The sequence below is a fragment of the Rhagoletis zephyria genome, unplaced genomic scaffold, assembly GCF_001687245.7.
Source record: "Rhagoletis zephyria isolate East Lansing unplaced genomic scaffold, Rhagoletis_zephyria_1.1 Rzeph_scaffold_02722, whole genome shotgun sequence".
In the NCBI taxonomy this organism is placed as follows: Eukaryota; Metazoa; Arthropoda; class Insecta; order Diptera; family Tephritidae; genus Rhagoletis; species Rhagoletis zephyria.
In genome coordinates this window covers 1-56,907 of record NW_016159806.1, presented here as the reverse complement: position 1 = coordinate 56,907, position 56,907 = coordinate 1, and the positions used below count along the sequence as shown (strand labels likewise).

The window sequence follows — 56,907 nt, the reverse complement described above, 5'->3', positions numbered from 1 at the left end:
CAAAAATCAATGCGATTTTTTAGCACCTTCAAGCTTGCACTTTGTTATACTAAAATTAGTTGAGCTATAAAACTGCATACTTAGAATTTTTCTAAAAAATCTGAATAGAAAGTTGCAAATAAGTATGCAAATTTATTGAATTTTCCTGAGTTTTGCACAAAATTTAGAGATTTAGTTTTTATGTTTTTTGGTGTAGGACGAACTATATATTTATAAAAAATTATCGAAAATAAATTAGAATAAAAAACTTTTCAGATATTGCGAAATATTCTCTGTGCCAATACTTTTGTCCGGCACTGTATGTACGTTTTCATTAAAAAATAAAAAAAGCTGGAATGATAAATTAATTTGTCAGAAACTATACGCTCTATCGGAAAGTGATGTATATACGATTTATGGAGAATTTCATTGGATTTCATTTTCCGCATTTTATATTAAGGTTTTTAAATTGGTTCGTAAGATATACGTGATTAAAAGGAACCAATTTTTGCTTTAAGCTGAATAACGGTTAATTGCAAATATGTATTTCGGATACGAAACAAAAACCAAATTGAAATTTGTGATCCAGTGTAATTATCCAGCAAATGAGTCTTATCACTCAGGAGAATTCTTCGAACCTTTTTCCTGTTCCAATTCATTCCCATCGCCATGGTTTAATATGAACTAAAAAATTTCTCTCGCTTTACCTTTATTTTGGCTTACAGAATTTACAGAATCTTTTACAGTTATGGCTATGAATTTTGGCAATCAGTTGCTCATCGTTGACAAATCGAAAGCAACAAAAAACTTTTTTACTGCGCAAATTCTGCAGCATTTCAGTTGAGCATCAGCAACATATTCTGGTCTATCGCTGAATCCATCGTATTCCGATTTTCGTGAACGTATGCATTCAAGGTATATGCTACGTTTGTAGCTATTCGGATTCAGTGATAGCACTTGCATATATTTCACGAAAATCGGACTACGATGGCTTCAGTGATAGCCCGGATTATCAAAAAGGCAACAAGGTCTCAATATTGCGGTAATTATTACGTAGCTTGAATACACCCAACATCTACATATAGTCGTTTAAAGTACAAAACCGAATTGAACACACTAACATTATTGAATGAATTTTCAGGAAAAACTTGCAATGCAATTCGTAATTTTTTGATATTAAATGGACCTATTATCTAGGTACGCGATTTTGCATTTTGCTGATACGCGGTTTTTGTACTTAAAACGACGATATGTATGTATATACGTACATATGTTATTGGGGCCTTTTGCATTGTGACGTTCTGTGCATTCTGCAAAGCATTAATTCTTGATTAACATATCTTTATTTATGATAATGCAAAGCGGCTTACAAGTATTTTTGACGAATAATTTCAAGCAAATTTTTGTTATGGTATATTTAACCTTCTGAGAACTCCCTTGTTTTGCAATATCGTACTACATACATATATATTTTTCTACCTCCACTGTTTTATTGTAGTTTTTTTTTTTTTGAATTAACGCTTAGCAAGCTTTAATGCAAAATATACACCCATTACAAACACCAATACAATGGCCAATTTTCTAAGATTTGCCCGATTAACGCCCTTTATAGAGCGGACAACATCACCGTTGTAAATAAAAACGTTACGGCTTTCTTCAATGAATTCCGCGCGAAGTCGATCATCAAAAGCTCCATAATTATCGTTGAGCACTTGGCGTAATTTATTCTTCAATACAGAAATTTTTTCCGGAAAAAATGTTGCAGCACATCCTACTGGACAAATCGTAACTTGCCTTGGCATTGGACGATGCTCCAAGTCATCATCTATTGCATTCGAATTTGCTGGTTTCGGCTCCTCGTCTTCCTCATCCTGCCTACCAATCCATAGTTTCCTCTTAATCATTCTCTTCTTTTGCAGCAACTGACCCCCTGACATTAAGGCCATATACATTTGGTAAGCATAGGCAAATAACAGCAGCTTATTTTTTGAATTCACTTCCTGCAAATGACCGAGGTACTTCTTAACACTTTCACGCGGTTCATATGAATCCTTCCAATTTTCTCCAAGGAAATATGACAAATCCTGCTCAAATGCGTCTTTACGGTGAAGCTCTTTTGGAAGCAAATTTTCAGGTAGATTTTCTTCAAGAAATTTGTATATTTCGAAAAATGCTAACAAGCCGTCATACCAAACCGCATCATCAGATAATGCTGAAACAAAGTAAATAAATAAAAGTTGTTACATTGGGCCTCATGCATAAAAGGCGAGTTTGAGCTCAAACCTCAATTATTGCACCGATGAAGTGAGCTCACACTCAAGAATTTGTAATGAAAATCTATTTGGGAGCTTAAGCTCACTTTTTATGCATGATTCCGATTATTTGTGCCCTTTGTTACTTACCCAATGCAAATTTAGCATTCACTAGAACATCACTAAGCTTGTGTACATCTTTTGTGGCTTGGCGTAATTCTCTTGTAAAGGTCATATCCACAACGGGTTCATTCGCATCTTTAGGATTTGCTTGTCCTGGTGATATTTTTTCTTCCGCCGAATTTGATTGCGACGCAGTTTCCATTTAGACTTCTTTGTTCTTTATGTGCGTACGATATTTTTACTATATGCTCTATGGCAAAACCAATTTCACATCCGCGGTTGACCTCTGATGTTTGTTTTGGTTTTTTTGGGAGATTGTAAATTGACAGATGAAAAGATTTGAGAAACGAGCAGTGTTGCCATGTTGCTTGACAGTTCAAACTTTGGGCTCTGTCACACGGTCAGTAATTATCCGATATTTGGATCGCGATCCATATTGATGGATTGATGGATCGCGCACGAATGCTACATGTTCAATATTTATCGCGTCAGTATTTGCATAATTTATTTATTTATTTATTTATTTATTACAGTCATTTGACCTATATACATTCACGTATATACATTTGAATTATGTATTGCAATATATAATAAAGGTAAAGTTAAAATTAATGCTTAAAATAAGTTAACCTGTTACACTTTTCCTTCTTATGTATATTTAACTAAGATAGCATATTCTCGATGTTGTTGGAATGGACATGATTCCAAGCAGTACCGTAAATATATTACGTACGATATGCGGTCTAAGTGTGTAATTTCCAGAGCCGCCACAACTGCGGGGTAGGAAAGGACTAGTTTCCAAGCCGCCTCTTATAAACTTCTCTACCGGCAGGCGATCTGAATGGACGAAATCCAGAGTCGCGCTATTTGATCGGACGGAAAGGACTAGTTTCCATGCCGATCTTTTTATTTCATACATTATGGGTGATCTGAATGGACTAGATCCAGAGTCATCCAGCTAGTACGGATGGAAAGGACTAGTTTCCATGCCGGACCTTTCTATCTGATAGCCCATGATTCAATAATACAAGGTTCGATAAACTGACAGTTGTCTCTCTCGCACCGCTCCCTTGGCAGCGGCACGGTGTTGCTTCTTTGCAAATTTGCTTGGAAAAAGTGTAGCTTTGGTGTGAAATAGAATTATAAGCTTTTGTGAAATATGCTTATTTGTATATGCATATGAAGCATACTTAACTGATAAAAACATAAATTGTATTTAAATTGAAGGTACCAACGTTTTCACAATTTTTTATTTGAGCTGGAAGTTCATTGTAACATTTTAATCCCTTATGAAAGATGTTCTTCTTATCTATTTCCGTTTTATACAACGGAAGCCTGAAGCTATTATTCCCTCTGAGTAAATACGAATGGGTTTCACCATTATATCGTAGGATATCACTCAGATAATCTGGAAGTCTACCTTGTTTTATGTTAAACACGAATTTCATAGCGTGATAGAAAATTTGCTGTTTCACGCTCAGCCAGTTTAATTCTGCGATCATTTCCTGTAAGGGTGTGTCGTACCGCTTGTTCAAGATAAATCGCATAGCCTTATCTATTTGTGTGTCGCTTGCTATAAAAAAGATTGTTGGACAGTATATGAAATGTGGTTCAGCTATAGATCTGTAGACCAGAGTCTTATACCTCCTTCCTAAGTACTTACATGATCTTTTCATGAGACCAATTTTTTTACCAATTTTTTCTACTGTGTAGTCAATATGTTCCTCAAATTTTAACTTATCATCGATATAAAATATATACCTAGATATTTGATGATTCTCACTTTCTCAATTACTTCATTTTTAATTTTTAAATTGTAATTATCGGAGCCAAAGTTAGCTGCTCTAGATATGACCATAAACTTTGTTTTGTTCACATTTACTTGCAGTCTGTTTTTACTCACAACCATTTATACAAACAATGAAGGTCTTCTTGCATTTTAGGGCCGGTTGTTCAATGTCTGATTAGCACAAATCGGAGGAAGAAGCTCCGGTTAAGCACAACTACTGCTTTACCGATCACATGTTACATGCATGATGTCGAAATCGTCGATAGTGTAGTGGTAGTGATAACCAGACATTGAACAACCGGCCCTTAATCATTGCATTGGGTGATTACAGTCACTGAGGGTTAAGAGGGTATCGTCGGCGAACAATTTTACCTTACAATACTTCAATACCGAGTTTATGTCGTTGATATAAATATTAAAGAGATTTGGAGCTAACACCGACCCTTGTGGTAGACCAATATCTACTGCTACCTTTGCGCCAAATCAAAGCTGTGGAGTTTATCGTGGTTGGCTACCATGAACGAATGACACAAGATCACGTAAGAACAAGAGAGTGAAAAAAGTCGATTTTTTTAGCGGGTTCTACGCCATCTTGTTTCACTGGAAAACGAGCGAAAAGTAAACAAAGCAAAGAAAACAACGAAAACCAAAATTAGCCAAAATTATTGTCAGCCACTTTAAACACACAATTTAGGTAAAATGATGCAACAAAATGCTTTAAAATGTGTTGTCATGTTGAATTAACTCTTCTTTACTTGAATAAAAGTGTAAAATAGTGGTGCTTGTGATGTAAACAAACGCTCAGCTGGCGAACCCGCTTTCGCAAACTTTTTTCTCAAAACCAGTTACAAATACAACGTCGCGTTCTTACGTGATCTTGTATTTTTGGTTCATGGTTGGCTACCGTCCACAAATATAAATATGCACTCTGCATGGTTTTTACAATATATGCTTTAGGTCGAGTCCAAAAACTCACTTTACTGCACACCTTCCTTTTGGTCTACATGAAATTGCAAATACTGTTAGTACATCCATTTTTTCATGTACTAAAAATCGTACTTACCTTAAGGGCTACATGTCCAAAATTATTGCTACGTGTTCCTAATTAATCAATCTTTGTATATTTACTGATTGTTTACATATTTTTATATGCGTTTTGGCATTTTTCTCTCGTAATTGCACCAAGATGACGTCACGCAAAAATGACGCTCAAAAATCCTCTCTCATTCTCAAGTTCGGGTAAAATCAAGGCGAATTTATGCAAGGTGGTGTTGATGGCGAATTTAGATTTTCGCCGCGGTACTTCCTAATGTCAAAATGATGTGTTTGTTGTAAACAAGGCGAATTCATATTACAACAAACACATCATTTTGACATAAAGAAGTACCGCGGCGAAAATCTAAATTCGCCATCAACACCATCTTGTATAAATTCTCCCTGGATAAAATCTATCCAATATTTATGCGAAAATTATGTACAAAAACCTGGCGTCGCACTTATTTTGCAAGTTGCAGGTAGGTGTAATAAAAACATGGAGGTGCTTGGTGTTGCCAATATATAATTTTTAGAGAAGAAGCCTTATCATGAGTTTCATTTTCCCCGAACCGGTTCACTTTTCACGATTATGTGCAGAATACAAATTTTCGGGTAAAATTTTTTCGGGCGAAACTCAGAATAAGGCAGAAGGTTTTAGTTAATGATGCCAATAACAATAAATGTGAAATTCTAAGTTTTTTACAATTAAAGAACTAACAGCACTTTTTTTCTTTTTTTTTCGGTTAAAAAAATCAGTTTCCGCCTCCGGAATCTTAACGCCGGCGGTAATACGCGTCGTTTGGTACCCCTTTCGGTTATTTTGCACTATTTTTCGGTGGGGACCATGAACTGCACCATGACCTTTATAAAACCTGCAATAATATCTTCCTGACTATTTTTAACTAAATTTTGGAGTACTAGAAAAGACTGACCGTGATCAGCTGTGGGACATAACTTTCAAGTTGCCTCACGATTTGAAAAGAAAAATTGATATCAAGTCGACGTTGAAGTTGTAAAAGGGCGTTAGTAAAATATGTTGATATATTGCAACTTGCTTTTTTAGTTCTTGATACGTGTAACCTCCAAGTTATAAAATTATAAATATCGATGGCCAACATCGAATTTGGACCGGTATCGATGTTTCAAAAACATCGATGCATCGTTTGCATCTCTAAATATTATAAGAAGTTTATACATTGTGTTTACAGAACGCACTTTGTCACAGCTATATTTCGAATTTCGGGTAAAACCAAAATATTAGAATTTAACGAAACTATATACATATTTAGAAAGACATGAACACGTGCAAACGAGAAAAGCCTAAATGCCGTACATGTTTAGATACAACTGATAAGAAGTTCCACTCATTGAATGCAAAACTGATAAAGGGCGAACAGCGAACAAGCCTGGCTGAATTTTTATGGGAAATATCAAAAATGGATGTAAGTAGTATAAATTGCTTAGTCTATGCAGAACTAATATATTCAACGCCCCACAGAATTTTTCGGAAACTGCCAAAAGATTACCGCAACAGATATGTGACAGTTGTTTGCGTAAATTAAAAATTGCATTTTCATTTGTGATGCAAGTGCAGAAGGTTAATGGGAGCATGATAGTTGCCTTGCAAAGGGAAATGCCTATTAATTTTTGTCAAACTGCGGATGAAGCTCGAGAATGTTTTGTAGATTGTAATTCCTCATTAGCTCTCGATTCGCAAGGTAGGTCAATTTGAAGAAGGATTTGCATTTGGAAGTCTAGGATTTGCAGGTTTTGCGGAATTTAGAGAATTTATAGCGGCAGGTGATATAAAAGAAAAAGAAATACTGGACGTGGTCCGCCTCTTTCCACTGATTTCAATGATGATTTTTTTTGGTGCAAATTTATTGGGAGGTGAATAAAAGTGGAATTTTCAATATTTTTAAAAAGGGGTAGGGTAATTGAAAGACCTTTTATTTGATAAGCATATCTATGTATATACATATATGTATAATTAAAAAACGGAATAATGAAAATTTTTTAATAAAAACCTTTTTTTTTAATACATATCAAGAGATATGTTTAAAAGAGCATGAAGATACCTTTAAATTGATAAATAATTTTATATTGCTTAGTGTAAGTACACCTGTGAAGAGTTAAATTAAACAACTGTATAAATTTCTACGTAGTAAGGGCCGGACGTCGCCAACGCAAAATAATTGTTTGCAAAAAATCATACATCAAATTAAAGGTATTTTTACATCCCTTTTATTAGCTCGGGATGTAACTTTGTAATATTCATTCGCCTAAAAGATGCAGCGATTTCTATTCCCAAGTTACATACCTGATGAAAGTACGAATGGAAATTATAATAGCGAGGTTTTAGTTTTTTAAACTATATTTTTTATGCTCTTTTTAATAATCGTATTTTGGCATATATAGTTTAATATAGTTTAGTGTAAGTACAAATGTCAACAGTTAAATAAAATAACTATATATTTCTATGTAGTATTAGTGCAAGTACAACTGTCAACAGTTAAATAAAACAATTAAATAAATTTCTGTGTAGCAAGGGCTATAAACCCCAAGCGCGGCCGAAGGCCGCCTATGCAAAATAATTGTTTGCAAGAAAACATATATCAAATTAAAGCTACATTTATGCTCTTTTTAATAATCATATTTTTACATATTTAGCTAATTACGTATTTTTTTCAAAAAAACATTTTTTTAAAAAATTGTCATAATTTCTTTTTTTTAGTTTTTCTCAAAATATGTAAATAAAATATATATACATATGTAGATATGTGTATCAAGGTCTTTCAAATACCTATCCAATCATATCCCCATTTTGAAAATCGGTTCATTAGCATATGAGGTTTTGAAAATATTGAGAATTCCACCCTCCCACGAGCACCCCGCTATTAATTTCCACAAAAAAAAATACACCATTAAAATCAGTAAAAGGGGGCGGACCACGCCCACTTTTTTTTCTCACCTGCCGCTATACTGCACTTGGTCCGGAATTAGTCCGAAGTCGTTCCCGTACGCCACGTTCACCTGCAAATCCTTGAGAACCGGAACAGGCTATATGATAAATTATTAAATAATGTATTTAAAGATCCTATTGGAATAGCCCGGGCAAAAAAACGGAAATTGTCATTCGAATTTATTAAAAGGTAAATAATCTACTTTATTCTCTAACTAAGCTTTATAAGTGTAAATACATATGAATGTAAACTTATTCAAAATCTCAATTTGATTTGATTGAAGGCAATACATAAATGAAGACTCCGCGGATTCGATTACAACTATATTTGAAGGTAATATACTATTTGTATCAACAAACACTGTACATAGCTGAAACTTATTTTTATATCAACAGGTGGTGAAGAAAATGCAGACTCTAACTCGTGTAAAAATGGATGTCACAAAGGTAAACAGCATATCATTATCATCATCATCAATGCAAAAGACACTTTCTGTACTTTTTCAAAGGGTGTTTCTTAATATTTTTATACCCGAGCGCACTTGTGCACAAGGGTATTACAACTTTGTTCATATAACGGTTGTTTTTAACAGCCTGAATGAATCTAGGTAGATATAGAAAAAATGTACATATAAATACTCAGAATGAATAGTGAAGTCGATTAAGCAGACGTGTGTCTGCCCGTCCGTCCGTCCGTGTACACGATAACTCGAGGAAAAATTGAGATATCTCGACGAAATTTGGTATGTAAGTTGCCCTTTATCCAAGAACCACGCCCACTTGCCATATAACGGTATTTTCGAAAAATGCAAAATACGATATTTCTGTAAATATTGGATCCAAATTGTTGAAAATTAGTATATGGGTAATTCCCAAACCTGTACACTTGGTTATAGCTATATATTTTTTAACATTTATAAATTTATACTCTGAAATCGTTTACTGACGTGAAAAATCTGTACAGAATACGAAACTGCTTTCGGCTCTTCAAAAATTAATTCCTTTTTGTTGAATTTTTGTAAAATATTTTCCAGAATATCACTTTTTAAAAAGTAAGCTAAAGGAATAAATTAGTTCAGAAACTGTTAAAAAAAAGTATACTAACCGATAAGAATTGTACTGATTGTTAATATTAAATTCATGCTTTTTGTTTAATCTTTCTTCGTCATCAATTTCCCATATATGCCTTTTGAACACTCGCGCAGAAATAGGCTAGTTATATATAAAATCCTTTTTCACCTAAGAGTGACATTCTGGAAATATTTCACTTTTTTTGTTTTGTTTTCTTCTAAGAGTTACTTCACCAAAATATAAAAAAAAAAAACAAGGAAATCATTGAAACTCATGAAGTAATAAACAAAGTACTTCTTTTTCTCAACTAAAATTTTCTAATTTCTATAGTGTGTACAACTGTTTTTTACTTTAGCATTTCTAATTTTTACGCTAAATGGGATGAATTAAAAACAATTACACCTTTTTTGGCACTTCGTAGCTAAGTATAGTTGGCAGCCCTGGCTGCCATCCGAATCGTATTTTCGAACTTTCGAAATTGAAAGTTTTTTGGGTAATTTTGTATGAAAATAATCCTGTGTCGGAAGCGAGATAAAATAGGTTTGGACACAACAACCGAAAATCATTGTACAAATAACTAACAAACATTTTATTTTTGTTCGTTCATATAAAGCCGTGGATAAAAATATACGTATATACGAAAGGCAAATTTGTCTTTTCAAAAGAACACCACTAATATTTCCTGCAAACACAGCCCAGAAGTCATTCCCGTACTCAACAAAATGGCTAATAGAGAGCGAAAGTTGGAATGTATTGGATCTTAGGTGTCTTCTTCTTCCTGCCCGAAAATGCTCGGACTTTTTCTCCGGGTCATGATGAAATAAATATATTTCATTATTATTTCACCATGCTCCGGGTAAAAATAGGTCCATTCAATAACTTTTCCAGAAAGTACTTGCAGCGAGAGCGTAAAAGAAAAATAGAGAGTAAATTTGAGAACAAGAGAAAATTTTCAGAAAAAGTTATTAAACGCAAAACTAGTAAAAACTTGCAACTTAAGCCATTTTGACACTTTCTGACGGTTAAGTTTTGGCGGGCAATTTTCTTTTTAATTGGGAATAGCTCCCATCGTCATAAAAAAAATATATATAATAGATTAAATTTTTCATCCATATTTTCATTTCAATAATTATAGGAGTGTTCGCTATGCAGCTGCCAGTAAGAATTAGCCAGTAACAAAATTCAGAGAATAAGGTACCTTACTCTCCCAAAGAGAGAAACTTACTAAGTTTTGCGCGAACAGGAATTAGCAAACATTTGCAAGCTTCCCTGCCAGCTGGCTTCCACGGTTGCATTTCGAGCATAATAAATTTTTTAAATTATTCCAGGTAGAAACCAAAACAGGACCTATACGTATATTTCTTCTTATTCTGACTTTCTTCAACATACGCTTCAATTTCTTTGTGGAAGTCACTGTCGGATTTCCTATATCGACAGTGGTGTCGAGTGTGTTCCGATTACGAATACAGATTTTTCAGCCGAGTACCTTCCAAATGTTTGGAATTAATTAAATTAATTGAATAAACGAATATTTACCTACTTCTTTCATTAGTAAATCGCAACAAGATTGTTCATTTTTAAATTTAACGAATTCGGTGATTCAAATTAATGTTGACAAAAATGCAACCGTGTGCCACAATCCTGCTTGCAAATTCGTGCTGGGAAAATTTTTGCCTTCCCCTCCAAATGAAATGTCAAAATTGTGATCTCTCCTTGCAAGTTTTACTGGGTTTTTGGCTAAACGAATACGATTTGGTAACAATTGGTACCAACTTGTACAAATTTTTTGCATAGCGAACACTCCTTATGTTTCATCAAATCATCCTCTTAACCAGTTTGTTTACACTTGAATTTGAAACATAACCTTACTTTTGGCTCCTGCAAATTCTTGCTAGTAAAATTTTTACTAATACCTAATATGTAAATCGATAGGTTCTTTCCCTAACAATCCGCACCGGATCCGGTAATTAGAAAGCGAAAAGTTTGCTCTCAAAAATGGAACGTAGTCCAGAAGTACGGGAACGCAAAAAACCACATTGAGTGCCCAGAATTTGAGAAACAGTTGATTCACGTTGTTTTTGTTCTTGCTACTTAAATGCAAACACTTGGAAATTGAATTTCGGTTTCGCAAATTTGATTTTAAGTATATAAGTATTGAAAATACATCAACAGGCCATTCACTATTCCTTAAAAGCCCTAAGTAAATGCAGACGACATGTAAACACAAAATAGCTGATATGGCACTTAGACAGGTTATCCATTTTTACCCGGAGAAAAAGTCCGGGCTGTTTCGGGCAGGAAGAAGACACTTACGATCCAATACGTCCAATTTTCGCTCTCTATTACCCATTTTGTTGAGTACGGGAATGATTTCTGGGCTGTTTTGGACACCCGCGGGATCCCGCGTTGCGTACGGGAAAGAACCTGATGTGTGTTAGCAGGAAATATTAGTGGCGTTCTTTTGAAAAGACAAATTTGCCTTTCGTATATACGTATATTTTTATCCACGGCTTTATATGAACGAACAAAAAAGAATGTTTATTAGTTATTTGTACAATGATTTTCGGTTGTTGTGTCCAAACGCATAACCCGAATCTAAAAACTTTAACATCAAATGAAAGGATTTAATTTAACATAAATGTTTCAAATCCCCGAGCAATAGTTTATTAATAAATTCGGTTTGCACTATGCACTTTTTTGTAAATTTCGATGTGGGTTCTGCGCAAAAATACTGTGGATGGCGTAGCCGGAGTTATATGCACAAGAAATGTGGTACGCCTTTGACATGCGGAAGCCCCTCTTCTCCGGCAACAAAGAAAGAAGAATTGTACGCAACAAGTGGTAGACCCAACAAAGTGCATGTTATGCCCGACTTATACTTCTTTACTTGTTGTTAGTAGAGTTGGGTTGAGTGGGCATGTAAAGGGTTGGTTGGTGTCATGAGGGGATTTACATATATTTGGCCCAGGGCTGTCTGTCACATTCCCAAAAACTGCTGTTTACAACAATAACATGGGCACTCTTCTTGTGGTTACCTAATATTTCATTAGCTTGCTTTCTTATGCCCCCTTTACAAAATTTCAAAACCAAGTCTTTTAAAGAACATTATTCATTTGCACCATTTGAACATCCATGTAAGCATTTCATGAGTTAGTTAAAAAAGTGGTTTGATTCTGTCAAACTTCAAAGAGTCAAATGCGGCCTTTTGCATTGCTGATGTCGATATGTACAAGAAGTTAACTGATCGAAAACTTCTGTAATTCTTGCAATAGAAATTCTACATACCCTGAAAAGTATTACAGATCGCTTGGATACCGTTGAAGGAAACGTAAGTATTTAACAAAGAAAAGAAAGTGTTTCTTATGTCATAGGTACTCAAATTAGAACTTGAATATTTGTTGATCAAAAAGAAACCTTTTGTGAATATGTATTTAATAACAAACTTGTACTATACATATGTACATAAAATTTGATAACAAAATATTTTTTATAGCAAAAGATCATTACCACAAACCAGGGCATATTGTTCAAACAAGTTAAAAAAGATGAAACGAATGTAAGTTGTAATGTTACGAACTTAACTTTTTATGATTTTTATTAGGGATGTGCGATTAATCAATTACGGACGAGCTGATTTATTCATATGCATGTATACGTATATGTACACTTGTGGACAGCTGATTAAGTCAAGTGTTATTATAACTAGTTTTGGCTGTTTTTCTTGTGTTCATTTCATGTTTATATTATTTTATAAAATTTTAGCACTTTACCTAACCAGCGCCACAAATCCACATTTAAAACTTTGTACAAAAATATGAAAATTCAACAAACTTTAGCATTTGCACCCAAAAATTTTAAACTTTTCATTCAAAATTTCTAGAAAAAAAAGTGCAAATTTCAAGACGCTAGAAAATCGCGTTGACTTTTAACAGTGGTTTTTTGCTGATGGTGCTAGGCATTTTCTCCCATGCAAACGAACTTGTCGAGCATACTTTATACGGAAGAAAATTCGGACACCGTCAGCCAAAAAAATTACTTAAAATCATACCCAAAATTTCTCTAAAAATTCTGAATAAAAATTTTCAAAATTTCCGGTGCAAATGTTAAAATTTGTTGAATTTTCATAATTTTTGTACGAAATTTGAAATGTGGATGTGGAAGATCTTGACTTTTATAAAAAAAAAAAATATAAACAAAAATTCATAATCCTGATTAATCAAAATAATCGCACTCCCTAATTTTTATTAAACTATCCTATATACATATGTATGTATGTACATACATTTCTAATAAACTATATTTTAAGGTGATTGAGAAGGAAGAAAGCCACTTGGTAAAAAAAAACATCAGGCGACAGGTGTTTGTGCAGAAAGTTAAACCATTAGTCCAGTCGCCGTTGGTTACGAGACAATGCAAAGTTTTCATAAAAAAGATGAAACAGCCGCTATGCATCAAGGAAGAAAAAGGAAATGTTTATGGCAATAATGAATTATCCATACGTTTACCATTCGATTCGCATGCTTCTATTTCGCGTATGGAAGAACAAATAGAGAAATACCCAGAGTACGCCAAAGCATTGGTAATTAAATTGTGTGCATTTGTGCTTTAAATTTTATAAAGTTAATGTAAAACTTTTCTAAAGACGGCAACCTTCGAAAAATTGAGGGGCTTTTCCGAAGACGTTTTCACGGTAATGAGGAAGATTTTCAGTGATGATGTTTTATGGGATTATAACTGGAATGGTAGCTGGCGAAAAAAGGCCTTCCGCAAATTGAAAGTTCTCAACATTCTAAGAGGTTTATACTTATAGCTCATTTACTGCAATAGTGTCATAACTCAAAAAAAAAGGCAAAACTTGAGAAAACGGCTTTAATGTTTTGAATTTACATATACTTCCATAGTAAAAATGAATACATGTTTTGTTCTAATGAGATACTGGCAATCGATACGGCTATGAAATTTTTACACAACAAGAAGAGGTAGCGCTAAATTCTACATAGTCAACTCGAAATTTGTATTTTTTGAATTATGGCGCTATTGAAGTAAATGAGCATTATGTTACATGATAGGTCAAAACTGTATATTGGTTCCTTTTTTCCTTAGATGTCTTTAAAATGCAGCCATATCACAGCTTTGAACTAAGCCTCAAGAGGAGCTTTAATGCCAGTCGCAAAAGTACCTTAAGTAAAAACAAGAATGTACATATATATTAAATTTCAACCAAAAATCATGCTGAAAGAGATATGCATGCATAAAAAGTAAACAATATATTTTTACCTTAATTTAGAAAGGTCCTGTCCTACTTTTTTGTTTCGTACTTAACAAATTTTATAAAAACCAAAGTTTTTCAGTGTCGAATTTTTTCAAATCACTGGTTTTTAATAAACACTGAAACTAATTTAATGATGTAGTAAGTGTTTTTTAATTCTTTTTGTTTCTGGGTGAGTACTCTTCCGACTCTTGTATAATCGAAATTTCGAAAGAAAATGGGTTAGGGGTCTAATAATTTTTATGGAGGTTTATTTATTGCTTGAAAAATAAACGCTGTTTTTGAGTTTTATTAAGTTTTATCTTGCTCAAAAAATAAAACAATTTTGGGAGTTTTTTTTTGTAACTATGTTGATTTATAACGTTCGAATCGTTCATATTTCGCTTATGATTTCTATCTATTCATCCTTTTTTAGTACCTTGAAAAAATAAAAATAAAATAAAGAGGGACGGTAATCATTATGAGTAAAATAATTTAAATCAGCATTTAATCATTATTTTATGAGTTTTATTTTTTCGCAATAAAATAATAATTATTATTGATTTTTATTTTTTTGCTCAGCGGAAAGAATTAGTATTTGATTTTTATTTTTTCGATCACAAATAATGATTATTTTATGATTTTTATTTTTTCGCTCAGAGATAATAATTATTATAGAGTTTTACTTTTCCACTTCAAAATAATGATTATTCATAAAATTGAAAAGGCTATACAGACCCAACTTACGGAAACTTTGACCTGAAAACTTTGAGGCTTATTCCTTTATTAGGATGTCGCTCCCTCTGAAAAGGATACGGCGGAAATCGCTTTGGTATAGCTTTTGATTTTTGTGAATGATCATTATTCTTAAGTGAAAAAAAAATAAAACTCAATAATAATTATTATCTTTGAGCGAAATAATAAAAATCTTAAAATAATCATTATTTTCGATCGAAAAAATAAAAATCAAGTAATAATAATTACTTTTGAGCGAAAAATTAAAACTCGCATATTAATTATTATTTTTATTCTTTATTGGTTAAACTCGAAAAATAAAAATCATTGTAAATTACAGTGGGACGTATGAAAACAAATACGTGGGTATAAATAAAATTGTTTTACGACGATTACAACTTATTGATTTTTTTGGTTAAAATTTAAAAAATAATGATTATTTTCCATCCCTGAAAATAAATGAATTTTATAGAAATTTTCGAACTTTCCAGCTATTCTTATCGCTTTTTTCTACCCGGAAATGTTTAACTAATGAAAACAATCTTTGGAAATTTAAGCAGACAAGGTGAAAGATTGAATTGCAATTGTAAATAAATTCTTACTACAAAACGTATGCGATTATGAAGGCCTATCGCTTTAAAAGATCAGAAAAGAAAGACTTCGAAACTTTGAGCGGAAAAATTTAAAAATTATTTTGAAGAGTACCGTTCACTTTTTAGAGGTGCTTTTAATTTTGTCGGTATAAAAGTGCTGCTTTTTTTAGATTTTTCTTTGCAATTAGCTTAGTTTTTCGTGGCCATCTGGGCACACTTAGGGTCAAATTCACAGTGCGTGGTTAACTCAGAAACGGCAGTTAACTACAGATTTTTGTAGTTCGCGAATGAAGTTTGGAATGCAATTTCTCAAAAACGCGAAGATAGGTTTTCTCCAAAGTCTCTGAAAATGTTACTAGCCATTTTTAAGATTTGATTAGTTTAATATGATTGCATCACTAACTAAATTTTTACTTTTTCCTGCAACCCTGCGTGAGTTGAGTGCAAAAGTTGCCTGAAATATCGCCGCGTGTGAAAGCCCCATAAAAGTGATGTGTTTCGGAGTCGCTTGGAGGAAATGGAAGTGGTTATCGAAGTGATGACTTTCAAGCACAATTAAAGCGCAGTTAGTCAACGCCGTAGCGTAGACGTAGGTTGACGTACGTAGCAGCATATCAAATATACTGTTGATAGAGAGAGAGAGAAGCAACGGCAACGTAACGTTGGTGAGTTTTCGTTAAAGTGTGTTTGCATTGTTCAACATTTGCGTTCAACTCAGCGCAGGGTTGCACGAAAAAAGTTGAATGGCTAAAAATATCAAAATATGAAAAAACATCAAAATATTCGCCATAAAAAGGTGTTTTCATTGAAGTAATATATTTCAAAGAAATTTTTATTTATTTTGGAGATAAATCTAATTTGTGGAAAGTGAAGTAAAATGAAGGGATGAAGTGAAGGCTTCCAAAGTGATGTGAAAAACTTCAATTGAAGTGACAGCGGCAGCACTGAATGGGGTAATTCGCGATCGTAATTGGGGGAGCGAACAAGGTAATTCAGTGTGATGTGAAAAAATGGTATAAAACTCTTTGAAGTGCTATCGATTACATCAAAGTTACAGTTCTAAAAGCATCGATTGATATCGGGCAATTAACGAAAACTATTGTGAGATACTCGTATTGTAAAAGAAGAAGAGTGTTTGCAATAAATTTCAGTTTCCAATACATCCCGCAATTTAACTAAAATATACGGGTAATAAATACTTCATGCCTTAGGAAGCAAGCGTATAATCTACGAAATGATNAATATATCCCGCAAATGAACTAAAATATACGGATAATAAATACTTCATGCCTTAGGAAGCAAGCGTATAATCTACGAAATGATGCACATTTCCAAGACAGTGCAGCTGAAATGCCGTACTTGTTTAGATGCCACAGAAAAGAAGTTCCACTCTTTGAATGGCCAACTTGTGAAGGACGACCAACGAAAGTCTCTGGCCGAATTTCTGTGGGACATATCGAAAATGGATGTAAGCAATATTCCCATATGAATACTATATATGTTGCCATTTAATAAATATACGAATCCTACACTGAACAGAATGCTTCGGATAGTGCCAAAATGTTACCACAACAGATATGCGATAGTTGTTTGCGAAAATTAAAAATTGCATTTTCATTTGTGATGCAAGTTCAGAAGCTGAATGGGTGCATATTATCCAAGAATGATGAAAGTGCCACTGCGGATAAAAAAGAACATGCCCGCATGGACTACCATGATGAAGCTCCAGAATGTTTCGTCGACTGCAATACATCATTTTCGCAATGCCTGGAAGGTGGGTCGAAAGGGGTACGGTTCGATTATTTGTACAATAATTTTGGGTTATTGCGTCCAAACGGGTGACGCGAATCAAAAACGTACCCGTATGGTTAAAGAACTAAATTTAAATTCAAAACAAAATTTCAAATTTCCGAGCACTAATTTGTTAATAAATTCGGTTAGAAATATGCACGTTTTTGTAAATTTCGGCACAAAAACACTGTGGTAGGTGTAGACGGAGTTAAACTTATGAGGGTTATGTTCTTGTGCGCGGCCGAGGACGCAAAAATACTGTGGTCAATGCTGCGGGAGTCCATGGCCATCAAAGCGAAAAGGTGTTCTGCGCCAAAATACTTTGGTCAGCGTAGCCGGAGTTGGGGTTACTATTTTCAAGGCAGCCGAAAGTCATCCCATGGTAAATCAAAGAGCGGTGACTTCTAACAGTATTGACAGTGCTCTTTTCTCCGCCCTCCGCCCTCCGCCCTCACACCAAAACTATTGTACAAATAACCGAACACTATAATAAGCTTGTTTCCAGAACTCCAGAATTTGCATATTATCAGGATTTAGAGGAAAACTTGTTTCCACCATTAATAAACCTTGTGAAAGGTGGTGTGCTAGATCAGCATTCCTGTAAAACCTGCAAATCCTGGAGTACCGGGAATTGAATACTGCAGCCGGATTCCAACATTTGCTATCGCTAATTCTGATCCCTAAAAATCTCCAAAAGAATAGCAGACGCCCTTAACAACACGCGACATCTTGTTGCATGCCCGCAAGGTGCCAGATTTGGCCGATTACGCATCGCTTGTGTTGCTCTTTCATGTAGTATACTTTTAGGCCCTACTGCTTTTCAGTTAAAGAGTTTTAGCGAGGAAAATTTAGCGTAGCGATTGTCAGAATTCCACTGCTCCTCAACTAAGTTTACCAGAAGTAAATGCTTACTTTTATATATATTTTAAGATCCCATAGCCATTTCACAGCCACGAAAAAGGAAGTTTTCTTCGGAATATAGTAATGACTGGGAAGAAGACCACCAGGAAAGGTAAATATATATTAATATGTATATGTGTGCGCTTACGCTCATCGGGATACACAATTTGAACATTTAAGGCGTCAATATTTCAGTGAAGATTCTGCAGCTTCGAGCGCATCAGGATTAGAAGGTGTCTGCATACGTAGTTGCTTTATAAATAAATAATAACTGAAATTTAATATCTCTCAACAGACAATGTAAGGGATAGAAGAAACCCAAAATATTGTAAAAATGAATGCCACAAAGGTAACCAAATATGTATGTGCACTAATGTATATATACCGATTCATACGTATTATATTATTATTATAGAAATGAAATCCATGCTTCATGATTTGATGAACATACAGAAACAGATTAACACCAGAGTTAAAGGTGTTGTACTATATACCGACATTAATGTAAGTTTTAAATTAAAAAGTATGTACATATCTATCTATAATATGAAATATAATACATAAATGTAACAACAATTATTTTACAGTTGCCTGACGAGGGGGAAAATACTAGCCAGAATAAAAACGTAGCGGGGAAAGACAAAAAAAGATTTCTATCAGGCAACCATAAGTCTGACCAAGGTGACCGTAGGGAATCGGTACGGAGTTGGTTCCCAATATCTTCCATCGAGGAGGCACTAAGAGTTGAGAGAAAATTACGAAGCCATGATTATGCACAAGATGTTGTAAGCAATTAATTATTTATTTTATAAAATTTTGCATTTATTCATATGGGAAGCAGATTGCTTATTTAAAGGGCATGAAAGGATATGGAGTTGGCGACGTTTTACGCTTTATTTTTAAAGATGATCTGGTAGAGCAATATAATCTCGACGGAAGACATGGGAAGTTGTCACTTAATAAATTTGATTCAATTTTAAAATGCGTTCAAAGTAAGAAGTTTTTCCAGCCATTCCATAAAAAGAAATATAAATTCAAATATATTTTTTGTTATTTCGCAGCCATATTTTCCAATCTACCTTCCAATGAATTTTTAAGAATGGTTCGTAAATATGTAGAAATGTGTCATAATCGAAATAAGCAGAAGAGACGTAAATTGAGGAGAACACAAGATTTCACCGGCGAGGCAAAACAGATAGAATTTCGTGATGAAATAACGGTACGCATAACTTTATTAGGTACTGAAGTGGGGCTTAAAAGTAATCAACTATGTAAAAAGACGGCTGGTAGAGAAAGTTAATTAACATAATTAACTATGATTACAATAATAAGGCGATTTATTTCATTTGGTTGTTGTAACAGCATAACAATTCCCCAAAGAGTTTTTGGGGCACAATGCTGGAGTGACAGTCCTTGGCCAGATATGAATCTAGGTCGATCTGGTGTGATACTTCTGGGCTACCCACTATATTCAAAAGTAGTTAAATTATTAAATACCACTTTAACGCACAGGTACACGACGAAAGTGCGAAGATAGCTCATACAGTTGCGGCTGAAATCAATAATGAAAGGTAATTATTCTGTACAAAAATATTTATATATGGTTGTATTACGTACATTTGTGACAGGGAAAGTTGAAAAGAACATATCGTGTAGAGTCCGACCGATTCCCAATTTTTGGCCCATGCCGATGCCGATTAATCGGCCGTAGGGCAAAGAATCGGCCGAGGCCGGTTCCTTAAAAAAAAATACCTGAATATAAATTCATTCAATGTTTTTAATAAACTTTTATAATAACATAAAAGACATAAAAAATAACATTATAAAACAAATAATCACTCAAGAATCTATTTACTTATTTATGTACATAACTTCGCCTGGGTAAAAGCCTGTCGTACGTTACGCACGTACGTATGACGCTTACGACAATCTTTTATCCAGGCGAGAATATCTACATAAATATTTATTAAAAGTAGTATATCGCCTATGCATACTTATCATTGCAACACTTTGTTTCATAGTCTTTTTCTTATTTATTCTTATTTAAAAATAGTTCATTCGAAATCACATTTCTTAGTTGTACTCATAGTAGTAAAAATATGGAGCTTCTGGTGACTATAAAGGTGTTGTATTGAATACAATTTGTTAATAAACAGTAACCGTAGATTTTTAATGATAAAAGTATTTTTGTAACGTAAACAATGTAACAATCCAGTGAAAAGAATCCGAAGGATTTAGGAATTCAGCAATTAATTCAAGGATAATCGTAAGAATACTTACAGTAACGATATTTTAGCATTCTTTGGCTATTTCCCTTTCGTTTATTTAATGTTTCTTATTTTTTTATGAAAGTGTAGCTCGTTATCCAACAAAAACCATGTTATTAAAAATTTCAAACTTTTTCTTAAAACATTCTGAGTATGCAGTTTTGTAGCCCATTCAATTATATTTTATTAAAGTGCAAAATTTAAGTAACTAGGACTTACTATTGATTTTTGTAAATTTTTTTTGTGGAAGGTGTTGCGAATTTTCTCCATATAAACAAATTTTCGAACATACTTTGTTTGGAAGAAGATGCGTGAACAAAAAATTGTAAAAAATCAACAGTTACAGGCTAGCCTAATATTCGCGGCTTACGTTTGGGTACGCATATCGTCGAATTTTTTATTTTTTTTTTGCCTCACCCGAAATTGGCTTGCGTGCGTTTGCTTTTGATTTCATTGAGCGAAACGTCAAATCATAATGTCACGCAGAACAAAAATTGGAAATTGAATTAGCTTTATACTCACGCCGCTCAGTGTGGCAAAAAAGGTTGCTGTGGACAAATCAATTTTGAGAGCCCAAATATGAACCGATTTTAAGATTCTTTTTTTAAATAAAAGATAATTAAATTTTGCGTCTATCTATCCGTGGCGATTTTTTAAAAAAGCTCTGGTTTTTTTTATTTATTTATGTTGAAAAATTAAAGAAAAATCCTTTCACATTTGAATGCTTCCACTTTTTTGGAAAATACTTCAAATCAATTTCAAATGCCTGCAATTACTTAAAAAACTATTCATAAACATTTTGTCCACAGCAACATTTTTTGACCCACTGTGCGCCGTTCAATTTTGGTTGGTCCCATACAAGTTGCATGTGCATGAAAAATTTTTGACAATAAATTGGCGGCGTGCGTGAATATTAGGTTAGCCTGTTGCTTAGCTACTTCATTATAATAAAATGTAAAAAACTGCGTACTAAAAAAAATTTAAAAAATTTCAAACATCGTACAGTTTCATAAGTAAAAACAGTATCAGCCAAAAAAATGCCTACAGCTGAGATCACCTGTTTTTTGGCATGTGCTCTTATCTTTTACATTTTCCTTCATTTCTATTACAATTTCTTTTATTTCTATTACAATTTATTCAAAATACACTAACACACTGAACCAAAAACACCTACCAAAAACAAACCTACAGCCTTTCAGAAAAAACGGTAAGAAGAAAAGTTACTTTACTTATCTAACTGTACGATGGTTTCAAATTTTGATGAACATTTGTTAAAATTGCGTTTTTCATTAAAAACGGCCCCAAGCTCAATAAAAATTTGGTAAAAAGAATCGGCTAAAAACGGCCGATACTAGCCGATGCCGATTAATCGGTCGGACTCCAACATCGAGGGCTTATATTCAATACCCTCTATCTGCACTTTTCACAAAAATTTGATTCTGATATAAAAATTATACCTAAGACTTAACTGTCATCGGTGATGTTAATGTTGACCTTGTATAACGCTTGACAGAAGAATTTACTATTAAATTGCAGAGTCAGAATTAGCACCAGTGATGACAGGTAATTCACAGATGTGTTCTAATATTACAAAGCAGTTTTTGTGAAGATTTCAGGTAGCGAGTTAGTCAAAATAATAGGGTCAATAAAACAAACTGATATCATTGTTTGTAACTTATATTTATTTATTTATTTTTAATAATTTGCATTTAAAAATGATATTTTACATAATACAAAAATATTAAGTTAGTTTCACTCATACTTTTCGTCAGCCATATTAGGGCGCTGTTACGCAGACGATCATATGAACTCTGGTCACCAGTTGTTGCTTTCTCTAGCGAGTTTTTATAAAAATCTGGACTTTTCTTCTCGAAAATAGTTGGCAGCACAGCTGGTCATGCAGTTCAGTTCCCTCTCAAATTTTTCATTGTGCAGTGAAAGCAACAACAATTGATGTCATATCATAAGACCTCTGGTCACGGTGGAGAAAATACAGAAGGTGGCGCCGATGGCAACACCGCTAATCGGCTCTCAGTGAATTTTACAGAATCAGCTGTTTTGCTGACGTCACAGTCGAGATGACAGCAGTAGTGATTTGCTGAGTCAAAAATTTTTGATTATTAATCGATATTCGGTACCGATTTAAAAAGTATCCAATGCTCCCGATACTCGGTACCGAAACATTTAGGTCTCGAATAAAAGCCCACATAGGCAAAAATATGGAAAAAACGGTTCAGGAGAGACTCGCGAATCAAAACCCGAACGTAGGAGCCAATAGAGCTTTTAATACTGATTCCATTGAAAGATGTATATATGTCGGTTCGAGGCCATAATACAGAGAAGCTCTTACTTGTTTGAAGCATTTTGGTTCCAGCTGAATCAGACGATATCATTTTTGTAGGACTGGGGGCAGATTCTGTAACCAGTTAGCGACAATTTTCGAATCGGTATCGGTTTTGTTGAAGTATGATATGAAATCCTCTCGCTTACTATTTACAGAATCTCACTTGAAAGGCTTCTTCATCCGTCAAAGCATTTTATTTGACGCTCTCAGTTGTTAACTCTGCGATGACATCACGCCAAAATTACTCTCACAAATTTTGCTGCAATCGGCGCCATCTTGTATTCTATCATTTCTGGCATAACAGTATGTTGGTCAAAGAGAGTATGAATGGAAAAAATGAGAGAAAAAGTCCGTGACCAGGGATTAAGAATGTTATTAGTTGCGTTCGATAACAAAATTAGCCAACACCAGCCAACAATCAAAATCAAGAGCGTAAGCGAAAATTCTCTCCCAAAGAGAAGAAAAAGCAAAAAAGTAAACGAACAGGAAATTAGCAATCACTTGCAAAAACCTGAAGAAGACACTAAAGACTAAAATTTTTCCAGTACAAAATGAACGCTTCTCTTGCATCAAAATGAACGCTTGCTTTCTCAATTTTTGTGTGTTGGATAATTTTTTGTCGTTATCGAACGCCATCCAGTAAAAATTTGGAAAAACTATTAAAAATTTTTGACTTGTCGAACGCAACTATTCTCACTTGTGTATTCTTTAATTTCCGTTAATTTAAATTCAGTTGAGTTTGACACTTTTCAAGATTTTGTCAGCAAGAATTCTTCTGGCTAAATCTGACTACTTCGGACTGAAGAGAGTCACTCTCACTGAGTGTTGTCTCTCATTTTTGCGGTCATTTTCGAGTTAAAGAACGCTTTTTGGACTAAAAGCTCAGTTAGTCTAGACTTAATTTCCGTAACGTAACTTAACTAAATATTTCGGCCAACCTGTTATATGAGAAACTGTGTTGGCGGTTAGTTAAAACTCAACTTAGCGTAAGAAACTTAAGAACCTGTAGATTTTAGGTTCTTAAGTTACGGTCTTACGGAAATTGAGAGCGGTGAGAGAATCAGGCTTGCCAGACTCTCGTTTTTGTATTTCTTAAAAATAAATGAAAGCAAACATTGTTGTTTGCATGAATTTTTTTGATGTGGCATTTAAGGCGGCGAACTGTTAAACAGCTGAAAAAGAAAATACAAAAACAAAATATTTCCGCTCTTGGCTTAAGTTGACGTGTTGAGTAATCATTGATGATTTCTTACGGTAAGTTAAATTAAGTTAAGTCTAGACTAACTGAGCTTTAAATCTGACTACTTCGGACTTTTTCTGACTATTTCTGGGAGATAAGGAACGCAAATAATGTTAACAAAATTTTAATCTTTGTTTTTTTGAAAAAATAAACTGCCTGAAAGCCTAGTAAAGGGTGAACACACCAAAACTGCGACACTTTGGGAAGCTTATCACTTACCCAAAACGAATTCAATATTTTGAAATTCAAATACCATAAGCTGACCACATGACCTTAGTTGGACGTAGAAGATTTTTCATTTGAATTTGATTCCTAGTTGAGTTAAAAATGGCAACCGAGTTAGAAACGAGACAAACCATTTTGAGTTTATAAATGATCCGGCCTTAAGTACACGTAAAATTGCTAAAAAATTAAAGATTGCACTATTCGACAGTTTGCAGGGTTTTAATCGATACAAATAAGTTACGAGAAAACCAGGGAGCGGGGGTTAGCATGGTCAAAGTGATAAAAACAGTGCTCGGAAGGTCCTCAGTGCGTTTTCGCGAAATNTTTTTCATTTGAATTTGATTCCTAGTTGAGTTAAAAATGGCAACCGAGTTAGAAACGAGACAAACCATTTTGAGTTTATAAATGATCCGGCCTTAAGTACACGTAAAATTGCTAAAAAATTAAAGATTGCACTATTCGACAGTTTGCAGGGTTTTAATCGATACAAATAAGTTACGAGAAAACCAGGGAGCGGGGGTTAGCATGGTCAAAGTGATAAAAACAGTGCTCGGAAGGTCCTCAGTGCGTTTTCGCGAAATCCGAAGATTTTGTCGCGTTATGTTGTAAAACCCGTACGCAGATCGCAGTTTTTCGTACAAAAGGTAAAGCGGAAAGCTTCATTGAGATGTTCTACAGCTCAAACAGCGCCAGACCGAGGCGCAAAGTAGAATGTTACAGCGAAATCCCGCATTCGGAAGTTGTATGAATTCTAAATTAAAAAATACAACTGCATTGTTATGGACTGCGAAGCCTACTGCTATAAAAATTCAAAATATATTGCAGGTCAAGATTTTTATACTGGTGCAAGTCGTCAAGATGCCCCTGAAAATTGTAAGCTGAAAATGAAGTCCAAATTTCCAAAAACCACATGGTTTGGCAAGCTATTTGTTCCTGCGGCCGTAAGAGCAGCCCTTTTTTCCCATCCGGGACAATGAATGATCAAGTTTATCGGGATGAGTGCCTCAAAAGGCGTCTTCTGTCATTTATCAACAGATAAGGAGTAGGCCACTGTTCTAGGCGGACGTGGGAACCTGCCACTATGCCAAGGACACATTGCCGTGGTATAATGCAAATAACATCAATTTTGTACCTCACGACTGCAATCCACCCAATAGCCCAGATCCACGTCCTATTGGGGAATATTGGTCAATTGTCAAAGAAATCTTGCAGAAAACAGGTGAAACAGTGAAAAATATTGAAGAGTGCAAAACAAAGTAGTTGTGCGCATCGCGTAAAGTCGATGATGCAGTCGTGCAGAACATGATGGCGCGTGTGCGATGAAAATACCGATCACTTGCATATGGAGCAAATAATAACTAATATTTTAACATTTTAATAACATCTAAACTTCCAAGTTATATAATACAAAAAAAAAAAAAATTTCAAAGCCTTCTAGTTTGTTTTTGGTAGTAATTTCTAAGTGTCGCAGTTTTGGTGTGTTCATCCTTTAGAACCCGAGAACAACGTAATAAGAAAGATGAATTAATCCTCAAGGTGGCGCAGGTGTCGATATTTGAAAATCCCGTTTTTATGGTCCGATTTTTTGATGACATCGTTGTTTTGTCAGTATCGTTTGAACGACTATCGTTTCAAAGTTATGTGATTCATGCCCTGTTGGTTGTGCTTCCTTACTAATATTATAAATCCGAAAGTGAGTTTGTTCCTTTGTTACGGTTTCACGCTTTAACTACTCCACCGATCATCATGAAATTTAGTGCACTGATGTCATTTAGTTCAACTTAAAATATAGGATAGATTTCATCTCGAGTGTACAAGGGGGCGTAGCACCTCTCATACAAAGGAATTTTTCACACTGCATATCGTAGGAAATATTTGCGATACTGGAACTTGGTATGGAGTTATTTGAAATCATATTAAAAAATTGATGATAAAGTTGTGGCTTGAAAATATTTTGAAAGGGGATGCCACCTGTTTGAAAAGTCAAATTCAAATGAATTATTCGCAAGCTATGTATCTGAATAATTAAAATATGGGTGTCAAACGAAAAATTGTTAAGAAACTATTTGTTTCAATATTTTGAATATAATTGAGGCGTTTTACTGGGGTTGCCACCCGATTAAAAATTAAATTCAAATAATTTAAATGAATTACTTCAATATGGGTGTCAATCGAAATGTTTTTGAAAAGGGTTTTAGTTTTAAACTATATGAAGGACTCAATAGTCCTAGTGGCAATCCACCTGTTTTGAAATAATTCTACTTTAATTAAGGGAATTACATAATTGAAATATGTATCACAATACGGGTGTCAGACCAAATAGGTTTAATAAGATTTTAGTTGGAAAATATTTTGGAGAGGGTTGCCAACTGTTTTGAAAGTCGAACTTAAATTAATTATACTCAATTTACAGTGTCAAACGTAAGAGTGTTTAGAATTGTTCAGCTTGGACATGAATCTTCTGAGGTGTTTGAAGAGGGCTACCACCTGTTTTAAAACTAAATTCAAATATGTGCAATTATATTATAAGTTAAATGAGTTATTAGAATATAAGCCACAAATACTATATAGCAAGGATTACACATATTTGACAATTAAAATTTAACTTGAAGAATATGTATTACAATATGAGTGTCAGATGAAGGAGCTTTAAAAAGGTTGCCAACTGTTAAGAAAGTTAAATTCAAACTATTCAATAATTTCAATGAAGTATTACAAGAGGTGTATCAATCGAAATGGTTAAAAAAAAAGTTTAAAAACACCCGCGTTTGGCGTAGTTTAAGTAATGTAGCACGTAGAAATTACATACACTCAGCGAAGCGGGTGATGGCGATCCAGTTTTTTTATAAAAAAAACTAGCAAAAGCTAACCTTTGTTTGAATTATCTGCTTAACTTTCTCTGTGACATACTAGTACTACAAACTTTGCGAATTCCCATTGAGATGGCAAATATTTGTGCCAGAGGATAAATTCCACGAGCATACTACTTTTAATACGGCGAACCTCAAAAAAGCGTAACCTATTAATTAACAAATGTATATCACCATATTCGTTTTTATAATTTAAGTGAGCAAATATATGATGAATTATTATATGAAGACCCATTTGTATCAGACACTCAGTGTGATGATGAAGTGCGAATAGCCTCATTAAAACCAGCAATTGATACTGAACGGTGTGGTAAAGGAACTCAAACCGCTATTGAAGCATCGCCACCAGAGAAACGTCGAAAAGGTAGTTAATCCTAATAAGTTACTGTATGACTTTAGTGAATAGATACATTATTAAATACATACTATAATGTATGCATGTTTTTGCTTTTTTTTAGAAATGAAACATGAGCCTTTGGTTCTTGACAGTCCCGAAGAAAGCCAGGTAAGAGCAAACTATAAAACTAATAATTTGTTTAATTTCACTGGACTTGTAATTAATTTAATACATTTTTAGCTGCCTGGAGGTTCAGGCTGCAAGTCGATTTCATTCAAGTTAGATCGAACTAAGAGCAAAGGTAGCAAATCAACAAAACTTACGGAAATTTCCATGTTGTTTCCTTTATCAACGCATGAAAAAGTATGTGAAGTTGAGGAGAGTCTTAAGGACCCTGATTACGCTGAGAAAATTGTAAGAGTCTTTAGCTTACAATTAAGATTTACAAAATAACAGATTATGTGTTTTATTTTTCATGAAAATCAGCGTGGACATCTGAATGTAATGAAAGACTATAAAGGTGAGATCGAAAAAGTACTACGTTGCATTTTCAAAGATAATATCATCGCAGATTATAATTTGGAGGGTATTAAAGGGAGACGCTCATTTCGGAATCTACAACTCATTTCAGATTGCCTTTATAGTAAGTAAATGTTTTAATAATTTTGAATGTGTCACAACTCAAAAACAGGATTTTGAGCTAAGGATGTAGAATTAATGTTATAATTCACACTTAAATTAAATAAAATCCAGAATAGTTCCCGCGTGAGAAAGAATATACATCTCCACTTTCTGCGTGGTGAGAGTAAATTGTAAACTTTGAAGGCTTTTAGAAAATAGCGTTTTTTTGAGATGTGACATTATTTTAGCAAAGGAGCTTATCCTTTTTAAAACTTAACATTCAATTCAAAACAAATGTTATTGGCGAAATCGACACCTATGTATATGTATATATATTTTTCTTCAGGTGTATTTCCAGAAATCACGATGTTTGACTTCTCGAAAGAATTGCGCAGGTATATCTATATGAGTCACAACAGATATAAGCAAAAAAAATTAAAATCTAAACGTCATTTGTTCTAAGTTCTGAGAAATACTTCGTAATTAAGTTTCGAACATAATTCAATAATAAATAATTATAATAATAATTATTGAATCATGAGTTTCAAATACTTTTATTATTATTTAGTGTAAAATAAAATAGAAACCTCCAGATACGTACATATGTATTTCTGTATCAACATTGTGGAAAGTTATGTTGATTAAATTGTTTTACTGCTCGGTGGACTGTGACACGACACGACATCCGGCTCTGTGTAATCGGGACAACCCAGCCTATTACACCAAATACACGAACAGGTAAGGCTATAACTCCATGTTAGAGTTGCAACGCTTTTAAAAAGTTTGCTATAATTCATCTGGAAATTTAAAATTGACTCCAGGGCCTGGACTATGAAAAATGTTTACACTTAGGAAGATACAAAAATGGGAGGACATTTCGATGGCACAGTGACAGATATTGGGTAATCAGATATACTAGTAGGTCTATTGTGGCCCCAGCTTATCAAAACAGCTTAACTAGCCTCTCAGAGACGCTATAAATTTCAGAATCGATCCCTGGAGAAGAGAGTGTACGTGTTCCTCGTTGGTGTTGTAACAGCATACAAGCTCCCCATTCTTTAGCTAGATATACTTACATATGTACATAAATATGGGTCGTTCTAGTTACGTAGACCCGCCTGTCGTGGGAGCGTACGTGTTCCTCTCTTCACCATAAGTGCATAGGACTCCTCTCCTTCCTGCGTGCACCGGCCTCGCACTTCAGAAGGAGGTGTAATGGAGTCTCCTGGGCAGCGTCACAAAAGCGACATACAGACTTCCCGTAATGATCCTTAGTTTGTCCTTAGGGAGACCCACGAGTAGCCTATATCTGTTCAGATTGTCCACTTTCTTTATGGTGTTGGGACTTACTGCAAATAAAAGGCTCAGGTCNGCTGCTCCGCCTCCTAATTTCCCTCGATTCACATGTGTCCAGGTATCCATAACAATTGGGTATTATTATCCTCTGAAAGAGCATCAGGGCTCTACACATTCCAAAATCAAATATGACCTGACCTCGAAGGATGAGAGAGACTTAAGAGCCGCCTGACAATCGCTTGCAATTCTAGGCTGCGGCCAAGACTACCATTACTGTCAGTATCTGGTGGCGTCCTGTGTAAGAATCTCGGTACTGCAGAAATAATTAAATTTTTTTATTCAGCGCTCCACACGCTCTGGGCCTCTCACAGGAGATGTTCCAAATTTCTTATTACTGTTGTGATTGAGGCCCCTAACTTGGCTCCTGTAAGTCCACGGCTCCTGTATTAGTAGAATTTCCCGGTCCTCCGTGGCAACCCTGGTAGCATTGCCCGCAGAAGCGACCAAAGCATGGTGCAGGTTGACTTGAGCTACTGCTAAGTCCTAGGGTACTCATAATTGGGTCTCGTCGTCGATATCCGCAAAGAATTTTTGGGGGCGCTCGCAGGAGCTGGTTCCTGAGGGCGAGCGGGTTGCTGGTTGGATGGTAGGATTGTATTCGACGCAGTCGCTAGAGCAGCAGAGGAGTCAACTGCCGCGTCGATTTGCATGTCTGCCACTCTGACTCCTTGCTGCCTATCTCTTGGTGTGAAAATGGTAGTAGAAAAGTACTCAATTAGTAGTGAAATTCCTTTAGTAAATTCTAATGTATTTGCAGGAAATCTGGCATTTTAAACGAAATATTGAACGTAATATTGATATATCTATGTGAGTTACGTTATTTATGTGCTATTTAGCTGTATAATAACTGCAAAAAGACTCAAAATTAAAATAAAACTACTACAAGATTGATGTAAACATCCAATTTAAAAACAATTTATGTTTTTATCAGTTAAATATGCTTCATATGCATATACAAATAAGCATATTGCACAAAAGCTTATACTTCTATTTCACACCAAGGCTACACTTTTTCCAAGCAAATTTGCAAAGAAGCAACACCGTGCCGGTGCTAAGGGAGCGGTGCGAGAGAGACAACTGTCAGTTTATCGAACCTTGTATTATTGAATCATGCATTTAATGACCAATTTGTAATGTAGTAACCAATACATGAAACGGACAAAATATCAATATTTAGACAAACCCTTAGCGGAAAAGGACTCATTAATAGAGCCGAAAATGTTAAATATTTCATTAAATATTTGTGTAATAAATGGGGTATTTATGAAAAAAAACATCGATAGTGACAGAAAAACATCGTTTGTTTGGTTGGAAGGGGAAGGGGTGAAATGGAAAACATCGATACTATCGATAGTACCATCGATTGTTTTCCAGTTCTACCTCAATCAGGTATGGAATTCCAAAATTTCAAAATGTCCTAATGGAATGCAAAAATAGTGCCAAAAAGGAGATGAAAGTGGCCCAAAATTGAAATCGCTTTCTTTTGAGGCTTTTTAAGAACCACATACATATGTTTTTTTAGAAATAGTATTTTTAATGACTTTATTGAATTATTAGAGTAAGATCCTTGTAAAATAACACAATATTCCAATTACCAAAGGGAAAAACACTGAAATATAGCTACTCGGACCTGTTTAAACTAATACACATCTATGGGCGAAATAATAGCAGTGCGACATTTTGACCAGATTTGACTATTCTTCTTTACATTGAATAATTTTTATTAATTTTATATAATGACCCTTAAGCGAAGCGCACATTAGTGCGATTCCATCGTTGCGAATACGTTGTGAATTCGGCTGTTAACTTCGAATCCGAAACGTGCGCACACTTGAGCGATTTTTTCGCGTCGATTTCCGATGCACAATTCACTCAATTTTCCCTTTATTTCGTGTATTTTCGCACTCGGCGTGCCCAAATCGTACAAAATACTATTATTACGAACGTTTTTATTAGTTTTTGTACATTACACGTTTTGTTTTCTTTGCCTTTATTGCTGTGACACCTTTCTTCTTCTTCTTTGACGCCTTCAAAACGCTGCAAGCCGCGTTTCGAACGCGTCAATAGAGAGGAACATTGAATGTTCGAAAAATTCGCAGCGACGGAATCGTGCAAGTGTGCGCTAGCGCATTAAAATGTATGGGTAGCATTGTTGTAATTTTTGGGCTTGCGGATTCGCAACGACAGAATCGCGCCAATGTGCGCTTCGCTTTAATGCGCTAGCGCACACTTGCACGATTCCGTCGCTGCGAATTTTTCGAAAATTCAATGTTCGTCTCTATTGACGCGTTCGAAACGCGGCTTGCAGCGTTTTGAAGGCGTCAAAGAAGAAGAAGAAAGGTGTCACAGCAATAAAGGCAAAGAAAAAAAAACGTGTAATGTACAAAAACTAATAAAAACGTTCGTAATAATAGTATTTTGTACGATTTGGGCACGCCGAGTGCGAAAATACACGAAATAAAGGGAAAATTGAGTGAATTATACATCGGAAATCGACGCGAAAAAATCGCTCAAGTGTGCGCACGTTTGCGGTTTCGAAGTTAACAGCCGAATTCGCAACGTATTCGCAACGAAGGAATCGCGCTAATGTGCGCTTCGCTTTATTTTAATTTTCACTTTTCGAGTCTATGTCGAATATATGAATGTTTGTTATATACTGGCTAAATTTATAAAATTTATGATTGTGCCGAAACTGAATGAATTTGGCCAAAAGTGCCCCTGAGAATGAAAGAGCCAAAAATGTCACTATGTGCCTACTTTTCCTTCACTGACCTCAATCCTAGTAGCAAAATCGATGTTTGCACGTTATCAGCGATTTTCGTCGAGTATTTCTAGTTGACCATATTTAACATTTGCACTATTGTACAAAATTTCGCTTATTTTCATAGTTTACTCCAATTAATCAGAGAAAATCACTAAAAACGTAAAAGTCGCACGTTTGCTAACTGTGAAAATAATGGCTTCATACCAATGTCGCACCTGCCGTGAGGCAAATGTTGGCAATTTCTATTCACTATCAGATCTTTTGGATGAGGAGCGCTACCCCAAGAAGACACTTGCAGACTTTCTTTGGGATGTCGCAAAAATCAATGTAACTAAAAAGTTTCTGCTTCCAACCCGTATTGAGTGAATATAATTTATTTTAGAATAAGTCGGAAGAGGCCCAGCGTTTGCCCCAACATATATGTGGAGGCTGTTCACGCAAGCTAAAAAATGCATATGCATTTGTGGTACAAGCGCAGATTGCCAACAAAAAGCACTTCGCTAGCTTGTATATAGAAAATATCTCGGCTAATGTTGAGAAAGAATTGGGTGGAAATCATAACGATTGTCTGTTGGAGGCCCCTATTGATATACCCTTGGGACAACCGGAAATTAAGAAGGAATCTGATTTCCATGAGGAAGATGATGGAGGTGGTACAGAGAATTTAGCCGATGTCAACAAAGAGGCAGGAAACCGTGCAGATGATGTTGGTCAGTTGGTAAAAGAAGAAGTGCACATAGAGGCGGATGCAGAAAGTATCAGCTCAGGTGCGGTGCCATTCTTAATATTAATTTTGTTTAGTTACTTAAACTTACGTATGCAACAGATGACAGCACAGGGATCGATCCTATAAATACTGTGGAAACTAGTTGGAATATTGATAATACAGAAAATGATTTTGAAAATCAGAGGGTTCTAAAAAGTGACAAGGAGGAGTAATTTACGTAAGGCATATCTTAAAACTTTGTTATTACACCATTTTTTGTTTTTAGTGAGACTCCACCAGTGAAACGACGTCGTGGTAGACCTCAAACTACTTTAACATTAGACTATACTTATCGCGAAGAAGACGCCCGATATCACTGTAATAAATGTGAGAAAAGCTTCGCTTGGAAAAAAGATGCAGGGCGACATATGAAAATACATTTAGGTATTTTTCCGTATGAATGCGAAAAGTGTAATCAGCGTTTCCAGCGAAAAGATAAATTTGACAAACACATGAAGGTACATTCAAAAAACTCCACTGGCAATACTACAGGTAAAAATGCTATATTTTAGATCAAAGTTTAGAAATGCAAAATAAATTGATTTCTCAATCAGAAGATGGCAAGGAAGTCGTTGAATCAACCTTGCAACAGAAAAGAGACGAGGAAGACACCGAGACTAGTGATGATCAGAGCGATGAAGATAGCGACTTACCGAGACGCCGCCGTGCTAGACCCCTTTCCACAAAAAAATTGGAATTCACATTTTCCAATGATGATGGGCGTTATCACTGTAATAGGTGTAACAAAGACTTTGCTTGGAAGAAAGATGTTGAACGTCATATAAAAAGTCATTTTGGTATTTTCCCATACGAGTGTAAACAATGTAACCATCGTTTCCAGCGAAAAGATAAGTTCGCCGACCACTTGAAGACCCATTCAAAACCAGAGGCTGCAGTCAAACGTTCACGGCCAACAGTGCGGGCAGAGTGGAACTTCGCAGAACGCCTTTACACAGAGCAGCGTTTCCGTTCGGTTGAATGCAAACTCTGCACTGACGCTATTCCGAACATTGAAGCTTTAAGGCAGCACTTGCAAACACATAATCAACCAGATTCTTTGCGCTTAAATATTGAGGGTGAAGTAGTTCAAGAACTTTTTCCTAATTCTAATGGTGATATTGGTAAAATTAAAGCACAAATATGCAAAGACATCAAGGATCAGCGCTACGCAAAATATTACGCAATTATTAATGCATACGGTTACGAAATGGCTCTTAGCGATTCTGATTCAGAACCTAATCCAAATGAAACGAAATACGAATGTGAACTGTGTCATGCCAAGTTTTCACGCAAGCATCAACTATTCCAGCATTCAAAAACGGAACACGCACAAGAGAAACTGCCGCATAAATGCAACGTTTGCAAGTTAGAATTCGTCAGTGCTACCATGTATGAATTGCATGCACGGACCCAGTGCAGAAGTCGAGATAAAAAGTACCAATGCCTTAAATGTCCTGGCAAATTTGTGTGGCTACAGAACTTACAAGGACATAATTGCTCTAATCGTCTCAATGTCTACGTGCCCAAATGGCCAGATAAGCGCAAACGACATCTATTGCAGTGCAATTTTTGCGATAAAACTTTCCGTTATGCTACAGATTTGAAACGACATCAAGAGACACATAACTTAAACAGTCGCTCGCATGTGTGCGCTATTTGCAGCCAACCTTTCTTGAAGGCAGAAAATTTGCGACAACATCTGCGTCAGGCGCACGAGCAGATAAAACGTCGAATTGAATGCTGCTTATGTACAGAAAAACCGAAAACACTCGCTCAACTCCGGACCCACTTGTCACAGCATTCGGATGGTTGGACTGGCATTCGTTATACGGAGGCAAAGTATTTTAAGGTACATTGGCCGCAAGGTTGCCGCGGAAAAGAAGGAGAGGTCGAGCAGAGTATTTTAATTGATTTTGCTGGACAAAATTTAACTAACTACTATTCAGCTATGGATGAGAGTGGTAACGAGTTAGATTTGTACGACTCTGAGACTGATTTGGACTTGGAATCAGGCACTTCGACCAGTGAGCCACTTTCGTCTATCTCTTACACTTGCGACCTGTGCGGTCAGGTATTTTTCAGGAGAAAACGCATACTCCAACATCAACATAGTGCACATGCTGAGGAGAAGCAACCATTTCCACATTCTTGTACGCGTTGTGATAAACGATTCATTTGCGCGGGCTTATTGGAACAGCATTATAAGCGCGACTGTGGCAACATATATAAGCGTTTTGATTGCCAGCGTTGCTCAGCCCGTTTTGTGTGGGAGGAAAATCTCCAACACCACATGCAACGCCAACACATTGATCCGGAGCAGCAGATAAGTCGACAGCTAGCCAATAAACTCCAATGTGACCAATGCAACAAAGTTTTTGTTTGGCCAAAGGATCTTACACGACACAAGCGCATACATATGCCCGACGATGAGAAGTTTGAGTGTCTATACTGTGAACGAAAATTCTATAGAAAGGACCATTTGCAAATTCACTTGAAAACGCATGGCGCTGGCGGTAGCATGGCAGCCGCAACTACGACCGCCATTGCTAGCAAACGGGAGCTTAATCGGAAGGTGAATGGTAAGAAGTATCAGTTGAATAAATGCATATATGTGTATATATTATGAAAATTCAACTATTTTGTTATTATATGATTTAGCGGTCGATCCGCATCTATGCCAACCGAACGGCTTGAAATGCGTCCAATGCAAAATATGCTTGTCCAAGCATACCAAAATAGCCGATTTACGCATACATCTCTTAGAGCATCAAAGTAATGTCTCTTTAACACAACATGTTACAACAAATTCGGAGTTATCTTTACTTTTCTATCCCGATGAGGCACCGATGTCTAAGGAGCTGTTAATGGCATGCATGAAAGCTGATATAAATGCCGGTCAATTAGATCGATTTTATTCGATCACCAATGAATTGGGCCATGAGTTGAGCATTAGCGGTTCTGATACTGATGATACAGATTCGGACTCCGAACCTGATGAATCATTAGATAACGCAACGGGATACAATGTTCGCCATCCGAGACGTTCAACGTACAATTGCGATTTATGTAAATTAACTTTTTCGCGAAAGTACAAATTGTTTGCTCATCAAGCTAATAATCATAGTTGGGAAGAGGCACCACATGTTTGCCAACATTGTCAAGCGCACTTCTTATGCGACAAGCTCTTACAGTCGCATTACCGTCACCAATGCAAAAACTTGCTTAAGCGTTACGTGTGCCGCAAATGCCCGCAACGCTTTATGTGGAAGGAAAATCTAAAAATGCATTTGCGTTCAATGCATCCGGACAGCGAGGAAGTGAAGAAGGTATGATCGATGAGCTCCTTAAATTTGGTTTATTCATTTCACTTTTCTATTATGCAAGGTGTTTGCACCCAGTTCCTTCGATTGTGAGGAATGTTCCAGAAGTTTTCAGATGCAGAAGGACCTAACACGCCACAAGTTGACACATCGCCCTGATGCTACCGTTTTTCCTTGCCTCTGGTGTCCACGCAAATTTTTTAGAAGAAGCAATTTATATCTGCATATCAAGCGACATGGCATATTATCGCATCAATTGAGCGCTGCGGCCTCTCACATTACAGCTAGTAAAGGACCAAATGGAAAGAAGCAAATCCAGTGTCGAGTATGTAATATACAGTTCAATAGCTTGTCTACTCTACGCGAGCATATTCGACAAGAGGCGTCGGCTTTGCTATCTACGCACCCAAATTATAATTCCCAGCAAAATTATTCGATTATGAATGAGTTAGGTTACGAATTGGATATCGATGATTCGGACACAGATGAAGAAGCCCAGCCACCTAAGGCATACAAGTGCCAAATGTGTGGGTTGGTTTGCAAGAGACGATATGAGATGGGACAACATCAACTATCGATGCACAAACACGAACACATAACACTCCAATGTGAGAAGTGCGTTTTCAGAACTGTTTCGAGTGTAAGTAAGAAGTTCATTGCAGTTCGGTCCCTACTTCACACAACATTTCCAATTTAAAATTTACAGGATATCATGGAGCATCATTTACGCACACAATGCAATAACACCGAAAAACTACATCAGTGCACACAGTGTTCGTACAGGTTCATGTGGCCCGAGAATTTGGATATTCACGTGAAGTTGGTGCATCCACAACCGTTGGATGAAGGCCAGACCACTGTAGCCGTTATAGACGAGCCTATCCCTTCGGGACGTATTGAACCCGTCCCGCCGCAAGAATTCCATTGTGATAAGTGCGAACGTAGATACAATCGTAAAGATCGACTTTTTGCGCATATAAAAAAGATGCATGGCCCGGAAAGTGATGGTCCCAGTTGCAGCAAAAATGTATCTACAAATATGCCAACAAATACCAAAAAAGCCACACCGAAAGAAAAAAAGTTTCTCTGTGCATTTTGTGGCCGCGCAGTGAGCTCATCGTCAAACTTGATAGTACACATGCGACGACACACTGGCGAGAAGCCATTTCAATGTGAGTTCTGTGACAAGGCTTTTCCGCGATCCTCCGATTTGTCTTGTCATCGACGAACGCACACAGGCGAAAAACCACATCGTTGCACCGTTTGCAACAAATCATTTTCACGCTCATACAAGCTGCAGACCCATATGCGTATACATTCTGGCGAAAGGCCATATAAGTGTACCTTCTGTGAGAAGAGTTTTACGCAATCCAATGATCTAGCACTGCATGTGCGCCGTCATACCGGTGAACGGCCATATGAGTGCAATGTGTGCGGTGAGGGCTTTATTCAAGGAACGGCTTTAAAGAATCACCGTACAATTACAGGGCATTTCAAACCAGCCGAAATGCCGGATATGTCGATGGACGAAGAACAGCCAAGTAATTTGTTACAATTGGATGAACAGGGTAACATTTTAATACAGTTGTAAGAGCAGGAGTTTAAGTTAACCGCGCAGATATATAAAAAAAATCGTCTCGATGATGATAATAGTATGATTGTGGTTGCTCACGCTCGCCTGGTTATCAGGTTATCTGGTTAAAAATAATTTTTTCTGTAGTGTATTTTATTGTTGTACAACATCATGCTTGCCTGGTTATCAACAAAATACACTACAGAAAAATTAGTTTTAACAAGATAACCTCTTAACCAGGCAAGCGTGAACAACCATAATGTAATTTTAATACTAAGTGCATTTTTTTGCAACCGAGCTACAAAAGGACACTCGCCTAACAGGCCTATTCTGCGTTGGTAATACAAATTTTGTTACCGGTTAGTATAGTTACTGTCAATTTTTAAACCCTTTTCATATTCTCCACACTCTTGTAACCGGCAAATTTTGTTACCATCTCATGAGCAGGTAACAAAATATTGCCCCGTGAAATATGCAACACCAGAATTTCAACAAAGCTCCATAGCTGAATTGCTGAATAAATTAAAACGTTACCAAGGTAAATGGAATTGCGGTTTCAAGAAGTGGTGACAATTGTTGGTAACAAAATTAGCTTGTTACAAAATGTTCGGTTACAAGCAGAATAGCCCAGTAAATGACGAAATACACGCAAAGCAACAACACAAACTCGGCTATTTATCCGAGCTCAGCCATTGGAGCTATTCTCAAACGAGTTAGCGACAAATATCGTATTGCTATCTCAACCTTGCGGCATTCATAACACACGTCGGCAACTTGCGATAGCGATTCGAAAACTGTCGCTAATAGGGAATTCACATGAGGCGATTTTTCAGGCAACTTTTAGTTGAAAGCAACAATCGCCTGGTGTAAGCGGCCTTTAAACTAATCGCTTTAAATAAAGCTGGTCGGCTGCCTACTTTCGTTCAACTTTTGATTCAACTATTCGCCTGTGAAAGTTGAATCATGTGAATTCCCTAGATGGAGAATAGCCACACAGGTCGGTTAAAAAATCCGCGACCTGAAGCGTAGTGTTAAGTGAAAAATTCATTGTTTACTTCTTACAACAAAGATGGCGTCGCGATTTGGGCAGCTAGAAAATAACTTTTTTCGTTCTTTCCTTCCCGCGTGATCTTGTGTCTTTCGTTCATGGAAAAAATTGATCTTTGTGAATTGTTAATGGGAAAGTGGAGAGGGTGGCGAATATATATTACGCAAATACCTCTCATAATTACCCATTTAAATAGGTTTTTGTATTTAAATCCCGGTAAACTAATTAAATGTTTCTTACCAGCTACCAACAGAGTTGCATAAGTACCTAAAAGAAAATTTTATCTGAGTTGAGCGTTCTTTTTTCGCTCGCTTACAAAAAAAAATGCAGCTACTAAATTTTTAAATTTATTCTGAACATAAATTAACTATGTACAATTATTATGTATTGGTGTATAAATAAAAGTTTAAATATCCTTCAGACTTGAGGAAAGTATGAAATTGATTTCCGACTTTTTGGGTCCTCTCAACTTGATCGCATATTTTGTGAAAAATTCATTGCCATCGGTTATGCTAATTCCAGTCTTCAAATGCTTTACAACACTGAAAAAAGTAATGGTGAATACACCCTTACTTAAAAAGAAGAATTAACTCATTCTATTGCCAAGTGAGAAATTCGAAAAATTCGTTATATCTTTGTGATTCAGTCGTATTTTGTTGGATATTTCATTATATTTTTATTAATTATAACGTGCAAGGTAATAATTGCAAATATAGTACGTGCATGCAATGAGTAACCCGGCCTTATCGGCTTCCGAGAGTGATGCTTCAGAATGCGCCGACAATTCATTTTGCATATTTTTGCATTTGGTCGAAGGTGAGTTCAGTGAACACAAAAAGTGGAAGTTGTTTTAATCCTCAGATATATATTCCATCTCTTGTAAGGCATTGGTTTGCATCGACGTGATGGTATTGGCGATTTTGCCGAGCGTCACAAGGATAAGGTTATCCTTACAGCAACGCTAAATGGTGTAAAGTTCGAGGTGGAAGGTCACTCCACGGAGACTGTGACCATCTTTAACAGCAATTGCGTTTGGGAATGCGAATTGAGTGATATTAAACGGTATGTTTATTAAAGATTAGTGTTGGCATTTTATTGAAGGTTGTATTGTATGTAGTATGAAAACCGACAATCGGCCAGTGAAAGTTGAGATATTTATCAAGAGTGGTCGAACGGAAACTTCCCCTCGTCGCGGCATTGGTTCTTTGTTACTTCCTATTAGAGGAGTTCCAGTAGTCGCGGCTTTAAAAAATCTACAAGTAAGGATATTAATTCACTCAATCATAACAACGCACTTTTTATACATTTATTTAGTTAAAGCTACATTGGCATAAACTTAATGTGATGAGTTCGGAATGGCGGCAAAATAAACCAGAAATTTATTTACTTCTGGTGATAGTCAAAAAGAATCTTATTGAAAATGGACAATTTGACGTATTAATGGGCAAAGTAAATCTAAATGTTGAATATTCAACAAATAGTTAATAATTAAAGTTTTTTGTTGCAGAAGAAATGCGTGCTAAATGATGGACTTTCTCCGAAGTCCTCCGAGACATCACTTATGTTGCAATCGCAAAGTAATGTATATGTACAGCTTTTGGAACAAGTGGGTCTCATACAAGTGGGCAACAACCCTGACGTTGATTGCGACATCTTCAACGTGTCATTAACTTTTAAACAAGTGAAGAATCTAATGAAAGTATTGGAGACGGAACAGAGCTACAACCGCAAAACTAATGTGTTTGTTTTTCACTATGACTTCCTGGGAAGTGCTTCTCAACTAGAAATGGTCGTGAATCAGTCTGATTGCTACACCATCAATGAAAAAATATCCCTTAGCTTCAAGTCGTCCTTGAAGAGCTTACGCACTTATTTTCAACGAATTTTTTATATACCAATAAGTGTTTATATAAATGGCGCTGTGGTGGGTGAGTCCGTTTTTTACGAATCAAGTTAAATCATCTATAATAACAATTAATTTTTAAGCAAAAAACAAAACCGACTTCAAATTTATGATTATCGTTAATTTCTTCATCATCCAATGATCGGAGTTAAACCTAATTAGTATGAGACCACGTCTAAGATAATACATTTTCTTTAAAAAAGAATTATCGCAATTGGTTGACGTGGTCCAAAGTTATGATAACCTTTTCCTTTTTGTGGAGTCGGTTAAAAATGAAAATGATTAGAGGGAGTGAAAAAAAACGGAAAATATTAATGAATAAAAGGATATCTTCTTATTATTGCTGTATGTATGTAGATATGTATGCTTAAAGTACACAACCGCGTATCAACAAAATGCAAAACCGCGTATGTGAGGTTGCATAAATCATTTTCTAGAGAGTAAAAGCACTCATATTTCAAAATAGTTCTCTTTTTTATAAAGCAATCGCATTTCTGGCTAGTATATTTCAGGACGAATGGATAAGGATTGAGGTAAGAGCTTGGTGAGCAAATCCAATTTTTGCCAGCAAACGCGGTTTTGCAGAATGACTTTGTACTTTAAACGACGCTATACATATATGTATCTATGAACTTCAAGAAATCTTAGTTAATTTGTGTGGTTAAAAAAATACATACATATGTATATGAATATGTTTATTTATCGTTTTCGGAATAAGCAACCAACTGAATAATTACTAATTTATTTTTTCTTTCCTTGTTACATAGCAAATTATCGATTGGATTTCTCAAGGCTCTTACCCGACGATTCATTTTTCAACGCGACTAATGTTTTTAGTAAAAACGGTACATTTTATTTCGATCGCATAAATAAGATAATAAGCCCGCGTGCTACAAAGCCTTCGGTGGATTTTATATTTTGTGTGCAACTCGTAACAAGCTACTCCAAAAAGTCCAGTTACGACCTAGTGCCGATGAGTGAGGCATATGCATCGTATAAGATCGACGATAAGGGTTCTGTCGATATAACAGAACGCTATCGAAACTTGGATTTCCCCACTACAATGCAACAAATGCGGGCCCCTTATGATGTTGGCCAAATAAGCAATCGTAATTTCAGTAACTATGAAATTTATGAACGTAATTATATGAAAATGCAGGCCGACGCTGTTATAATTGGACACGTCTTGGAACAAAATGGGGAATTATTTGGTCAACCAACAGAAGATCTTTCAAAGTGTTCGATCACGGGCAAGGATGATAGCAAAGATTCCTTAACAAGTCGTCAAAGCAAGGCAAACGTTGTCACCTGTTATGATAAGCAGGTTTTCCATTCGAAAGAAAGTGTTATAAATGATGAACTGTCAAGCAAAGAGACTCGATCCGTCGGAGTAAATACCGACCCATTGGATATAGATCCCGAGGAAATGACAATAAAAATAGTTCAAGAGCTGGAAGATTGGAAGGCACAGCAGATGGAACACTTCATTCGAGGTTTGGAGCAAAAAGAAATCGGCTACTTGGCTGAGCTCGATAAACAATGGGAGCAACAACGTTCAATTTTGCAAGCTAGATTAGAAGCAAAGTTGTCCGAATGCGAGAAACTAAATGCGAAGCTTGAACTGGCCCATGCGGAATTAAATGCGAATGCTCTTAAACATCAAGAGACCATTAGTATAGTGCAGACCGTGAAGCAAGACATAGAACGAAGTTATGCGGAGAAATTTCAGCAGTTAGATGACGAGATGCAACGCCTTAAACATGAAATACAGCAGCGGGCGACAGAAAGCGCAGAACGCGATGTAGAACAAACACAGCAGCAGACACAAGCGGCGGAAGCCAATGACTTAGAGTTAGAAGAGAAGCTACAAATGAAGATGCGTATCGAACAGTTGGAAAAGCAATTGGCGGCCATGGAGAAGACACATTTCTCCGCCGAGCAACTGGCGTGCATGTTGGCTGATTTGGTAAGCTGTTTGGCATGTAATATTCTTTGCTTTTTTGTCTAGTTTGGATATAAGCATTCAGGTAAAATAATTTATTTCGTACAGCACAAACAAACAGAACGTTTTGCAGATATCGAAAAAGCCAAGAACTTCTATAAAGTACAGTGGTCAAAATCAACAAAAGAGTTGCACAAGTTAAAACTGAATTTATTGAAACAACAAGGGAAAGCATTGGAAGAGAAAAAGGATGAAAATATTGAGTGAGTTTAGCATCGATTGCAGTTTAAATTCGGTTTGTGCTTGAATATTTAATTTTTTTTTTAGTATTTGCTTGGANTGATATAATCTTATATCTTTAAACTACATACATACATATGTATGTGCAAACGTCCTTTGAAACGCAAAAGGCTAAAACTGACAATAAATCTAAAATTCACATTTCTTTTTAATGAAAATGACGCATTTCATCGAATTATAACTCCTCACTTTGTTGAATTGGTTCGTTACAGCTTTTTGTATTACAGGTCAGGACGATATGTAGTTATATCACACATTAGTTGTGCTCGCGCACAAAATAAGGCAGCGTGTCCAGTGGTGCTTTGTATGCCATCAACCATTTGGGGCCTTGGTACACTACGCCTGTATTGCCATCTTTCCAATTTCCTTTAGGCAAATATATATCGCGTACAACAGCATCCTCCTCAACGACTGGTGCAGAAATGATGTCATCGCCGAGCAGGAATTCTTCAAAAAAAAACAATAGATATAGATTTAGATTAAGTAAATTTGTATTCAATCGCAAACGAACTTACGATCGTAAACGCCTTGCGCCACTTTATCGCTTGGATCAACCCACCAGAGTGGCAAATTCACAGGTTCGCCGGTTTCCGTTGCCAATTTGAAGCGCTTGATGATTTCAGGAGCGTAATCAGCATGCATTTGCACGAATTTCTTGCTTATCTCAATAGCTTCTTCATCGAAATTCCATGGCACGTACGAGAACTGCAAGCTAGGCATGAAAACATTTGCTTGCAACCAGCGCAAAAATAGTTCTTTGCTCGGTGGTTTATCGTCATAGCCATTGCCGCCAATCATGTCGGGCAACACGAATGGATAGCCATTCAAATTCATTTGCAACATTGTCGTTATGAGTGTAAGCAAGCCATTGTTCCAACCCCACTCGGAGTCCTTATCTACTATACGCACAAAAATTGGCAGATCCTGTGTATTTTGACCGGAACGCACTTCCACCATGGGACCGAAAGCACCTACGGTACGCACATAGTCGCGCGTCATTTGTGTAGGTGATAGGCTCAAGTCACCCTGCAGTACAGGATCGGAGGGCATCCAACTTGACTCGCCGGCATCGAATTTGAAACTGTCAATACCACCTTCCTCCTGCAAACTCTTCAGGCGATCGCTGAACCAAGTGCGCACCTCAGCCTTGGTAAAATCAACATAAGCAGCTTCATTCGGACCGCTATTCCACCATTGTGTATCTGGATTATTATTATGATCAAGGATCAAGTAACTAGAAGAACGCGAAATGTTTAAAATGTTATCATAATCAAAGTATAATGTTTAAAATTGTAATCCTATGCTAATAGTAGTCTGTGAATAGACCAGTACAAAGCGACTTACCCCTTATTTAACGCATCACTATAGATCGGTTCGCAATTTTTATTGATGAAGGGATGTATCCACAAAGTGACACGGAAACCTTTCGACTTCAAGTCGTCAGTCAACTGCTTCATGTCAGGAAATTTAGTTTTACGATATGACAATGCGCCATAGCAATCTTCCCAGTCGTCATCGATTTCCAGCTGGCTATTGTTGAAACCATTGCTCAAAATTTCTTCACCGAATGCGCGCACAACAGACTCATTGATATCTCTTTTATAAAGCGCCCATGTGGACCAGATCGGATGGGCAACCATGCGCTCATCAGGATATTCAGAAGGATGGCCAAGGAATTTCTTTACGACATACATATGTGCATCCTTAGCATTTGATGCTATACCAATGTGATATACAAAAGTTACTTTATCAACGCGTGAGTTGAACGGTAGCGCACTTAATGCACTGAAGCACAACTTGTTTTCATAGCCTTCGGAATTTTGTTCGACAAAGAGGGGTGTATTATCTTCGACATAGAAGAATTCACCTTTCGTATTGAGCCAATAACGCTCAGCTACGCCCATGTTCTCCAATTCTTTAGTGACATACGAGAAATTGGTCAATGTTTGCTTCTCTACTGGCCAATAATGATTCTTGTATTCTGGACCACCATACCAGTGTGCATTAGAGACATCCAGATCGAAGCAATCAATAGGCTGCGTGCCAGCCGGAACATTGCGGGAGACGCGGACATGCACGATACCAGTGCTGCTGGGAATCAAATCGAATTGAATTGTGGCATCTCCTGTACTCAGTGTAAAAGAACCAGTTTCGGTTTGTTCCAATTTATTGTTGGTGGACGTGTTTTCTAGGGTAACTGTCTGAAGTGTTTTTGAACCTAAAAAAGTGAAAGAATAATTTGGGATTTAAGTGCTTCACATAATTCGAAGTGGAATAAAAAACGAACTGTATTGCTCATATGTAAATATGTACCTTTCATAACCTGATATTGCAGTTTTGAGTTGTGGACTAAACGTAAGTAGATATCACTATTAGGAAACTTAAACCGTTGCTCAATATTTTGGCAAGATATCACTTGGAGCGGTTGAAGACACAAAGCAAGGAAAGCACATGTAAAGAAAACACTTTTATAGCACATTTTGGCGAGTTTTCAGTCTTGTTATTTTTACGCGTTAAAAGAATTTTAATTTTTAATTGCCTCTATTGTTTGTGCGGGTTATTACTGTCGCGTTAGAAGTTCAATTTTGCACTATGCTTGAATTTTCTGTTCAAACTCTATTTATACACGAAATAGCAACATGATTTCCCATAATAATAAGCTGAAGGAGAAGCTGTTGTGTAATGTTAATAAGTAAAGCTATGATAAGATACTATTTATAAGTGATTTTGGCAAACCTAATAAAGCGCTTTTTTATACAAATATAAACAACACTCTTCAAATGTAATTTTCAAGAGTGGGGTTTTTCTAGTATATTTCAAAAGTTTAATGTGACGTCTACGTGCATGATAAATGCTCCTTTCGCATTTACTTTCGCATGCACTCTTATCCCTCAGGCGAAATATGGAAAGTTTCCATGTGGAAGTAATGTAGCAACATTCCTCTTCGTTGCTTATGGATACAAAGCAGAAGTTTTCAATGGAAATTGTTTCCATTTCGATTCTTATGGACACAATGTTTTTTCATTCTCAAAGAAAGCTTGAGGAAGTTTATTGATGGATTTTTTGGAAAATGTTTCCCCCTGCATTCCATGGACAGCGAGGAGGAACCTTTCCCACTAATGTCATCGTATGTTTAAAACTAAATAAACTGTCCGAAGAAAGCCATAAAGGCATTTTTTACTTTGCTAGAGGGATATGCTTACACACAAAATAATCAAAAATATACACATTTATATATACATAAACAAATATATTTTTTCTCGTAATAGGTATTATCTCTTTTGTTTTTGCAAATTTCTAGATTGGCATTCTTCTATTCATTATATCAATTTAGAAGTGCATGGATCTATGATCGCTGAGTGAAATGTTTTAAGTGGCCACCAACGTAGAAAAATCAAATCGTGGAAATATATATTTATACATTTGTTTCATCATTAGCTGTGAAGTGTTTTGCACTACAAACGCATGATAAGAACTTCGTGGTAGTAAGTATCGTTAGTTTTTGGGAATTGTACACTAAAAAAGAAAAGATGTACGAGTAGACACAAGTCTAAATAAGAATAAAACAATTTAGTTTTAAAACTACTTACATATCGCACATTTAATAATATAGAGATGTAACTCAAAATTTACGTTTTTTGAGATTTCATTATGCATATAATAAGCTTGATAAGTAGAATATGTTCAGTTTAACATATAACCATAGTTCCCAAATATGGCGAAGATATGTGTCTTTCCATCTGTTTTTTTTTGTATACCGACTGTATGCGGGGGACGTACAGTTTTACGCCGACTCCGAACGGCGATTGTATTTTTATCAGAAGCTGTTATTCATGGCAGAATATACTCTGAGGTTTGCCATTGCCTGCCGAGGGGCGACCGTTATAAGAAAACAACTTTTTTGTTGTTGGTCGGAAACAGGGCTTGAACCCAGGCTCTGCGGAATAGTAGCGTTTACCGCTAACCACTACACCACAGCGGCTGCTAGACAATCTTTATCGACATAATAATGTCTCTCCATTTAGGACAGCCGGTTCTTCGTACCGGAATGACTCGGGTTTTACCCGAACAAGGGCTGTTGTTACCTTTTAAAAATTATTGAATCATGCGTATTTACCAGGTTGGTAATTTGTAAAGAAAATTATCGAATATATATCGATAGCTGAGTGGAAGATCGACTTATCTCGAAAGCACCATATCTAATACAATTTTTTAACAACGCTCTATCTCAAAAAAACTTTTCAAGAACGCTTTACTTTAGAATTTGTTTGAAAACCGTCCTATCACAAAATTTGGTTGAAGAACGCCCTAGGTCAGCTGCCGATTCAAAAACGCCCTATCTCAGCAAATTTTCAATGTATTTTCGTTTGTGATAGGGCGTTTTTGATTCGGATTCTCAGATAGGGCGTTATTCAACCTTATTCTGAAATAGGGCGTTTTTCAATAAAATTTTGAAGTAGAGCCGTCTGAGATAGGGCGTTTTCGAACTGGCTACCGAGATAGGTCGATCTTCCACTCAGCCATCAGTATGTAAATAAACAAATTAATTAATTAGTACCCTTTTACACTCATTCTCTTAGGTGTACATATATCAGTTGTTGCATCGGTATTGAGTTCTTTATTCACACATATTCTGGCAGATACTACTATGTATATACCTTATGTATACGGTGACCAGATTCCTGTGGCTAAAAATCGGGACATTTCTAAATCATCAAATCCGAACATAGAATTTTGTTTTTAGAATAAAAATACATAACATCTTTTAATACAGTTTGGCTTAAAACAAAAAATGGGAAAAATTTAAAAATTTTAGCAAAAATGTATACACACAATATATACGGTGGCGCGAGAATGTAAATAGGGAAAATACATTTAGCAAGTTTTCGCTACTTTTCTTTGTTTAAGAAATGTTTATAATTTTTTTTATGAAAATATATCTTATCTAAAAAAAAACATAAAAATCAAAATTTAAAACTTTGTAGAACATTTACAAAAGTTTGATCAAAACTTTAAACATTTTAATCAGATTTTCTAGAATTGTCTTGAGTATGTAGTTTTGTAGCCCATGAAATTGTAGTACAATACAGGGCAAGCTTGAAGTAGTACCCTCGATTTTTGACTATTTTATGTTCCCGCATTTTCGTCCATCCAAAGTGCTATGTTCAAAACTTCTTTGTATGGAGAAAATCAGCAACACCTTGCACAAAAAATTTACCAAAAATCAACGGTAATCATAATGTTTCTAAGAAATATAATTAAAAAGCCCAGAAATTGCTCGTTTTTGTATAAAGGTTGAAATTTTGACTTAGATGGTCTTTGTTAGATAACGAGCTACACTTTCGTAAAAAATAATAAACATTAATACTAAACATTAATTAATCGAGAGGAATAGCCAATAAAATATCTATTCCCTTTTTATATTTTCGCCACTGTATCTACAGCTTATATTTTATATATCCATGATTTTTTTTTGAAGGAATTAGTATTATTTTTTATAATGTCACTAATTCAAGTTAGAATCGTTTCATTAAAAAAAAAAAACAATCAATTAAAAAGACCTTAAAAAATTTTGACAATATAGCGAGAGCACTAGTTTGACAGAATAAAACATAACCAAAGATCATAGAAAACAAGGATGCTGGCTATGCTTATGGCTCCCTTATATTCTATGTCCCTTACGATAACGAAAGTGCTGCCACTTTTGTACGAAAAATTTGTTTTTGGGCTAGAGTAGAGGTAGACTCTTATTAAATTAATAAAAAAAAAAAACACTGAAAATCGGGACTTAATCGGTACATATATGTATATGAAAAATCGGAACACTTATGCGTCCCAACTTTTATAAAAATATTCAGCGGCACAATTTTCTCAAAATCGGTACAGTCCCGCCAATATCGGTACAAATGGTCACCGTACTTATGCATTACCTGAGTAGAATTATACGCATCAGTTGCCACGATGAACATATCCCTCTTGGAAAAAGAGAAATGCACTTGGAAGTAAAATGAAAGCGGTAAAATTGAAGCGGTCAACACGCTTTGTATGTGAATATAACTAAGATTTTTGATTTCCCATTTTTATTGCACGAGTTTTTTGTGTGTTTTTTGTTTTAACTTAAACATTTAATGCAACAAGGAACTGAAATATAAGTACTCACAAAGTTTACCTGAACATCTGTGGCATTTTGATGAAACTATTTATCCCCAGTTAGGCCAGTTTTCTTTAAAGCTAAATTTCATTGTTTTTGCAAATACCTATGTCTAGGCGTAGTTAAAGATACTGGTTCAATTAAAGCTTAATAAAAATATAAATTTTTTGTAGGCTAACTTACTGTTTTTTTTTAATCCAAAGTCAACCCTTCTAAGTTAACTTAAGTTGTTTTATCAAAAGTCCACGGATTTATCAATTGCATAATGGAGGAAGTTCGTATACATTCTAAAAGAAGTTCTACGAATAGTCTAAATATTCATTTCAAAAGAAGATTCTTGGAAGGATTCGGCGCTCATTTTATAAGTAGCTTTGTTGGATGTTTCCCTAGACTTTCTACAACCGCCGAGAGGGAATACCTCGTCCCAATGACACCATGTGTTAAAAAAAGTAACAAATATTTCTTTCATTCTGCGATATATTTTCGTCATCCATGGTGGAATGCTAGAATTTCTTAAAGGGATGCTTTTACACACATACATATGTACAAGCATTACCCCAGAAAAAAATTTATTTCTGCTTATGTAGCACCTTGTAGCATTGAGATAAACCAAACTTACACTTTTGATACCTTTCAAATTGGTTGAAAAGACATCTGCAAATGAAACATACTGACTTTTAAGTGCTTTAAGCCAAATGCATTTTAAAGTAGTTAAAATCAAATGCAGAGTCGGACATGTCTGGCTGTAGCTGGGGGTGCAGATATGCCTGCTGTTACTGGTTAGCTTCGAGAAGGTCGGGCTTCGAATTTCAACACAGACAACATGTGAAAATAATAATAAACATTTTTTGGTGTCTTGGAAATATGAAAAAGCATCTGGGAAGTGCAAGCGTATTTATAGGAAACATACTGACTCTGAAGTGCTTTAAGCCAAATGCATTTTAAAGTGGTTGAAATCAATTGCAGAGTTCGTTCCAAGGAAGAAAGTAAGATTTCAATTAGTTATGGTGGGTAAAATACTAGTTGAACATCAATATTTAAACTAGTTTCTATCCGTACTGGGTGTATAGCCACCCTGCAGGGAGTGAGGTTAGCTTATACCTAACTTTAGTCTGTTTACGCTAACTATTACCTGTATATTTTATTCGAAAAAAGCTAACTACTTTGGTGGGGCGATGGCCGCAAAAAAGTCAGAACTGGATATCTCTGCAACTAACTACTTTTCGAAATAAAACATCAATAAAACACAGTTTTATTTATTAGTTTTTTTTTTAAACTTAATTTATATTCAACATTGCATCTTTGTTTACATATTCTGCAGTAGGTGGTCCTATATTGGAATTCCGTCAGACATAACATCAAAATGATAATATAAAATTCGAACTTCATTTTGTTTGCCCTAATTCGAAAAAGAATTTGTGAAGTGCAGAAAAAAAATATTTAAAGTAGTTTTTGTATGAGGATTTTTAAATAGAAACTTAAAGTTGGTTTTGTAATAAGTAGCTAAATAAAAGTGAGCTATTTATCGAAATCCCGCCAACAACTTGGCTATTTTTTAATAATTGAAAATTTTTCATTGCAGGGCCAACAATGATGTCGCCCTCATCGCACATCTGTTCAGTGATCACATCGGCGATTTTGTTGCTAAATATTACTTTACGTAGGTATATACATATGTATGGTCTAATATGTAGTACAACTGGTGCTCGAAATGGAGAGGTGCTAATTGATTCACTAAAATGCCAATTATGTATATATGTATATTCGAAATTTATCACGGCCACTAAAAGTGGTTGTTACAATTGCACATTGTGATTTATTGTATAGTGCATAGTGCTTGTGCTCCAAAAACTGCATAGAAAGTGTCTACGGACGCGTGTTTCGAGCGTGCGAGAACTGCATGCGGAGCACAAACGCGTGTGGGTTACAGTTGTGAAAGTGTTTATTTTTTTTTTGTTTTGCTAAAATCGGCAGTCAATGAGTTGATGAAAGGCAAATTAATTAACTGAACTCTTCAAGTGTATGGTAAGGCAGTGTTTAAAGATTGATTTGACCATTTTTGTATACATATGTATATTAAAAAAAAGGTACCATTTTGCACTTTTTTACTTCTGCATAAAGTTTTGCAACCTCTGCCACTTGAGTCTGAAAATTCTGTTGAAATTTGTTTTACACGTTTTTGAAAATATTATTTACAACTTATTGAGCATCAAATATAAAGATGTATGTACATAATTCGCTTTTATGTAAATTGATGGTTCACTGAGTTAGGAACTGTTCACATGTAAATAACTAGTAAACATTTTGGGAAATTTCCTGACCCAAATAAGTTTGAAATGTGCAATATTTACATACTCGCATTCAGCTATACATGCAAGTAGATTTACATAAATGTACATATGTATGTATGTATATTTGAATTAAAATATTTGTTCAAATTGAACATTTAAACGTAGTAGCTGAGTGCGCAGAGGAGCGTGCTAATATTGGTTAGCTATCAGGAAGTCCCAGGTGTGAATGCCATCAGACGCAATAAAAAACATTTGTTTTTTAGTGTTTTCTTTTTTCCGAAATATGAAAAAGCATCTGCGAAGTGTAGAAGGAAAGTGTATGGAACGAAATATTCAATCAGAAAAATTTCAGGAAAATATCCGCAAGCGTTGCCGTTTTACAACCATTTTCAGTACTTTTCTAGTCGTGCGTTTCTGCCGCAAACTTTAGTGGGAAAAGTTTCCGGAAATGAAATCGGTAAATGAACAAAAATCTGCAATACATCCATCCACATTTTTTCCCGTTTTCGGACCCATTTACGCATTTTTTGCTGGCTGGGTGCATACATGTGTGCGTGTGTTTGTAGTTTGCATGAAAGCTTTCGTTGCATAAATTTTGGCGCTTTAGCAGGGAAATACAGAGTGGCAAACTTGAGATTAAAGTTAGGAATAACGAAGAATTTTAGTACCTACTATTTAAGTCTGTTCGACAAGCTTTGGCCTCAGCTGACCATTTCTTAGTTTCTAGTTTAGCTCTAACTTTCGAGATATTTGCGATTGAAAAAATTTTGAATATAAATTAGTGACGTTCCGGGTCCTCGGCTGTTATATGGTTATCTGACTATCCGGCCGGATATTGCTAAAATCCAGAAGGATTTCCGGATTTGATTCTATTTATAAGTTTTAACTGTAAAACCTTTTTCTGAAAAAAAAAAAAATGTTTATTGGATTTTTTTTTATCAAGTTTAATAAGCAACGTTCATTGAATGGTTTTCCGTATTGAGGAGCAACTACTCGTGTTGCTAACTATGTAAATATTTTCAACATAGACAATACCCGACATGCTAACACTCTTTCTGAAAAAGGTGGTGCGCGGAGATACTTCATTGCCAGTTTAAACAAATTTGATATTTTTTTTGCAATTCTAATCCTACCAGATTAAAGGATTTTCTTGTCTGAACATACGGGGTAGTTTTAAATACTTCTCCATTTCTAGTTCATAAACCGCTTATTTTTTCTTGTACCTACACAACACTGAAAGACTGAAACCATTTTTAGAGACGTTGGCCTTTTCTCAAAGCAATTCCAAAAGCTTTCACTAGAGTTCGACATTTTTCATATTATTCAAGCGATTTTTTTATGGTAACTGATTTATAATTTCGAATAATCTCTCCAAAAACTCAATGAAACATTACTGCGCCTTATCATGAGTTTAATTTTCATCCCGAATTCTACACTTTTCGCTTATGTAAATTCACTACGGACGAATGGAAAAATGTCGGGTGAATTTGTTTTCGGACGAAACTCGGAATAAGGCTGATTGCGAAATTCATTAAAGATAGCTGTCTATGAATATACGATCGGAAATCGGGAATCTCTTTTTTAAATGGTATCTAGGCGGGAAATTTCTACCGGGCACATCCCAAAAATATGCCACAATTTGCATTTTGAATAATTAGCGTGGCACATCTTTTACAGGCTTGACTCGGCATCTCAATTTCCTACATAAAAGGGAAGTTCCTTTTCAAAATAAGATGGTTCGCCGATTTCGTTGTCGATAGCTTCTGAGCAATATTTAGCGGCAGGACGACGGTTATATAAAAAAATTTCACATCACAAAACCGGTTTTTATGATTTTCACTTTTATATTGGGAGTAGAACTCGAACCAACCCACATTTGAAACGCCATCAAATAGCGCAGAAATGCTCATGGTGCGCAACAGCAGCAGCGAAATACATAATTACCCAATATCACAGCGAATGGCATAATTAAAAATTGTAGAGTGCAAAGTGTGCAAATTGAATTTATGAAATTTTGGTAACGGCATGCTATTTGCGTAGGCTCAATAAATTGATGATCTAATTTATTTATGTACATGCTTATGCAATATCATTGATGTGAAATGTGGTTGGTATAATTTCAAAATTCATTTAGTCTACTACATAATTAGGTATGGTATGCATGGATTGGTTTTAATTTGAATGTCGAAAAGTTCAGTTTTGTTTTTCCCATCTCAATTTTGTGCAGCTTTGGAAAACACCAATATTAAAAAATAAATAAACTGAACAGCTTTGGGCTGTTTGTGGAATGGAATAGAAGCAGTGTGACCAGGTGATCGCAAAATGCGAAGCTAAATTCGTTTCTAAAAAAGGTTAGAAAAAGTCATTATTATTAATTCTATAAAAACTCGATATGTTCCGCAAATCCGACTTTCTGTAAATAACTTCTTAAATAATGCTCATCAAAACTCAGAATAGCTAGCAAAAAGAAGTTTGGGATAAGGAAAATGAAAAATTTGAATATTCTTTACATCATAGTATACTTGCGTACGCCAAAAATCAAATTGCAAAAATACTTCAAAAAGCTAAGAAAGTATTTCTCAAAGAAATGGTACTTTGCACTGTTATTGTAATATTTCAACGATAAATAAAAGTTTTAAAAATATTAAAGCTTTTTAGGAAGCTTAGGTACCTATTTTTATAGTTCCGGTTCGAATTTTATTATGAATATTTTAATAAAAAAAATTTCCAGAAAAAAGCCACGAAGTCAGATCTGAATTTCTGAGGCTATGGCATAAAATTTAATGCTAAATCTAGCCTCGAAAAGGCTACCATGGTCACACTGAATAGAAGAGAGCATGTCACTAAAATCGCTACAGATTGGGGCATATTCATAGTCCAAAGAAGTCGACTCTAATGTTAGTTGAAGGCGGCCGCTTTGGAGTAGTGGTTGGAAGTGCGCACTACCATTCCGCATCCGACTAACGTCAAAAACAAAAGAAAATATAATTTTTTTCTAAAAGCGGTCGCCCATTGGCAGGCAATGACAAATTTCAGAGTGTATACCTGCCATGAAAAACAGCTTCCCATAAAAACCAAATCGCCGATGAGTTATTGTTATTACGTACTTTGTTTTTTCAGCTCAAGTACTTTTTTTATCTTAACTACATACCTAAGGTGAGTGATTCTGGAAGAATGTAATACATATAATTGGAAACTGTTTAGGAACAAATTATTGAGTATCAGCATCGATTGTTATCGTTGTGGATTTCATATCGTTATCGATATCATCGGTTTTGTCGTTTACAATTTGGTTTGCTAAGTTCAATAGTTAGAGAGTAGTCTTGGCAATATAGGCTATAGCAGAGGTCCCCAAACTTTTTTTCTCATAGACGCTTTTCAAAATTTTACTGCTTTCGTTGGAACCCCTGCTGAAAACTATCTAACATAAGTATTCCCAAAGCTCATCAATAAAATCTGAAGGTTAGATCTAACGATGGAAATTTGCGTAGCGCCTGAGTTCCAAACCTAAATTCAACGCTACGCATAATGCCTTGTAACCATGTAAATCAGGTATACTTACAAAATTTTGCATGTAAAACCGGTTTACTTACGAAGTTTACGCGTTTGATGAGTATATTTTCTTGTGTCATAATTATTAAAATCATGTAATTACTCAAGTTTTAAAAAACAGAGCTCGTAAAGCCATCAAAGTGCGCTCTCGCTCTGAGGAGTCATGTATATTTATAAGAGCACTCCGACCGCTAGCGTTATTTACATTCTCTTCATTATAAACTCCTCACATTTTTGGCTCACTCATGAATTTGCATGTGGCGTATTTGTAAAATAGTTTATTTGTGTTGAAGGCATCACATCTTTATTTTCATAGTTCAAACTTTTAAAGTGATGCGAAAAATACTTATCCCTCACACTATTAAAACATAAAACTTGAAATAAGATCACAAAGCGTTTTACGCTAAACTTTAAATTCAGACACTGAATCTAGAAAAATTGGGCTTAAAAAATTGATTGCTCAATGAGAGTGTCCTGCTGATTTAATGAGTTTATCAACAATGAAAACTACAGAGTGATTAGATCTTGATTAGCAAAAAAAGAACAGATCGCTCCTTTATGAGAAATAATATTTTGAGTGGTATGGGAGCGAAAGGGCCAAAAAATTTAGTTATAGTAAGGATCAGTTTAGTTGCCGCGCTCCTTCGTTTTTTAAATCACAAATAAGGAAATTAAAATTGATTCCTTTCGAATTGAGTTGCAGTGAGGAGGAGATGGGTGTTTTATTGTTTGTCGGCAAAAACCACCGAAAAATTTTGTATATTTTTTGCTCCTAAATTTTTTGGAGTATTTAGTGTAGTGCTATTTCAGGGTAAAGGTTGGTTTTTATTATGTCAAATTCAATGGCTTTGTGGCCAAATAAGTGAAAACTATTGTCAAATTGAACTAAAACAGGGTAATCGATTGATTTAGATCGGAGTATATCTTCGTCGGTAGATGCATCTTCTATCTGTCCGTCGAGTACTTTTGAGGATCGAGTTCTTTAATATCGATACTTTTAATGATCGAGTATTTTTCACAGTACTGAGTATTTTCTTTAAATATACACATGGTGGTAACATTTCGATGTTTTTGTAGAAATCTCACATGCTGGTAGCACTTTATTCAGATTAATATATTAATCCCAAATTACGTCGATTGAATGCTAACTGTACTGGGTACAAATAGTGTATTTCAAAATTATTAAAACTTGAAATTGAGTACAATCATTTCTGAATATTTTAAGTATCTATTCGACACTTGATACTGAGTTCTTTGAATCAATCCTGAGTACATGTAGTATTCAACTGATGATTAGAGCCGAGTAATTTTGAGTACTGAGTACTTTCGAGTTCTTTTGTGAGTAATGAGTACTTTGAAGCAAGAAAGTCAATACTTTTTATGGCCTAGTCATGAGAACTAACTCAGTCTTGGCCGGGTCTACTTACCTCCACCTTGTTTGATCAGGTAACTAGTAAATTTAGAGCATAGAGGGAATTCTTTTCTATTCGCAGGACTGCCTTGGTTTACCAAAGTCTACCAAAAACACTTAGGGGGAAAAGGGCGAAATTTCTCTGGCA

General features: G+C 35.6%; 6 protein-coding genes across 11 annotated transcripts; 4 read left to right on the top strand and 2 right to left on the bottom strand.

The window, feature by feature from the left end:
• Nucleotides 1-1,303: 1,303 nt before the first annotated feature.
• Ho (Heme oxygenase) lies at nt 1,304-2,730 on the bottom strand. The gene is made up of 2 exons (XM_017622183.1): nt 2,382-2,730; nt 1,304-2,191 (listed from the first exon to the last, which is right to left on the bottom strand). Exons 1-2 carry the CDS (start codon nt 2,554-2,556, stop codon nt 1,494-1,496), a joined length of 873 nt encoding a protein of 290 aa, XP_017477672.1. The 5' UTR covers nt 2,557-2,730; the 3' UTR covers nt 1,304-1,493.
• Nucleotides 2,731-6,270: 3,540 nt separating this feature from the next.
• On the top strand, nt 6,271-35,120 carry LOC108367546 (uncharacterized). 2 transcript variants are annotated; one of them, XM_017622182.1, is made up of 13 exons: nt 6,271-6,421; nt 6,520-6,620; nt 6,677-6,896; nt 8,273-8,330; nt 8,425-8,474; nt 8,537-8,587; nt 12,484-12,539; nt 12,705-12,767; nt 13,518-13,790; nt 13,854-14,007; nt 14,315-14,708; nt 29,637-29,643; nt 35,109-35,120. In XM_017622182.1, the coding sequence occupies exons 1-11, from the start codon at nt 6,286-6,288 to the stop codon at nt 14,422-14,424; spliced, it is 1,272 nt and encodes a 423-aa protein (XP_017477671.1). In that variant the 5' UTR covers nt 6,271-6,285; the 3' UTR covers nt 14,425-14,708; nt 29,637-29,643; nt 35,109-35,120. The 2 variants fall into 2 exon arrangements, with proteins under 2 accessions (XP_017477671.1, XP_017477670.1); XM_017622181.1 differs by lacking the exon at nt 29,637-29,643 and adding an exon at nt 19,678-19,683.
• LOC108367545 (uncharacterized) lies at nt 16,828-32,707 on the top strand. Of its 4 annotated transcripts, XM_017622179.1 has the most exons (17): nt 16,828-16,975; nt 17,060-17,255; nt 17,327-17,561; nt 18,509-18,590; nt 18,659-18,711; nt 18,774-18,827; nt 18,894-18,982; nt 19,066-19,263; nt 19,320-19,470; nt 19,540-19,697; nt 19,991-20,049; nt 27,622-27,788; nt 27,883-27,929; nt 28,002-28,175; nt 28,248-28,281; nt 28,333-28,404; nt 28,729-29,111. In XM_017622179.1, the coding sequence occupies exons 2-17, from the start codon at nt 17,106-17,108 to the stop codon at nt 28,842-28,844; spliced, it is 1,839 nt and encodes a 612-aa protein (XP_017477668.1). In that variant the 5' UTR covers nt 16,828-16,975; nt 17,060-17,105; the 3' UTR covers nt 28,845-29,111. The 4 variants fall into 4 exon arrangements, with proteins under 4 accessions (XP_017477668.1, XP_017477667.1, XP_017477669.1 ...); XM_017622178.1 differs by having other exon boundaries at nt 18,674-18,711; nt 28,248-28,404; XM_017622180.1 differs by lacking the exon at nt 28,729-29,111 and adding an exon at nt 32,627-32,707 and having other exon boundaries at nt 16,829-16,975; nt 28,248-28,404.
• On the top strand, nt 32,679-38,217 carry LOC108367544 (zinc finger protein 850). 2 transcript variants are annotated; one of them, XM_017622175.1, is made up of 8 exons: nt 32,679-32,829; nt 32,885-33,269; nt 33,329-33,437; nt 33,495-33,760; nt 33,823-35,847; nt 35,927-36,594; nt 36,653-37,228; nt 37,295-38,217. In XM_017622175.1, exons 1-8 carry the CDS (start codon nt 32,695-32,697, stop codon nt 38,177-38,179), a joined length of 5,049 nt encoding a protein of 1,682 aa, XP_017477664.1. In that variant the 5' UTR covers nt 32,679-32,694; the 3' UTR covers nt 38,180-38,217. The 2 variants fall into 2 exon arrangements, with proteins under 2 accessions (XP_017477664.1, XP_017477665.1); XM_017622176.1 differs by having other exon boundaries at nt 33,826-35,847; nt 37,295-38,179.
• A 1,091-nt stretch (nt 38,218-39,308) lies between these two features.
• Nucleotides 39,309-43,397, top strand: rha (protein). Its single transcript, XM_017622189.1, has 8 exons — nt 39,309-40,025; nt 40,094-40,271; nt 40,327-40,468; nt 40,524-40,658; nt 40,717-41,137; nt 41,880-43,078; nt 43,163-43,317; nt 43,382-43,397. The coding sequence occupies exons 1-8, from the start codon at nt 39,938-39,940 to the stop codon at nt 43,395-43,397; spliced, it is 2,334 nt and encodes a 777-aa protein (XP_017477678.1). The 5' UTR covers nt 39,309-39,937.
• A 3-nt stretch (nt 43,398-43,400) lies between these two features.
• tobi (target of brain insulin) lies at nt 43,401-45,868 on the bottom strand. Its single transcript, XM_017622174.1, has 4 exons — nt 45,668-45,868; nt 44,699-45,572; nt 43,870-44,588; nt 43,401-43,801 (listed from the first exon to the last, which is right to left on the bottom strand). The coding sequence occupies exons 1-4, from the start codon at nt 45,831-45,833 to the stop codon at nt 43,611-43,613; spliced, it is 1,950 nt and encodes a 649-aa protein (XP_017477663.1). The 5' UTR covers nt 45,834-45,868; the 3' UTR covers nt 43,401-43,610.
• Between the last annotated feature and the right edge of the window lie 11,039 nt (nt 45,869-56,907).

Bases quoted from the DNA above. Each gene is read 5' to 3' on its own strand.
- Ho (XM_017622183.1), bottom strand. From the start codon at position 2,556: ATGGAAACTGCGTCGCAATCAAATTCGGCGGAAGAAAAAATATCACCA. The intron at 2,192-2,381 runs GTAAGTAACAAA...ACTTTGTTTCAG, and splicing joins GAATGCTAAATTTGCATTGG to CATTATCTGATGATGCGGTT.
- LOC108367546 (XM_017622182.1), top strand. From the start codon at position 6,286: ATGGCCAACATCGAATTTGGACCGGTATCGATGTTTCAAAAACATCGA. The intron at 6,422-6,519 runs GTAAAACCAAAA...GTACATGTTTAG, and splicing joins AGCTATATTTCGAATTTCGG to ATACAACTGATAAGAAGTTC. The intron at 12,540-12,704 runs GTAAGTATTTAA...TATTTTTTATAG, and splicing joins TGGATACCGTTGAAGGAAAC to CAAAAGATCATTACCACAAA.
- LOC108367545 (XM_017622177.1), top strand. From the start codon at position 17,106: ATGATGCACATTTCCAAGACAGTGCAGCTGAAATGCCGTACTTGTTTA. The intron at 18,712-18,773 runs GTGTCTGCATAC...ATCTCTCAACAG, and splicing joins GAGCGCATCAGGATTAGAAG to ACAATGTAAGGGATAGAAGA. The intron at 19,698-19,990 runs GTACGCATAACT...TTTAACGCACAG, and splicing joins AATTTCGTGATGAAATAACG to GTACACGACGAAAGTGCGAA.
- LOC108367544 (XM_017622175.1), top strand. From the start codon at position 32,695: ATGGCTTCATACCAATGTCGCACCTGCCGTGAGGCAAATGTTGGCAAT. The intron at 33,761-33,822 runs GTAAAAATGCTA...TTTCTCAATCAG, and splicing joins CTCCACTGGCAATACTACAG to AAGATGGCAAGGAAGTCGTT. The intron at 36,595-36,652 runs GTATGATCGATG...CTATTATGCAAG, and splicing joins ACAGCGAGGAAGTGAAGAAG to GTGTTTGCACCCAGTTCCTT.
- tobi (XM_017622174.1), bottom strand. From the start codon at position 45,833: ATGTGCTATAAAAGTGTTTTCTTTACATGTGCTTTCCTTGCTTTGTGT. The intron at 44,589-44,698 runs GTAAGTCGCTTT...GCGTTCTTCTAG, and splicing joins AGTGATGCGTTAAATAAGGG to TTACTTGATCCTTGATCATA. The intron at 43,802-43,869 runs GTAAGTTCGTTT...TTTTTTTTGAAG, and splicing joins GGCGCAAGGCGTTTACGATC to AATTCCTGCTCGGCGATGAC.